The sequence below is a fragment of the Chenopodium album genome, chromosome 5, assembly GCF_948465745.1.
Source record: "Chenopodium album chromosome 5, dcCheAlbu1.1, whole genome shotgun sequence".
In the NCBI taxonomy this organism is placed as follows: domain Eukaryota; kingdom Viridiplantae; phylum Streptophyta; class Magnoliopsida; order Caryophyllales; family Amaranthaceae; genus Chenopodium; species Chenopodium album.
The window spans coordinates 18,708,735-18,780,823 of record NC_137838.1 but is presented as its reverse complement, the minus strand read 5'-3'; the positions used below and the strand labels follow the sequence as shown (position 1 = coordinate 18,780,823).

Below are 72,089 nucleotides of genomic sequence, written 5' to 3'. Positions count from 1 at the left end.
TCTTATTAAACATAGTATCTTCGTAGTTTTATGCGCTATAATTGAATGTAAACATCAATTATCTCAAATAATTTCTATGATAAATTTTGTGTTAATTAGATAAAAATTATCTTTTGAAATTATAATATCTTTTGAAATATGACAAATTAAAGGTGATTTCTATGTGTGTGTATATATAAAAAATGGATTATTTAAAATTTTCATTTAAAAAAAGTGTTGGGGGAAAAACAACATTAGCACTGACATGTGTCATTTTTGGGGTTTGTTTTAGTATTAAGTTAATAAAAATTAATCATTAATGGTTGCTGATGTTGGTAAAAAAATTGGAGAAATTTGGGTGTTTTTTATATTAATCATTAATGTCAAGAGTAATAAGTATAAATGGTTTATGATTACCAAATATAAAAAGTTTTTTTTTGTACAATTTACTAAAGAGAAAACTAAAAAATAGAGTGTGAACCACAAAGAATTCAAAATTAAAAAATAAGAAAAATAGATAACACAATCATTTATAGAACTCTATGATAATAATACTCCGTATTTATCATACTTTGGTAACTATATTATGTATCAATATATATATATATATATATATATATATATATATATATATATATATATATATATATATATATATCAATAATAAGTAAAGTTAGATCTCGAAGCGAGGCTACAAGACAACAATACTTGATACTCAATTTTTTTTTTTTTTTTTTTTTTTTGCTAAGTGTCGCGCAACGCAGGAAACTAATAGTAGTATTGTAACACATATGATGCTAAGTAAAGTGAAATTTGGATAGATTTTGTTAGATAAAAATGTTGTATAGAATTTTATTATTAATATGCTTTTCATATATCATATATAAAAAAATAATCATAACTTTTAATAAATATCCTATGACTCGGTTTTATTTCCATCATAAAATTTGTTTTAATAAGTTCTTTAAAATAAGGTGCATATATAATATATTTAATTTAAAAATAAGTTATAATCAACAAAAATAGTTTTAGTTTGGCAAAAAAAAAAAAAACTTCCAGTTCAGTAAAAATAGTTTAAGTTACGTTCAATATAAAGAATTTCAAGTCAATAATAACATAAATATCTATTTACAAACAAAAATACAAAAGTACACAATTGTATAAATATAAACGATTATATCATATATCTAAATATCCTACATCATCAAAAGGGATTATATGATATATTTTATTTAAACAAATACGTTTATCTTTAAATTTTATCAACAATGCGGGCATTGCCCGAGCACAATTATCTTATAACTGGGTTCTATTTCCATCATAAATTCTTTTTAAAAATTTCTTTAAAATAAGATTCATTTATAATATATTAGATGAAGCCCGTAGGATGCACAATTTGTTTGAGTTTATATATATATATATATATATATATATATATATATATATATATATATGTGTGTGTGTGTGTGTGTGTGTGTGTGTGTGTGTGTGTGTGTGTTAAAATTTGTTATATATCTAGATAAAGTTCCTAATATCAAAAGATAATATTTTATATTTAATTAGTTTATATTGGGAAATCTCATTCGCAAATTTTGCTTACGTGTCATTTAAGTTATTTAATCCTAAAGAAATTAATAATCTCGTATTTAATTGGCTACCACTAAAATTTATTATCCTACATGGCACGCTGAAAAAAATTAAATCTTACGTGGCTATCTAAATAGCTGTGTAGCTAAAGTTGTTGCTTTGTAAGAAGTGAGTGATCCCTTGCAAGGATCACGAACGTTTAAGGAAGAAGCAAGTGATTTCTATCCTTCCTTGTTCAAAGACTAAGCTAGCCATTCGTTTATTCTCAATAAGTTGAGGAAGTCTTTTTTGCTTTTTGTTTTTTTATTGGATTGTACGAGACCTTGCTTGTTTCTTCCCCAACTTCTTTCCCGAACTCCAAAAAAGGTAGGGAAAGAAAGCAAGGGGCAGCCAATCTCTTTGTTCCTCCCCCCCCCCCAAGGGGGTTTTGGGGGGGGGGGGGTAATGTTCTTATTCTTGTAGCTAATCTGACCCCGCTATTACCTGACTCCGAGGAAGGTAATAGAGTAAGGGTCACTTTATCTGTAGCTCTCTGTAGCTTCTGTAGTTCCTGTAGCTCATGTTGCTTTCCGCCCTTTCCATTTCTTTTTGGAAATGGGATAAGGGCGTTCCTTCTTGTAGCTAATGCTTTTCTGTAGCTAATGCAGTTCCTGTAGCTTGCATCTACCTTTTTTTTTGTTAGTTCTCATAGATGTTCTTTAACAAATCTAAGGTAATACCCTATGCTAGGTTGCTTTAACTGCAGTTATAGGTCTCTTAAATAGCTTTTTCTAAGGTTTTTTTTAACTCCTTTTATTTCTTTATTTATAAGCTAGTAATGTAGTTCTTACAGAACTAGTAACAGAATATTAGCTCCCGGGACGAGGGTTGCCCTTTCTCTCTGATTCACCTCCTCCCTGCTAGACTAGATTTTTGAAATGGCTCGACCGAAGGAAGAGACAGTGCAGAAAGCCAGTCTAGTTCAATACCTGCCCGGATTTCGGACTACTTCATAGAAAGTGGCCGAGAGACAGATATTGAATATGGGAGTATGGAGCCATCGTCGATCAGGTATAGAAAGGGAGGTTCTTCCTTCCGCTTTCGGTAGAGCAACAACACACAGGTAGGTCGCACCTACCCCAAGCCCGCAGGCTCTCCTGAATCTGTTACCCAGTCCGAAAGCAATCAATGTCGTCTTGTCATTCCGAGTGAACCATTCAAACTTAGAAGTCTATGACCTGTTGTTTTGAATGCAGCCTCAAAATGGTTCATTGACCATTTATGAGTTTTCCAAAACTTGAGAATCTAACATGGGAAATCTCAAAGTGCTGTAGGTTTATGGCACTTGCCTTTGGGAAAGGCGAGTACGATAAACCGTCTATTTGTTTCCTGTTGCTCTACAGTTCGGGGGATAAATCAGTAGTACGTTAGCTTATCTGTTCATTTTTAAAAAAAACCCTGTTTGTGCTCCTTTATGACGCTCTCACTAGCAGGGAATCTAGTTCAGCAAGGGCTTTTTTCTATAGAGGTTGAGTAAGGTTGAGCGAGATGGCTTGACTGTAAGTCATTTCCTAAACGAAGGGTATACCAATCAACAATATGGGAGAGGTCAAAGACCAATTGACGAGTTTACCTGGATGAACCATTTGAACTAGTCAATTTCGAACGAAAAACCACCTTCGTGGGTGACTGGACATATGAGGGTCCAAATCAGTATATCCTCTTTTCTAAGATAGAAAGTTAGTTCACAATAAAGCAGAGGGGTAGCTGATGGAAAGCTACAAAGCAGGGGAAGGAGCTAGACCACCACTTTCTGGTCTAAAATCTCAAGTTACCTGCTCTCAAGGAATGAGATTACTGGTACCAAAACTTCACCTTGATCAGTTGAAAGTTTCACTCCCTTTGTTTCCTCTTGCAACTTCTATACCAAGAAAATCTCTCATCTTTCCCAGATCCTTGATTATGAATGCCTCATCCAACTGCTTCTTCAAGAATAGTTGGAATTGGAGTCCCTGCATTGTGATCTACATCTTCTTCATAGTGCAGTTGTGGCAACATCTGTATACAGTGAGGAAGCTTGTTAAACTCTTCTGAACTTTGCTTAAAAGGATATATATGCTCCTTAAACTCTACATCTCTTGACACAAAGATCTTCCTTGTCTTTAAATCCATTAATTTGTAAGCTTTTTGTCCACCAGGGTAACCTAAAAGGACAAATCTCACACCCTTTTCTGTGAGTGTTAACTGCATAACAAAGGCATCCCACCACCCTAAGGTGATCATAATCAGGAAACTTCTTCATCAATCTTTCATAGGGAGTCTTCCATTTGAGCACAGAGGATGGAAGTCAATTTATGATGTGAGTTGCTGCTAGAATACACACTCCCCATAAATTCTTAATCTGTTGCAGTTTAGAAGATGCCCTGATGTGTTTACTTCTGAAGTTGAGTGGGCCATTAAATGTGGCAGAAGAAATAAGCCTCAACATCAGATTTATTTTATGTTTTTTGTGGAGTGTGTTGTTGAGCCTTTGATGTTCTGAGAGCTGTTATTTTGAGTCTAGTGAATCACTAATTCACTTTCCAAAGCTAGGTTCTCTTCTCTCTACCACGGGCGGCGGTACCTTACATGTGCTATCTCTCTTCTGTCAAGTGTTTTAAAATGTATTTTATGTGTTTTAAAATGTTGGCTAAAAATCCGCTTCCTTGATACATTTGCTTCGTTTTGAAGGAGGGGAAACTAGAAAATGGCTAAGAGAAGTACTTCTCTTTGGAGCTTGTTTTTATCCCCAAGGGTTAGAGCTGCAGCTTCTGCTTCACCTGGGTTGTCTCCTCAATGCGGACTAGAACTTATATACTTCAATAGTTCGCTAACCACTCGGAGCTGTTTTGCAGTTAAGGATATAAGCTAGTTGGTTCTTTGTCTCATATGGCTATATATAACTGGAAATAAATAGAGAACTAGTAAAAAATAAGTTTAAATCATTAAAAATAATTTAAGTTTGTTAAAAATACTTTCAGTTTATTAAAAATAATTTCAGTTCAATAAATAATGAATTTAAGTCAATAATAACATAAATATGTATTTACAAACAAAACTACAAAAAGTACAATATTATATAAATAAGCGATATGATATCATATGTCTAAATATCTTGGATTATCAAATGGGATTATTTGACCATATTTAACATTCAATCCAAAAAGTGTATCATAAAATTTATCAATCTAAGCATCGTTCGAACACAAAACTAGTTTGACTATAATTCAAAATTCTAGAAAAACAAATAACACAGTCATATATAAATGCAACCTAAGGACGTCATCTTCAACTTTTCTAAGAGCCTATTCCGTTCACCTTATTTTCACTGATTTTAGGTCTAATAAGTTTTAATAAGTTCAGTTAAGTTCAGATAAGTTATGTTTAGAAAAAAAATAAGTTCTAATAAGAGTTTCCCTATTTCAAATAACAATTAAATTAAGTTCTAATAAGTTTAAATAAGATCAGATAAGTTCTAATAAATAAAATTTAGGTGAATAGAACACTTAAGTACAATGATCTTATCTATTTTATCCCATTTTTAAAAGAATTGTTTTAATCTCCAAGACTCCCACCATTTTCTGCTCTACTTGAAATGAGCTACCATTCTCTAAAGAAGGAAGGAGAATTTTCACTCAAACTGAAGATGCATAGATATTAAGGTATATTTTCATGACTTTCAGAGCTCGTGAAATAAATTAGTATAACACTGAGTTATAGCAAGGTGTTTAACTTGTAATCCATTTTTCATGGATTATGAATATGCAAAACATATGTTATAAATTATCCTTACTAGAAATAGAATTTGTTTAATTACATTAGGGAATTTGGTACACCAGCATGATAATGATTTATGAGACGCTTGAGCAGGTGCTGGTTTAGGGGTTGAAAAAAAATCTATGAATGTGCATAATGACAGAAAGTTCCAGTTTAAAGGTTGTGATAGCCACACTAAGGGCCTTTTAGTTTGTTGTTTATTGTATTTTTTGGAAATTCATAGGATTAGTACGAGTATGACTAATTTGATGTTCATTTTACAGCCTATATCATACTTTAGCAACTTTTAATGAATAAGACACCAAGAACTAAAACTTTTTAAGGTCATTTTAGATGTTTGCTGTTCTGTTTACAGGTTGCAATATCAACGACTTGGCTATTCTGCTCGGCCATTCCCACGCTTTTGGTTTGTACATTCTATCTACATTGAATTCTTTTAGTTTCTATTGGATTTGTTGTCCTTGATTTAGTATTAATCCAGAACTGACTGATGAAAAAGATGAATTTTGAGGCGGTTTTGTATTGTGGTTTACATTATTTTGTATCCATTAATTTGATGGGAGAGAATTTAGGTATATGGATGGGATCATAATTCAGTAGTAATTTGACAAAAGCATTTGATTCCATTCAAGGATAACATTCTCTCGTGAAGAATGGGGATGATGCAATACGGGGATTATGGGGGTATGGAACTGGGAGGACTAAGGAGATATATGCTAATAAATATCAGCAGCAATGTTTCATGCTTAGAGATGTTTCTTCTATGCCCTTTGCACAAGAGGGTGTGTGGATTGGGTATTAATTGAAGGAGTGTTAGTTCATTGTCCAAATATAGGCACTAATGAGCTGTAAATTTATAGTAATATCACATAGGGCTTGGGGAACTTGAAGGGGTAAATTGATGCTTTCTTTGTTGTCGCCCTTTTGTTACATGTTTAAGGGTTTCAAGTAAATTGATTCTTATACAAATTAGTTGGATGTTTAATCAGAGGAAAGGGGAGGAGAGGGAGAGTGATGGATCTAATTTCCTTTGTTTGGATATGGAACAGAGGAAACGGAGGTAAATGGAAACTCAATTATTATTATATTGTGAACACCAAATCCCTTAAAAGATGATAAAAAATATAATGTTTCTGATTAGAAGAGGGAAGGAAATAGTTAGGGGAGGGGAGTTGTAATCTTCTTCTCTGACCTAAATTGGAAAGGAAATGAATGCCTTTTATTCCTTTTCCTTATCTTCCCCATGTCCATAACAAACAAGTGAATATGAATATTCCTCATCCCCCTTATCTCTTTCATTTACTGTTAAGAGGAGACGGCCAGAAAACTTTGTCTTTTCCTCACCCAAGCCTTTCCTTCCCTCCACCTGTAGGGAATAATTTCAAGCCTTTAAAATCCCACTAGCTCGAACCCCACTGTGATCATACACTAAAGTACGGTGGCGTCCAAAAGGGAAGAAGATAGAGCAAAAGAGTCGCCAACAAGTTTTTAAGGAACTTGTAAACCATTCACGAGGTGAAGGTTACACCCCTTAACGATCCAAGAGATCGTCAACTCCATAAGGTCATGAACCAAATAAGGGTTCGGGGATGAAAGTACAAATCCAACCTAAAAGAGATTGAACCTGCCCTAATAATAGGCCTCTACTTTATTCTGATCGTATTCATGTGCGCTTTCTGATTAACATGCAATCAATAGGATTAACCCTAAACCTGTTTAATCTATGTTGGTTGAATTTAATGCACAAATAAATCTATTATTGGTGATCACTTGAATTATAATCAAATTAACCCTAACAAGATTATTAATTATCTTATTAAGCGTGATTACAAGTACAAATTCCCTTTAAACATGCAATAAAAGGCGTGATCAAGCAATAAAGAATAAACAACATCAAGCAACATAATAATAATAAATATGAATAATAATTAATATCATAATCATAGCAATCATAATTAATAATAATCATAATTATCATAATTATAACAATATTCATGTTAAAGCATAATAAAAGTAAGATCCTAGGCATGATACTAACAAGATTAATAACAAACCCTAGCATGTCACTAAGCAATAAAAATCAAATCTTTTGCCCTAACATGATACTAACATGAATAAATATTAGGAAGAGAATAAAAGGCATCATAGCAATCATATTTAATATTAAAAATACCCTAGACATGATACTAGGAATCATAATAACAATCTAAACATGATTTCTACATCATAATATCAATTAAAACCATTAAAGCACTTACTTTGATGCCTCGTACCTCTTTCTAATAACAAAATACACACGTCAGTAACTTCAAGGAAAATAATAATCAAAGCAATTAAATTAAATAATTAAAAGAGAGATTTGGGACCAAACCCTCAGAAATTAAACCTTTCACGTCTAGGACGAAGGCAACTTCGAATATGGCTAGGTGTTTCTAGATCTTGTGAATGCGGAATTTTGTATTTAAAAAGTAAGAAAGAAAGAATGCTAAAGAATTAATGTTTGTTGATGAAAGCTCGTGAATGAAAGACGATGAATGATGATTGTAGATGAATGAAAACGGATTTTTTGATACGATATTTATAGAGAAAATCAGCCAAAAAAGATAATTTAACAAAACAGAGTCTGACGCACGCAAAACAAGGTTGGCGCCAACCCTGGCTAGCTGGCGTCAGGCACCAGTGGCTAGCGCCAGGCGCCAATGGCTAGCGCCTAGCGCCAAGCCTGGTTCCAGGCGCCAAGACCTGGGGTTGGACGCCAAACTGGATTTCAACGCGTTTTCGAAAATCCGATAGATTTACCGTACTGGAAGATAAAATAATATAATTTCTTCGAAAATGCTATTTGATTTTGATTAAAACTCTGAAAAGTCAACAAAGTCAACTTATCAATGCTAATTGAATTAGGAATGAAAAGAACCTTCTAGAAGAATCTAGAAGACTAAAACCATTCCTAATTGCATTAGGAATGATAAATCATATTAGGCCCTCCCCCTAGATCATTGGGCCGTACATAAAGCTCAAACCGGGCCCAGTTTAGTAAATTGGCCATAACTTCCTCGATATTCATCGGAATTGGGCTTATAATATATCGTTGGAAAGGTCTTTTCAAACCCCATCCAACTACACTACTATTGGACCCATATTATGGACCAACCAAACTGGATTGGCTGTTTTCTTAAAATAGGTTTTCAAAAACAGAGAGAAGAGAAAAGAAATTAAAACTTTCCGCAACACTAGACTTTCCACACTTTCGCTTCATTCGATTACGATTCGACGTGAAAGGTACTCATCACTGGGTTTTGTTTTGGGGAGACACAAATGGGTGTCTACAGAAGCCCCCACTTTGACTGAGTTTGGAGAAACGCAAGTTTCGAAAACAAAAGTCAAAGTATCGATAGGGACGGAGAATGATTCAGAACGTTCTGCGATCCTAAATCAATCTTGTAACGCCTATACCTGCAAAAATAGCATTAGTTAAACAGATAAAAGAGTTAAGAAACGCGTATCTTGCACCGTCGAGCACACGTCTCTGAAAGTAACCGATTGTTTTGATGACCTCCTGCAAGCTAGAGAATGCCATCCCGCTTGAAAACCGCTACGCCTGTAACTGCTTCCAAATTAGAAGATTGCTTCGCCTGAAACGATCCTCCTCCGCAATGATAATATTCCACATCCAAGGGAATACCATCGAAGATTGCTTCTCTTGAAACAATCTCCATCCGCATTGATAATATTCCACATCCTAGGGAATATCATCGAAGATTATTTCTCTTGAAATAATCCTCATCCGCATTGATAATATTCCACATCCTAGGGAATACTATCGAAGATTGCTTCTCTTGAAACAAATCTTCATCTGTATTGATAATATTCCACATCCTAGGGAATACCATCGAAGATAACTTCGCCCGAAATTATCTCCAGTTGTTTGTGACAACTTTCCGCAAGCTAGGGAATGCCACCTTGCTGCTTTGACGTTCTGAACAAAGAGCTTCTTTTTCCCGCTGTGATAGTCTTCGAAAAGATCACTGCTTTTTAATATTTGCTATGTCAGTACGTCGGCGCTTCCGTTGCTTTGAACCTGTATGTCGGTGCTCTTTTGCTGTGATGACAATCCTCTTTTCTTTGGGAATAGTTGCCAACACAACTCTTGTATGATGTATGACAATCCGATTTAGGGAAAGTTGTCAATTCCACGTAACAATCCATCCTTGGAAATGTTGTCACGATGAAGCAACAATCCGTACCTCGGAAAATTTGCCAAAATCCAATTTCTGGAAAAGTTGCCAATGCTTCGTAACAATCTTTCATAAGAACTTTGCTACGATCGAAAATCCACATCTTGGAATATAACTCTTGAAAGCAATCCACCTTGGAATTTTGCCAATGCTATGCGACAATCCTTTTGGGAAAATATTGCCACTATTGACAATCCGCGTCTTGGAACATTTGCAAAAAAAAAAAAGAGTCGACCGACAATCCACTTCGGGAAAATTTGCCACTTATTGAAATGAATGACAATCCACGTTGAGGAACTTTGCCGAAATTTATGATGAATAGAGACCTACAACAATCCTTTGGGAAATTTTGCCATAGGGAACTGGGTGTATGACAATCCAATCTCGGAAAACTTGCCAACGAGCCGATGAATGTATGACAATCCGAACTTGGAAAAACTTGCCAAACAGAGAAGGAGCACGACAATCCACGCTTGGAAACTTTGCCAGAGATGACAATCCAATCTTGGAAAAATTGTCGTTGAAGAAGATGCACGACAATCCATTTTTGGAAATATTGTCAGTTGGGGATGACAATCCAATTTTTGGAAAACTTTGTCATTTAATAAGAATGCGCGACAATCCATATTTGGAAATATTGTCGTTTAAGGGCTTGCTTTTGAACCGATGCTTTGGTGCTTGTAATGAGCCAATACTTAGGCGCTTAAGCTAAGTGAGACGATCTTTCGTCAGGTCGATCACTTAGACTGTAATCAAATCGACTACTTAATCATGTCAAATTGCTTATAGGGGCTAACTGGCGTACCAAGGAACCCGAAATTGCTATATGAAGTCGAAATCACCTTTTGGAGAGGCTTCGAGCTCTGTCGCTGCTGAAATATCTAACGCCAAGAATTGACTCTGTCGCCGAATGCTGTGATAAGGTCTTCCCTATTCTGTTGCGCTTGTGTTTATTTTTTACTATAGAACTTTGGCAATTTTTTTAATTATCTTAGGGTTGACCTAAGGCTTAATGTAGCTTGACTCATCGACTTGACACGACTCAAGGTATAAACTTGACTCGCTGATTGACTGACTCGAGGTTGACTCGACTCAAAGTGAAATGACACGTGTGACTCATGACCCGTGTGTGCATATTGTTGATTATGCTACTCGAAAATGCAAAAAAGCAAAAAATTTTCGTCATTTTTGTGGAGGGTACCGACGTTCTCCCGAAAAAGAAAGACGCGAAAAAAGAATCGAAGTTTTCGAATGCATGTTGAATGAGCTTAGTCAAATGTTGTTTGATACTATCTCTCAAGGTGCAAGGATTAATCCATCTTAGGCTATCTCAACTGTTGACTCCATGATGAAAGTATTTGGGTAACTTAGGCACGGAGGCTAAGCACTTCATACTTCGTGATGCAATGACAATTATGAGTGATTTTGACGAAGCATGCTTCAGCGTTAAGATTTCATGACAAAGGGTTCCTAAGGGAAATATATTTGGTCATGCATGCGTGATGTGTGTGATAGTGACACTAAAGTTAGGCCGCAAGAGCTAAGTGTGTGGAAAAATATATTATTTAAAAGAGTCAAATGGTGGTGACTCTTAGGCTAGGTAAGCTAATGATGTAGGGATCAAGCCCCCAAGTCTAGCTCTAAATGAATAGGGATGAGCATAGGAATTCCCTTGATATGATCATGGTGCAAGTGTGTGAATGTGAATATGAATGCATGTTTATTACGGTCGCACCTCGATGTGAGGTTGCCTACGTATCCGTAAGGAATCAGGCCGAACGTAGCTCTAGCCGAACCTCGCACAAATGTGTGTACCTCAAAAAGGTCTTTTAAGGGTTGTAACGCGGTTAGGCTAAAGGTTATAGAAGAAGAGGATAAAGGCTCAAGACCCTAGACAAGCCCCCAAGGTGTGCAACCTTGCTTCTGAATCTTTGTATTTTCATGCTTGAGTTTCTACTATTTTTTCTTTTTAGCTCTCTTTGCTTTAGCATTTTATTTTATTTTTATAAGTGTGAGCAATCTCGATCATGCGGTCTATCACTCACTTGGCATTCATGTTTCTCAGGCACGGTACCGAGCACTCGATAAGAGACGCAATCTGAGACGTGTTCTTATCGAAGATATTTTCATATCAAAGACATTGGAACACTTGCCCTTTTGTACACTTTTATTTATTTTTGCTTGCTTATTTTTGCTATTTATTTTGATCTTTTGAAATCACTCAAGATTTTTAGAATTGCATAAGTTACACACCATCCCATCCCAAGGTTAGGTAGATGTAGGTTGAAAAAATGAAGGGTCTATCGTTAGACGAGGCTCAAAGTGATTTATGAAGAAAGGATTGCATATTCGAAAGGTAAAAGGAGATATGATGTGGCTACAAGGGTTGCCTTAAATCATTGGTATACCTTGTGTTTAATTCAACATTTTTTTTTTAATGCAATATAATGAAATGATCATAGGTAAGGAAATAAATGCTCATTTTATTAAAAAGGGAAAAGAAAAGAAAAACTACAAAAATAATCTAAAGGAAAAGAAAAGGTGCCTGTGCTAGACTTATTGGGGAAAGGAAAAAATGAAAAAGAAATAGAAAAAGAGGTCATGAAATCTTGTCATTGAAGCTCGCCTCTTGTCTTGTGTTGTTTGCTTCGACATCATCCAGTCTTCTCGCTAGCTAGAGGCGATGGGATCTTATTTGCCTCTATGAGATCTTGAATGAGGTTTTGAAACCTGTAGCATTCATCAGTAGTATGACCGCGCCCTCGATGGTACTTGCAATAGGAATTTGGATTCCATCTTGAAGATCGATTTTCTGGTGTTGGATCCTCGGTAGGGCCAATAGGTTTGATTAATCCTCGATCATAGAGACGATCGAAAGCAGCATCGTAGGTCATTCCAATGGGTGTGAACTCTCGTCTGGGTTTCCTTTTAGATCCTTGATTATCTATGGCTAAGACACCATTATGGTCAAAGGTACTAACATTATTACTAGAGTGGGCGTTTTCTGAAGAAGAAGGATTGTCGTTCTTCTTTCCTTTCCAGCCACCGTGGTTACTATTGTTAGTAGCTTTTTGCTTTGCGAGGTCGTCTTTGATTTCAATTCCGATGTCATAAACGGCCTTGAAAGTATTCAAGTTGTGTTGATATTTTAAGTGCTTTGAATACTTTTCTTGGAGATTCTTGATAAACATCCTCATAGACTCCTTTTCGGTGGGGACCTCAATCATCTTGGCGGAAGTTTCCCTCCATTTATTAAAGAAAGAAGTAAAGCCTTCATTCTCTTTTTGTCTTAGCATCTCAAGTTGTCTATGGTCGGTTTCAACTTGGATATTGCACTTGTACCTATCAACAAAAGCGTTTACTATCGATTCCCAGGTAGAGGTTTTCTCCTTGTCAAGGGAGAAGAACCATTGTTGGCAAACGGTTTCAAGAGATGGTGGGAACAGAGAGGCGAAAACCTTCTTATCGATACCCTTAATGCTCATTATAGTTTCAAAAGCTCTTAGATGGAAGTAAGGGTTATCTGTTGCCTTGAATTTAGGGATGTCAGTGGCGTTGAACTTATGCGGAAGAAGTTCCTTGTCCAGCGAGACCCCTTGCGAACTCATGCCCTGAAATTTATAGTCACTAGATAGCTTGCTTAGACTCTCTTGCATGAGATCCATCTGTTGTTGCTTCACGGGATCATCGACCTTAAGTGCGAGAAGTTTCAGTGTCTCAGTCACAGTAGCCAATTGGTTCTTAAGATCATTGACTTCTTCTTGAGTTGCCATTATCTTCTTAGCCTTCCTCTTTTGACGAATCGGTTTATCAAAAAGCGAGACTTGAATAAAGAGGTTGTCCTTGATTAATCGCCCTTCTCTCCTCGACCAAGTACTGTGGAAAAGGAAATTGGGGATATTTATTGATAATTATTTGACTCAAACTCTATTCAACATGCAATGGATGGAGGAAGTGAAGAAAGATGGAAGAATGTGAAGAAGATTTAGGTGGAGGGATATGAAGAATTAGGAATAGAATGTACTCCCCCAACTCAAATGATGGAAAGACCGACTCATGCATGAACCTAAGACATGGCCATGGTGATGTACTCAACGTGTGTGCTAAGACTAGTGAGTGTAGGTGATATGTTAAGACTCGTGTCGTGACCATGTGGCTAGACTATGTGACTTAGACTCGATTAATGACTCGACAAGGTGTTATTGACAGCGAAAATTAACCGAATTAAACAGAGGACTGATTAATTAGACCCTAGGTGACGACTCGACAAATAATCCGAACTGTCGGCCAAGCGACAGGACTGACGTCACAATGTGGTGGTTGGCGCCATACAATTTAGCTATCGTCTGGCGCTACACACCATAGTGTGGCGCTACAGCTCAGACTTTGGCGCCAATAGTAGAGCTTCGGTCTGGGACTGTTTTCGGTATTATTAGTCAACTGGGGTATGCCTAAAGTCGTACTAGGTCAATTCCGATTAAAAAAATTAGACTTTATTGACTCAAATTAATTAATTAATTAATTAATTAATTAGGCAAAGTTCTTTAAGTCATTAATTTATTTAATCTCAACACAAGTCAACAAACGGTTAAGAGAAACATAGAATATATATGCACAACAAATAATGCACAATTAGTCAAGTAGGCACAATATGATGCAATGCGTTCGCAACCTAACCATGACTCTAGTTCTCTAAAGTTCGGGATATGGTTTAGTCAATAGAGGGTCCATGGTTAATTGTCCGGATGCACCGCGCGGAAGCCTAACCGTGAAGGGTTGGCGCGAGTGGATGGGACACCGCGAGTTTTAGAAAAAACTCGCTTCCATGGTTTGGTGAATTCAACATCTCGGATGTACCCTTTGTTGCACGGAGCGTTCAATCGGGTAGATGGAGCATGAATTCCCAGAGGGTTATGTCCATATGTAGAACACATATGGGTTTCAGAAAAGTGAGAAAAAATTCAATCAGGAAGTAGGATCGAGCAAACAATACGAAAAACCGGTCGAAATTAGAACGCATATTTCTGGCTCGGTATTAGGGGAAATTGGCGCCAGCAAACAGAGACTGGCGCCAACTTTTAACTGTAGCGCCTGGCGCCAATACTGGCGTCTGGCGCTACGGATAAAAGTGTGGCGCCAAGCTCTGGCCTCTGACGCTACTTCCCACATGCCTCAGCAGCTTTCTGTGCTCAATAAAATCTTCCAGTTTCGCGTGGTGTTATTTCAGCCCTAGTTGTGAAAGACATTCCTCAAATTTCCTACGTGTAAAATCCTATATTTTTGACTCATTATGGATGGTCTTTCCAATGAGAACCTTTTTATGCATATGACAATAATGTTAATCAAAATTACGCACATGAAATACTTAGAACTTTTCGAGTCTCATCCACTCATTCTAAATCATTGCCGAAACAAATTCAGGAATTAAAATAGAAATCCTCTCCAGTGGAGTCGCCAAAAAACTGTAGGGAATAATTTCAAGACTTTAAAATCCCACTAGCTCGAACCCCACTGTGATCATACACTAAAGTACGGTGGCGTCCAAAAGGGAAGAAGATAGAGCAAAAGAGTCGCCAACAAGTTTTTAAGGAACTTGTAAACCATTCACGAGGTGAAGGTTACACCCCTTAACGATCCAAGAGATCGTCAACTCCATAAGGTCATGAACCAAATAAGGATTCGGGGATGAAGGTACAAATCCAACCTAAAAGAGATTGAACCTGCCATAATAATAGGCCCCTACTTTATTCTGATCGTATTCATGTGCGCTTTCTGATTAACATGCAATCAATAGGATTAACCCTAAACCTGTTTAATCTATGTTGGTTGAATTTAATGCACAAATAAATCTATTATTGGTGATCACTTGAATTATAATCAAATTAACCCTAACAAGATTATTAATTATCTTATTAAGCATGATTACAAGTACAAATTCCCTTTAAACATGCAATAAAAGGTGTGATCAAGCAATAAAGAATAAATAACATCAAGCAACATAATAATAATAAATATGAATAATAATTAATATCATAATCATAGCAATCATAATTAATAATAATCATAATTATCATAATTATAACAATATTCATGTTAAAGCATAATAAAAGTAAGATCCTAGGCATGATACTAACAAGATTAATAACAAACCCTAGCATGTCACTAAGCAATAAAAATCAAATCTTTTGCCCTAACATGATACTAACATGAATAAATATTAGGAAGAGAATAAAAGGCATCATAGCAATCATATTTAATATTAAAAATACCCTAGACATGATACTAGGAATCATAATAACAATCTAAACATGATTTCTACATCATAATATCAATTAAAACCATTAAAGCACTTACTTTGATGCCTCGTACCTCTTTCTAATAAAAAAATACACACGTCAGTAACTTCAAGGAAAATAATAATCAAAGCAATTAAATTAAATAATTAAAAGAGAGATTTGGGACCAAACCCTCAGAAATTAAACCTTTCACGTCTAGGACGAAGGCAACTTCGAATATGGCTAGGTGTTTCTAGATCTTGTGAATGCGGAATTTTGTATTTAAAAAGTAAGAAAGAAAGAATGCTAAAGAATTAATGTTTGTTGATGAAAGCTCGTGAATGAAAGACGATGAATGATGATTGTAGATGAATGAAAACGGAGTTTTTGATACGATATTTATAGAGAAAATCAGCCAAAAAAGATAATTTAACAAAACAGAGTCTGACGCACGCAAAACAAGGTTGGCGCCAACCCTGGCTAGCTGGCGCCAGGCACCAATGGCTAGCGCCTGGCGCCAAGCCTGGTTCCAGGCGCCAAGGCCTGGGGTTGGACGCCAAACTGGATTTCAACGCGTTTTCGAAAATCCGATAGATTTACCGTACTGGAAGATAAAATAATATAATTTCTTCGAAAATGCTATTTGATTTTGATTAAAACTCTGAAAAGTCAACAAAGTCAACTTATCAATGCTAATTGAATTAGAAATGAAAAGAACCTTCTAGAAGAATCTAGAAGACTAAAACCATTCCTAATTGCATTAGGAATGATAAATCATATTAGGCCCTCCCCTAGATCATTGGGCCGTACATAAAGCTCAAACCGGGCCCAGTTTAGTAAATTGGCCATAACTTCCTCGATTTTTATCGGAATTGGGCTTATAATATATCGTTGGAAAGGTCTTTTCAAAACCCATCCAACTACAATACTATTGGACCCACATTATGGACCAACCAAACTGGATTGGCTGTTTTCTTAAAATAGGTTTTCAAAAACAGAGAGAAGAGAAAAGAAATTAAAACTTTCCGCAACACTAGACTTTCCACACTTTCGCTTCATTCGATTATGATTCGACGTGAAAGGTACTCATCACTGGGTTTGGTTTTGGGGAGACACAAATGGGTGTCTACACTACCATTGCTATCTAAATGAAATTTAAAATCCATCAATACGCACACTTCTACGCCTTTTCCTTAGCACGTGATATAAATTGGAATTTAAATGAGATGAAAAGCAATCTCATTTTTTTTCTTCTCCTTCCATGGTTACGACCCTGTTCTCAATTCTGTTTTTCATCTATTTCTTGCAAAAGATGGCTTGGAAACCTCAGTGCCCGAATATATGTTGATTTATTTTTTCTTCTCATTTCAATCTCATTTTTTTCTTCTCCTTCCATGGTTACGACCCTGTTCTCAATTCTGTTTTTCATCTATTTCTTGCAAAAGATGGCTTGGAAACCTCAGTGCCCGAATATATGTTGATTTATTTTTTCTGTTATCATGCCAGTCCCTGAGATTTTTGATCTTGTGATGGTAGCTGAACTTAAGACTAATTGGTAACTAGCTTTTGATATACCCAAGGCTGTAACCTGCTCATTTGGAAACTTATTTGCTTATCATTATGAGCTCCTAAATGAGAAAAACATGGCTGAGCTGGGCCACAGCTGAACACAATTTGGTTTAGGGAATTTGGTACACCAACATGATAATGATTTATGAGACGCTTGAGCAGGTGCTGGTTTAGGGGTTGAAAAAATCTATGAATGTGCATAATGACAGAAAGTTCCAGTTTAAAGGTTGTGATTTGATGGTTTAGGATATATTACTTTCAACTTCACAGTGATATGTTGAGGTTGTATGTCAAACATGGTCTTTGAGCAAGCTTTTGTTCTGAAGTTCAGTTGATTCAGCTATTTATAAAAGACTTGCTGTAAGCCAATAGGGTTTCCCTTTTTTAATTGAAGGTGTCTTTTGGCTTTAATTAAAAACTGCCCGATATTTGTTCAATCTTCTGGTAAGAAAAAACTTTAGAACTTAATGGACCTGCTCTAGAATTGCAATATAAGTTTATAAGAAGTATCCTTCCTACGGATTCTACCTGTTTTTGAAACTTTGTTTACTTGAAAAATATATGAGGCAAACTTTAGATTCTATTCAACCATCCAAAAACATTGGGTTAAAGCATTTTTTCTTCAATATATATTGTTCCTAAGTCTGATATTTATGCTTGGCTCCCCTACAAAATTTCATGGATCTTCCAGTATCTGCAAGTGGACTGTGATTCTGAATTCTGTCTTTTAAGCTTTTTATGTATTCAGGACTCCTATCATTGGACCCTGTCAACTCTGTAGCTGAGGAAACTATATGGTTTTCTGACACCAGTTCTATTGGTGACTCATAGTGTATTTATTATACCTTTTTTTTCCAGGTAAGATATATTTGTTTTAAGATATCAAAATCACTGGATTTAGAAATTTTCTTAATGGTAATTTCCAGAGTTGGAGCCTTTGTCAGCTTAATACTAGATATGGCTTTTAAAATTTGTGTATCTTTTTTCCTTCTTAAATACTTTCCCTTTCCTCATATGTTCCCAGCCTCTGAAATCTGTAACTCTTTATTCATTTTATTCATATATTTATACAAAGTACTTCTTATTTTTGCAAGGTTCATCAATCTAAGTGAATGAAGTTGATAATACAATTCCTTCAAAAAAAAAAAGTTGATAATACAATTATTTTTATTGGTGTTGCTAGATACGCCTTGGTTCCTCTGCATGGACTAATAAAGGTATGCTTTATGTTATTGTTATGCAAATTTTTGTGGTTCATATTAATTGTATTCTTGATTGACAACATGGTACATAGATTGTATTAATCATGATTGTAATTCTTTTCCAGTAGGGTCACTTTTGGTTTCTATTATGTGAATTGGATCATGATTCTATTATGCGCGCGATAGTCCAGCGTGATTAACTGGGTTTGTAATAAGATCAAAATGTCTGGGTTTGTATCAATGCTATGAATTCTTCTCCAGTAGGGTTGGTATCAATGCTATCAATGCTACTGGGTTTGTAATAATAACTGGGTTTGTAATAGTGCTCAATTAGATAACTTAGTCAAGTTAAATTTCAATTTATAATGTCTTGAAAATATTATTTAAAAAACTGGGTTGTTAAGTGTGATTAAGTTTATTGAGAATTGGGTATTCTCGTGTATCTTACCACATCGAATGTAGGGAGAGGTGGTTTCAGTGGGGTGGTGCATGCAATTTGCAAAGTGGTGAAGAAAATATTTTTTCAAAGATTTGTTTGGATTCTTAAAAGACTTTGTATATGTTTAAGCAATTTGTCTGTGAATGTGACTTTGTTATTAAATATGAAAGGTTCTCACTGTCAGTTAGATTTCTTTATTTGATAGGAAGTAATAAGTTAAATTTGGTAATACAAAATGGATGAAAGGTTCACTTGCTTATTCTTTGTAAACGTCCTCAGGCAAAAGCTATGCATGATGCTTGCTGCTCTTACTGCAACCTATGCCAATTGTTTAATGTCGTTATAAGTAGTTTATAGCATGATTGCAGACCAATTTAGTCGTTATAAGTAGTTTATAGCATGATTGCAGACCAAATTTGAGTAGTTTTTGAATTGTAGCATTTATTACTTACTCCGTATTATTTGACTGGAATGAGTGATCATGTTTTAGTATTGCTGGAATGAGGTTGGTCATTAGTTCTTAATTTTACCTAAAAGAGTATTCAACTTTGATAGGATTAATTGAGAGTAGTTATTTGTTCTATAAAAAAATAAAATAAAAATGAGAGTAGTTAACTTGCTGATGAATTTCATTGATGATCCTGCAATGTTTCAGGTTGGAGTTTTTATAGGAAAATATGTTGATATGATAAAGTATCTACAGTTGAATTCAGGGGCCAGGATTCAAATCACAAGATATGCAGAAGCTGATCCACGATCTGCAACTAGGTAATGTCTTATTGCCTAAAAAGTTTTTCTAAAAAGTTTTGATTATTTGGGGGGCTACACGCTTGACATTGCATCATAATATGGTAATGTCTCTAGATTTCTACATAACGTTGTGCGTCTGTAAATGATTCTAGTGCCACAAACTTTATTCAATTTCAGTCCTACACTCCAGCAATTTTTCATTGTTAAATTTAACACTGAAACTTTCAGCATGTTGTAGTGTTTTTTTTAATTTTTGTTGTTGATCTTTTGTTTGGTTTTCTACATATAACAGCGGAAGCAAAGAGAATTAAGAATTGGTGAGGTCGTGTTTTTGCACTACAAGAAGCTCTTGATAAGCTGCTAGAGCTCTGGTTGAAACAACCATCCAAGGATGGAAAATGCGATACCTAACTTTTAACATGTAGGATTGTGCTTTAGTTTCTCTCTTCCTTGACTCAGAGACAAACCTATCTTCTGATTTTTCTTTCAAAGAAAAGTAACATCCAATTTCAGCAGAATGATCTCAAAGCAGGGGCTAAGAAAGAGCATGCTAATTGCTAATGGCCTGTATAGATAATCAACACCGATGTCTTGGATTTTTTCATATAGATAAACTAGGTAACACAACTAAATAGAGGGACACTATGCTATCGAATATATAGTGCTTGTATTTTCAAGGTTAACTTGTCATTGTAATATAGTGCTATACTACTTCCCGAATATGTATTTCTACTATCTGATTATTCCTACTTTATTAAGAAATAAATACAATCATTTCCATTTACGTACCCTCATGACATTACATATTTTTTTTTTTTAAATGAAATCATGACAAATTACTTTACACATGACAATTCAAAGAATACATACACTTGCTAAAAAGTATTTCTCTTAAACTCATTATAAGAATAATAAATATTCAAATCAATAATTATGATAAAAATTCACACTATGAACTATACGATAAAAATTCACACGCTGCACATGGGGATTATAACAGTAACAATCGGGCGACTAGGTCTTATTAATAAGAGAAGCTGACATGAACCTTATTAGAAACAATTAGCTTATTAGAAACAATTAGCTTATATTCACACACTCAAATTCCATGCATCTATTAGCTTGTAATCCATAAAGTGAAACAGAATTTTTGGTAATAATTTTTCCTTTCCCATAATACCCATCACAATTTTTATTTCCTTATAAAATTTAAAAAACTATACAATATAGTTCAATAATTATCTATTACGATTAAGCAAGTCTTCGTTTAAGAAAATCAAACGATTAAAATATATGATAATACAACCAAAGCAAAGGAATGCAGAAATAAAGTAGATCATGTAGGGGATGAGGAAGAGGGATTTAATATGGTGACCATGCGAATGTAAAGATGATAAAGAAAGATCAAAGATAGAAGTAAAAAAGGAGACCATTATAGAATAAAATATATTTTTGATGCCGTAACCAAAAAATTAAATATTAAGAAGAGATTCTCAACTACACATAACTACATAAGACAAATTAGAGGAAGGATAGAAAAAAGTAATGACAGAGTGAGGGAGAGAGCAAGTAGGATAAGCTAAATTTTAAGACCATAATTGGAGAGTGAAAGGGAGAGAAAAATAAGGAGGAACGATGGTGTAGATGGGAGACCGAAAGGAGTGGAGGGTGATAGAGAAATTGTATCACTAACACGTGTTAAGAAGAAAGAAACAAAGAGTATTAGAAAAGATTAATTTAACATGATGAAGAAATAGAGAAAAGTGGAAGATTATAAAAATTCGCAAAATCATAAAAGGTTGAGTGATAGAAACCATAAAAGAGAAAGGAAAATAGAGGTAGTAGGGGAAGCAAGTGGTAAGGGCAAGCTAAAATTAACACTTGCACATATGAAGGCTGATTTTTTTACTTTTGCCTTCCCCAAATACTGTTCTCATACGTCAAAAATCAAAAAAATTAAGAAATGGGAGGAAAAAGTACGTAAAGCAACAAAAGATAATATAGGAAATGTTAGTACATAGATCACACTATAAGTTCATAAAACAGAATAAAGTACATGCACGTGGGTGGGGGGAAATATTTAGAGAAAATATGAAAAATCTTAGGTAGTTATGTGTATGAAGGCAAAAAAAGAAAAAGGGAAGCTAATTTGGTATTTTTATAGTGACCAAATGGAAAATAAATGAGAATATCAATGTAGGGCGCCTAAAAAGAAATATGAGAACTGTTTTTGGGGACGGAGGGATTATCATCCATTGTTAGATGAGTATCTCGAGGGAGTAGTTTCTAGGAATGGCAATGGTGAAGGGACAAAAGAAGAGGTATGGAGGGACATAGAGAAAGGGGTATAGGGAGGTTGCGTAAATTTTTTTCCTTGGAATATTGGCTTATGATCTTATTTGACTTTAGATGAGGAGTGAAATTAATTATAATTTTAAAATCAAAAGATTTGATTCTTATTGCTTTGCTCGTATTGTGTCGTTATTCTAATTTCCTCGTATCATGGTGCAATTTTTATTTCTTTGCAATTACTGGCACTCCTACAGATTGTTGGGAGCCATTAGTCAAAGAAGAGTGCAAGAGTCATCAATGGGCAATGGCACAACCGCACAACGCGGTATAGGTGGTTTGACATAAGTACTTAATTGTGTTACATTATTCACCAGATTTTTCAAACCTTTAGTGTAATATTAGGCAAAAAAGAGTGCAAAACACATGGCTTATAAGTGCTGTAATACAGAAGTTCATAGGTGAACTTTTAATCAAGCAGACAGATTATTAATCATTCAGATTGGATCATCAGATCACATGTTCTAAGCAAGGAGTTGTCACATGGTTTTGAGATGGTATAGGATTTGCTCCATACAACAAGTTTTTTTATTTTTTTTATTTTTTTTGAAACCTGCTCCATACAACAAGTTCATAATATGAAGATAATGCCTTTTGGAAAACCTATGTATAGCAGCATCGTATTCATATATACTTTTGTTATATAATATTCCTATATGCTGCCTGTTTGGAATATGCAGAAACAAAGGTATGTTAGTTAATGATGTAATATATCCTGTTAATTTAAGTAGAACAGTATCCAAGACTAGGGGTGTAAGATTCTCGCTATTGTATTATTTTGGTTGGCTTAAACAACTACTTCCTCTGTTCTTTTTTACTTGACCTGTTTTTTTTATCACGCTTGCCAAACTTTAGCGATCAATAACTTTATTTCTCCATAAGTAAAAATTATAAAAGTTGTATATTATGATAGTACTTACAGAGACGAATTCAAAAAGATCTCACATGAATATATTTTTCCTTACATATCATTCATAAAAGACGGTCAAAGGGGGGTGATGTATAGTGTAAAAGTCAAAGCGGGTCAAGTAAAAAATAACGGAGGAAGTAAGTTTTTGTGTGGAGTTGGATGTGCACTATTAATATTTGTATTGAACTTAGTATCTTTTATGTATAAAAACTCTATGCTATATGATGAAAACGATTATCAATTATTTTGTACAATAATGCTTTAAAATGGTTATATTTGTTTCTAGATAAGCAACTGCACCAATATAATGCCAAATTAGATATAAGCAATGAATTTAAAAAGTATATAAAATACGATAGGATTCATTAAATTAGCAAGAAAACTGAATAATACAATTACATTATGGTTAATAAATTAACTCTTATTGCTTAGCAGATTATAAATAACATAGCAATTATCTCCATCTACAATTAAAAAATGTTCATTGTACACAATTTGACAATGCAACAGCTCCATTAACCCTAGCCAAGACCAATAATTGAGATAAAACAACAATTCAAAAGTGATTGGATAATTGGATTTGTGCTATTACACACATATCTTAACTTCAATATGTTCATCCTTAGTTGATTGACCAATGCCATTTATAATTCTACAATGACTGAAAGCACCTTTATGATAATAGTGAAATGAGACTAGAGTCCATAACATTTATTGTACATTTAAAACAAAAAATCAGTACTCTTAAATCATACATTTGGTTTATATTTGATTTGAATTCGTAAAATAAATTAGAATTTCTTCATGCTCATTTTCCCATCTTACCTCTCTTCTGAAGATCTTACGTCAATACATTATTTAGCATCAATTATTTACAAAATTAAATGTACTGCAATCTTACAAATTGATGCAGCAAAAGCAGTTTCCTCTTAATCACATCTAATTACGCAAATAATTATGGTAAACATGTACACGCCGGACTATCGCGCGCAACGCGCGCGAGAGGACGACTAGTATGTAAAAAGCATTATGACCCCAATTTGAGGACATAATTGACAAAAAAATAATCGAATATGCCTTGTTTTACATGTTTCATGCAAATTGAGGTATTTCAAGTAGGAAAACCGTGCCATTTACGCTAACTTTTTTTGTTAATCTATACTTCTATACTAAAGTAATCACCAGAGGGACACTTGACATAATTTTGTTAAAATATTTTCCCTCCAAAATGCTCCTTTTTAAAAAAAAAAATTAAAAAAATTAAAATTCTTTTAATAAATACTTTTAAAGGGTAGACATTAATAAATTCAATTTTTTTTTTTAAAAAAAAGTGTTACAAAAGACATTTAATTTTAATTAACTCTATTTCAATCAACTATTATTATTAAAAAATCATACTTTGTAAAACCGTGCATTCCACGGGGCCAAAAACTAGTTTTGACATAAAATTAGACCCAATGAGTCAAATGCTTCCCAAAACCCCTAATGGCCATGTGTTTGGCACGAAAATCCAAATATTTAAAATATTCCTTATGTTTATTGATTTTTTTTTACGACAGGTGGTAAAAAAAACATTTTTTTTTTGTGGTAAAATAAAAATTGGGTTTTTTTAACCTATGCCCCTAAGGTAGTCGAGTTTCTAGGGTGTACCCATGTTTTTTTAAATTTTTAATTTGTGCCTCTCAACTCACTACCATTAATGAATGTTACCCTTGTTAGGACTTCCACGTCACCTAAAGTTAACTATGAATTTAATAAAAAGATGATAAAACGTAAGGAAATGATACGAGAAAGAAATCGTTACAACGGAAATCAATTTTTTGATTGTAAAAGTAAAAAAAAAAAAATTCAAAAAAAAAAATACTCCGAAATTAAACTGAACTCATGGGAAGTAGTATAATTTTTGTTTTTTTGTTTTGATAGACAAGTTAAGTTCCGAAACCACCCTGTCAAAAAAAAAAAAAGTTCCGAAACCACAAACCTCATCTTCTTGTTCCCCCCTCTGCGAAGAATTCTCTTTCAGCCGATGATTTATTCTCAGGTGAGCGTTGTTATTTACAATTGCAATTTCTATTTCAATTTTTTATTTTTATTTTAAAAGAAAAAAAAGTTAGGGTTTTTATTTTTATTTTTAGTTTTTCTTTCAATTTTTTGTCAAAGCTTTAATTTTTTTTTTTTATGATTATTTTACAATCGGATTTTCAGATCTATTGTTATCCGAAATTTTTATTTTAAAATCTCATGTAGTTTTACCGGATTAATCGATACTGTATAATTTTTTCCAGAATTTGTTTTTATGATTTTGATTTTCTTATCAAAGTTTTGATTTTGCTTATTTAAGTTTTGATTTTTTTGAAGAAAACTTTGCACAAGGAAAGAAAAGATGATAGTGCGTCAAAAAAAAAATGATAGTGCCTAAATTTCAAATGTTTTATGAATTCAATTAAACTGTAATTTCTAAACCCAATTTAAGTGATTTCACCAAACAAATCACCTAATACTCAATAAGGTTATTCAGTCGATGACTTTGGGTTAATCATTCAGTATTATAAGTATTATAGGGGTCCTTTTACAACTGTATTTTATTTATGTTTTTGTTTAAGGATTTAATATTGATGTTTTGGTTTTAGAATATGAAGGTGGATATCACCTTCCTTGTAGCTACTGTTGCTGCACTCTATGGAATATGGAGGAGTTATCGTGCTACCAATCGAATACACTCTTGCAAGATAATTTATTTTGTTATATTCTATGAGACCTGGCCTCCATAATTTTAAGTCATATAAACATACAAGTTTTATTTTCAGTTATTTCCATGATAATCAGGTAAATGTATTGGTAATTCTAATTGAGATGCTACGTGTGTACGCCCAATGTAGGTTGTTATTGATGTTGATAATTCCAAGGTCGACAATCTGAATGTGAATGTCAAAGATGGTCTTAGTGAGCTTCCTGATGGGGTTTTGTTAGATATTCTCTCATATTTGTCGCAGCGTGATGTTGCAAGAATGGCTGTGCTATCAAAAAGATGGAGAAACTTGTGCTTGACCATTCCATCCCTTGACTTGGATTGGTTTGTGTTGTCTGGTAATCCAAATTCATACAGGGTTCATAGCATTCATTGTGAACAACTTTCTTATAAGCAGGCATATGTGAAAAGTGTGGATCAGGTGCTGCAGAACTACAAGGGTCAGAATATCTTATCTTTTACTGTTACGTGTTGTCTTGATAAAAGTTATACCGATGATGTTGATCGCTGGATCAATTTTGCTGCTACGAATACGGGTCTACACAGCCTCACCCTGCACTTTATATGTATGGATAGGTGGAGAGGTTATTTCCAATCCCATTGTAAAGGGTTGCATCTTATCAACGGTTCCTTTCTTTCCCAATTTTCTTATTTACGAGATCTGCGTTTAGATTCCTGCATCCTGAAGCTTGAGAATGATTTTATTGTACCAAGAAACTTAACTACACTTCATCTAACTAACATTACTCTAGAGGGGATGGGCATTCTGGACATCTTATCTAGCTGTTCAACTGTTGAATGTTTACGGTTGAGAAGGTGTAATCTTCCCGATAAGTTGGAGATCGGCAATAATTTCCCCCGCTTGCGCTCCCTCTTAATTGGAGAATGTCCAAATTTGCAAGAATTTGAACTTAGTGCCAAGAATTTGAAGAAATTAGAGATTTATAATGACAATCCTTTGAAGTGCACTTATAAAAATGTATCAAATTTGGAAAGTGTGTATATGTGCCTGGGATCCGGTGGAGAAGAAGTTATGTTAAAAAGTCTTGCAGCTGAAACCAAAATTAAATATCTGATTCTCCGAGGAAAGAATCCTCTGGTGCGTCGTGGAATTTATGAATATATGCTTGTGTTGGCTAACATATACTGATGTACTCCTTCTGTTCCTATTTGTTTGCCCCATTGCTAATATTTGAGTCAAACTTTGATAACTTTGACTATTATTTCCCGTTAATCTATAAGAGATTATATGGTTAAGTGGATCTTGTTGGATTCATCTCGTTGTATATTTTATTAATATCTAGTTTTTATAATTGTCTGATTTCCTAGAATTTCTTCTTTTTCAGGTAAATAAATTACCGTTTAGTGCACACAAAACATTTCACTCAGTTTTGAAACTATTCATCTACTGTGCGGATGATGATGACAGTGTAGTGCCGGCTCTCCCGTGCCTTCTTAAATCCTTTCCGCTTTTGGAAAAGCTTGAGATGAGGGTAAATATGGCAAATCCCTTTACATTACATTTATTTAAATTTATGATTTTATAAAATTGATTGACAAATTTAGTTTTGAACTATTCATGTGGTGTAATTTTGACTGTAATCTTTTTGTTATATTTTGACATTTAGATTTTATTTAATTTTTTTTTTTATTATTATTTTTTTTTATTTTATTTTTTTCTAGTTTCCAACTTGTCCTGGCCGTCAGAGCTCTGAACTTCCGATTCCATATGTCCACAAGAATCTGAAGGAGATTAAGCTGACTAATTTCCATACAAAGTGGATACCAGTTGCTATCTACTTGTTGCAAAGTGTTTTCATGTTGGATTGTATGGTGATTACCAAAACTTCAAAAGGATATATTAGTGCAGAACCTTGGAATTGGAGTTTCGTTGAGAAAGAGTTCAATCCTAGAGAACGTATAATTATTTTAAATTCGTTGATAGGAAAGGCATCATCAACTAGTGCCAGAGTTACCCTTGAATAATCTTATTCCTGGTAAAGTGAGAGTTACCTTTAAATAATCTTATTCTTGGTTATAAATTAATTTTATGCTCTTTAATCAGACTTTTTGCCCTTGCAGCTTTAATATGATTTGATAGGTGAATCGATTTTTGTTTCTTATTCTTGGTTATAAATTAATTTTATGCTCTTTAATCAGACTTTTTGCCCTTGCAGCTTTAATATGATTTGATAGGTGAATCGATTTTTGTGATAGTGATGATGGAATTCAAATTTTGTTTGCTTGGAATTTTTTTGTTTTTTCTTGATTCATGTTGCTGTTTAAGTAAGGATAATGGAATTGATTGTTCAATTTGCAACTTTATCATGATGGATCGATATTTGATTTTTACGAAATGTTCTCTCTCTGTTTTTTTTTCTTTTTTGTTCAGTCAAATTGATTCTTAATTCTTTTTTGTTCAGTCAAATTGATTCTTAATTTAATCAAGGTCAGGAATTTTTGACAATGGTTCTTAGTTTTAATAAATCATCTCTATGTGCTTATATCGTGTTCAATGAATATGCCAAGCGGAAAATTGATGATATGGAGTTTGTTCATGCATTGCTGCGTTCTTTCTTCCTTGATTTGATAATTATTTATTGGTAGATTTTACAATAATGGATGCATTTCAATGGATTAGAATAGAGATTTCGTAATCAACTTTATTTTGTTTATGATGAACATGGTGTTTTTGAATCGCATAATTTGGTTTCCAAAGTATATGTATGAAATGAAAGGAGTATAATGACTATACTTGCTAATGATGATGTAAAAGAGCCACCAAGCCTGCAACACTGCTGTGATATGGTAATAAATTCGGGAATTGCAGCGAACTTTGTTACTATTCCATGAATTGTTAGCTGAAATAGAGGAAGTTGACAATCATGAGCTTTATCATCCATTGTCATTACTATTCATTAACTACTGGTGTTAAAACATGGAGTTAGGAACTTTTGATTATTGTCAGAACTCAGAAGAAGTGTAAATGTTTTCCTGCTATTTTCTACTGTTTTTTTTTTTTTTTTTTTTTAATAAGTGAGAAGTTATTGTCGAGCTTTTGCACCTTTTTGTTCACTTGTGTCTCGCTTTGATGTCTTGTTGATAGGCTTTTGTATAATGCAAAGTGGTGTAATACACCGAGGTGTCAATTTGGGTTGTGCGGGTCGGGTCTATTTTGAACTTGAGTCATGCTAAATTACTATGTTCGTACTAGTCAAAATTTGAATTTGATTTTTTTTTGGTTGGTTATGGGTCATGTTAGTTTTTGATACCTCTAAATATTTTTGGACCTTAATCTTGTTCGCAGATTTTGTCGATGGAGATGGTGACGTTCAACGTGCTGATGGAAACGTTAGAATGTTAGATGCTGTAGGCGTCGTTTGAAATGCGCCTACGTTAAAAGCATGTTGTGAATATGCTTGACACTCTTAGGAAGTGGGAATTGACATTACGATTAGGGACAACGATTAGGGACAAATAAAGTAGGAAGCCGCCAACAAGTTTTTTGTGGAACTTGTAAACCGTTCACGGATCATAAAAAGGCAACCACGATAAGGGACAACGATAGGCAACAACGATTGACCCGTGAAGGTTATACCCCATTCATAATCCATGAGATTACTAACTCCATATGGTTCGGAACCACGAAAGGAGGATCGGGAATGATGGTACGAAGTGATTCATGGAGTCACATTCGTCCGTATTGGCCTCTACTCGATTCTTATAATGAAAAGTGCTTCCTGCGATCTCAAAGGCATACAAACAAAGATATTCAATTACTAAATTGGTTTAATATTAATGCAACACATAATTCTAAAATATTATGATCACTTGAATTAACAAGATTAAAAAGGAACCTAAACCGGTTGTCCAAATTATCTTATTAGGCATGATTTTCAATTACATATTCCCTTTAAACATGTAATATGGTGATCATAATAAAAATAGTAGAACAACATTAATATTAAAACCAAATTAATCACAATTCCAACAACATAAAATCGTTAGAAAAATAATAAAAATAAAAGGAGCATGATCCTTACTTTGATTCTGTTTGTTTGCAACTACAAAATAATAAACGAGTTAGTAAATAACTTCAAGGAAATAATAAAGCAATAATTGAATTAAATTAAATTAAATAAAGTTGATTTTGGGGCCAAACCCTCAAACAGTTCTACCTTTCACGCCTTGGCTTAAGGACAGAACCTCGAGTAAAATATGGACTCCTTTGAATGCTTGAAGAAGGAATTTTGAAGTGAAAAGGGTAGGCTAGTGTTTAGGCTAAAGCATAGAAGAGAGAAAATAAAATCAGAGAATTACTCGGTGCCCCGTTCATCAGAAATGAGGGGGGTATTTATAGGGAAAATGTGCCGAGGGAGCACACGGAACCCTAAAATGATAAAAACCCTAAAAAAGTATCCCGTGACACGGTCAAACTGTACCGTGACACGGGAAGCTCCACCGTCAGACGACACACTTTCCCGTGACACGGTACACTTTTGGTGTGACGCGGGAAATTTTCAGAAAACGGGATAGAAAATGCGTTAAGGGTTTACGCGGAAAAGACACGGAATGTCCCGTGTCACGGCAGACTTCCCGTGTCACGGGAAATCCCACCGTCAGACGGGAAGGATTCCCGTGACACGGTAGGTACCTGCCGTGGCGCGGGAAATTCCAGCCCGTTTTTCCGTCCAAATACATTTTTAGCCCTAATTTCCTTCGGCATTTTAAGTGCCGATTGATAATTTCGGGCCTTTTCTGACTTTTTATTATTCGGGCTAAAATAAGAAAATAATTAAATAAAAATAAATAAAGGGTTTGGGCCAAAAATAAATAATAAAACAATAAAATAAAAAAGGCTTGGGCTAAAAATTAATTAATAAGTTTGGGCTGAAATTAAAACTATGCTTTTACCAAACATCAAGACTAATCCATGGACTATTCAAAAATATGAATTTAATAAAATACAATTTTTTAAGCACTCTCGGGATTAAATATTGAACCCGACCAATAGTGGCGGTGAAAGGTTGTTCATCATCGGGTTTGATTTTGGGGAGACATTTTTAGGTGTCTACAGCCGCCTACATCTTCCCCCCTTTTTAATTCTTTACTTGTCTTTTTCTTTACTTCAATTCTGGATCCATACTCGGCTTCGTCCGACTCTCCTCATGAGGCCGGCCGTTCGCCTGGGACTGAGGAGTCTAGAGTGGACGGAGAAGAGTTGTCTCCTTCTTGGAGTGAGTCTATGTCAAGTGCGTACGTACTCACCCCCACTTGTTCTTCTCTGTCCCTACAGGCGAATATGGCTAGGATCATGCGTACGCGTGAACTTCATGCGGCCAGGAACCCTGACGGCAGTCTGGTTCACCCTAGGGTCCCTGATGACCCGAACAACCCTAATAGTACCGATGTGGAGACCGCCTCCACCACGCGTACAACTACCTCCACGAGCTCTCAACATCTGGCCGTGGAGGTAACTTCATCTTTCGAGGAACGCCAAAGAGCTCAAGGCGTCTCGTCCGCACCAATTCCGGAACTTAGGTTCTCTCAATATGCCAACTCGGTCATGGATGAGGCCGAGTTGCTACTTCGCAACAACCATCCTAACCCTTCTGGGGCGGACGCTGCTGGTTCGTCCGTTCCAACTTCCTTACAACTTCTTCTCCAACAGGGCAGGGCGGACAGGCCAAGGACTGGAATCTCTATCAGAGAACCGTTCGCCCTGCTTATTCGCAGTGCTCCTCCTTCGGGAAATGAGGCGGTCACTGCCAAAGACAAGGGCAAATGTCCCTTAGTCGAAGAGGATGTTCCTTCATCTAGAGGCGTACTAAGCTCTAGAGGTCGAAGCTCGGCCGAGGCAGCTGACTTGGACAGAGTGCTGTCCTCTGAGTTTGGGAGTGCTCCCCCTCACCAAATGGAAGAATAAGAAGTTGAGAAAGAGGCCGAAGGTGAGGCGGTCGAAGGTGAGGTGGCGGCCGGAGAGGACGTCGCCAACATTGACAACTTCAGAGACCCGTACGCCTGTACGATGGGTAGCACGGCCTTGGGCTACCTAAATCATAAATCTGACAAGTACAAGGCTTCCCTCCACCTTGGGGAGGGATTTGAGATACAGCCTCCCAGAAAGTCACTTGCTGTGGCCGCCTGGGAGGAAGAGAAGCCGCGCAAAAGATCTTTTTGCGTCTACCGGGCTGCTTTAGACGTCGGCCTGCGTTTTCCCCTCCACCCTTTCGTCCGCATCTTGCTGGACGAGTATGATATTGCTCTCTTCCAACTGACGCCAAACAGTTGGTTGAATGTTTTTGGGTATTTAGTGACGTGCATCTGCAAGGGCTTCAAGCCAAACTTTGCCGTTTTCTGTGAGATGTACTCACTAACACGGCTGGAGAAGGACACGGACGGTTGGCTTATCTTGAGTTCAACTAGAGACTACATGGTAGTGGTCGACCGTGTCAGCAAATGGAGGGATTGGAAGCACCGTTTTTACCGCATCAAGACTAAGGACGTTGAGTTCAACTTGCGGATGAATAGGAGCAATCCCGAGCCAATCCAGCTCGGACGCGGGGACCACAAACCTGAAAAGCCACCCGTCCACCCCAGCCAAGAATACCAACTTGACTACTTTAAGGTCAATAGGGTCAAGCAAGGCGGCAAGACTGTACGCGTTCCTCGCCACTGGGTTCCTCTATCCAGTTGGCTCCGGGATTTTACATTTATGTCTGCGTACGGCCTGTACCAAAACTTGCCCCAAGGTGGACGCTTAGATATACTCTTTGTACGCACATGAATTTTTTACTTAGAAAATTTTCTAACACTTTCTTCTTCCTTTTGCAGCGGAGGCGTACGCTATGCTTGACCCTGAACAGAAGGGTGAGGTGGAGATGTCCGAAATCGACTTGGCTCGATACAAGGCTCGACAAAAGATGTACGAGCAAGGCAAGGAGGTAAACAATTGTTTTCTCTCTTTTTTTTTCATTGTCCGCCTTGATGTATTGGGAAGAGCATACTTCCTGACTTTGCATGGACGTATCTTTTCGTCCGTTCAGGTGTATTGGAAGGGAGCTTCTTCCAAACTTCACACGGACGTGGACAAATTGCTTTTCTTATGCCCTTGCTAACATTTGTACTTATATTTTTAAGCAGTCCACCCCCACTCCAAGGGCGAGGAGGAAGCAGCCGCCTACGTCGGCTCAGGATGCGGATGCATCCAAAAGGAGGAAGATGGTCGCTGCAAAGACCCCTTCCAAAACCGCGACCAAGACAAAGTCGCAGACTGCTCCTACGCAGTCTCAAGGAGATAAACCCCGGCTGGGACAAAGCGGGGTCTCCAAGTCCGTGGATCCTGTTGTTGAGTAGGTCCACGATGCGTCCATCCAATCGGACGACGGGGGTAAGTCGTCCCCTATAAAAACGACCGACCCCTTCTCGACTCCGCATGTCGAGAGAGTTCAAAAATCTGACTGGTTGCACGCCAGTCAGTCGGCCAGCGACACTCCTGGCCACTCATGAAATGAGGGGGACGCTCCACCGCCGCCCCCTCCCTTCAATCTCTCTCCTCCGAGTTTCTCAACTGGTTAGTTATCTCTATCTTTTTTGTACTTCTTTGTTCGTTTCACATGTTCATTTAATCTGACCATTTTGTACGGTCGTTCGCAGATATCTCAGAGGAAATGCACATGAAGCTGCCCGGCGAATCTCTTACTGGTGCGGACAGGAAGGTCATACGCGAGGCCATGGCCCGCGCGGTTCCCTAGGCGCAGCGAGACAAGCTGCAGGGAATCAACGAAGGGTTTCTCGGCCCCATGATCAACTGCAGCGCCGAGGTATTCCTTCTTTATACCATATTCTTTTTTCTCAATACTTAGCATATTTTTTCTTCATTTGGCTAACTCTTTTTTTTTTCTTCGTCTGCAGCTCTTCTTCCGCCTAAACGCCTTCCTTGACTGGAAGGATATAGAAAATGAGCGGTTGAACAAGGCCTGTCTCGAGGTGAGGAAGGCCGAGGATGCTGTCACCGGGACGGCCGCCATTCAAAGGGTCCATCTGGAGACCCAGATTACTGCGCTGTCCGACAAGGCGGCGCGGCAAACTGAAGACCTAGTCAAATTGGGCAAAGCTCTCGAACAAGAGGCTTTGGCCAGGGAGACTATGCGCCAAGAGAGAGACACGACCGTCCTGGAGGGAGAGAAGTGGAAAGCTAGGTATGAGGCGTCCGAGAAGCTGAAGAGCGACTTAGCCTTGGCACAGGCTAATCTTCAGTCAGCTCTGGATGAGGCGGATGTGCTGAGGGCCGAGGTGGAAACCTTGAAGAAGTCCGTCTCGGACTTAACTGAGAAGCTGAAGGCTCCTCGACCGCCTAGCGCCGAAGAAATTGTCCGCATTGAGCACAACGCTGAAAAGCGGCTTAAGGCTCACTTCTTCGACGCCTTTGAGCTAATGGTGGCCGACGGTGAGGCGGCCTACTACCAAGAACGCTTTGCTAAGCGCCTGGCGTACGTCTACCTCAGGGAAGAGGCAAAGAAGGCCGGCCAACCTCCTCCCGAGCTAGTGGTCACTTCCCCAGAGTCCGGAGAGGACGAAGAGGAAGTTGAAGGTGATGAGGAGGAGGAGGCGGACGATGGTGCTGAAAAGCCAGAAGACGAGACGTCCGTCCCAGCCCCGGCTAAGGAAGAGAAGTCTGTGATAGAGGAGCCTGCCAAAGATGATACGGCTAAATAGAGCTCAGGTCCTACATCGGTCGTCTGCCCAGCTTTCCAGCTTTTCTTTTATCAGCTTTTAGTTTGTTTCCCTTAGCTTTTGTTGAACAATTTTTTTTTAATTTTTGTTTAAAGCCGCCTGTTTTGAGCGGTAATGTAAAACATTTCGGCCGCCTTTTGAGCGGTCTTATTTCAATGCTAATCTGTCTGCCTTTTGAGCGGTTTTTTTATATCTGTTTCATACTTAGCAAATTTTTTGCAATTTTATGCTTTTTGATGCTTTCGTACGAACCTGGGGGTATGCCCCTTTATTCGGCGTTCGCCTAGTCCATACTCTGAGTGGTTTGAGTGACTTGGTAGTTTTTATGCCTTGAAGGGTATGACAACTAGAAAGTTAATCAAATCATAGTAATGATTGCCCTTGGACTAGGTGAAACGCCGAATCAATTAGATTTAATCGGACGTTCAATTGGCTTTATGCGAGTCGTCCGTTGAAACTATCGCTCGGACGCACTCGAGAAATCCCAAGTATTGTCTCAACTTAGAAATTTCTTGGCTTGGCTGGGCTAGGTGCCTAGGTATGCCCTTGCCCTATTTGTAAGGGACACTTGTATTTCACAATTTCAAGATACCCTTCCTTCACTGTCCGTCCTGGATTGGGATGGACGTTCATCTCTGACTTAAGTCAGTTTTTTTTTTTTTTAATTTTTTTTAATTTTTATTTTTATTATTATTATTTTTTTATATGGTCGGGTTGCTTTATTGGAAGCAATCTTGTAACCTTTTTACCTCGGCAATTTGTTGAGCCTATGGTAGGCCGAGTTGCTATGTTGGAGGCAACTTAGTAAGTGATTTCACTCGGCCTTTCAGCTTAAATCATAAAGTTCCAATAAGCATAAGTAAAATAACAAAATAAAATAACAATGTTTAACTTTTTCATTAATTTGTCAAAATTACATTGTTGTGGCCGTATGGCTTGAATTACATTGCTCGGTCGATAGACCTAGCTGTATATACAGCTTTTTGGCTAAGTACTAAAAAAGAAAATTTAAACATGATACTTTTTCAGATTGTCAGTGTTCCACGTCCGTGGGATCTGACGGCCATCAATGGCTTCAAGGCGATATGTGCCGTCTCGGACTTCTTCCCTGATTCGGTATGGTCCCTCCCAGTTTGGAGTTAATTTTCCATCCTCATTGGCATGGCCAACAACTTCCATTTTTCTTAGCACCAGATCCCCTATCTTCAGCGGACGCTTGGACACTCGGCGATTATATGCCCTTGTCATCCTTAAGCGATAGATTTCATGTCTAAGCACCGCATTGCCCCTAGCTTCTGGAAGAAAATCTAGGGCGGTCTTCATGGCCTCCCAATTGACCGACTCATCATATAGCATCACCCGCAAAGTGGGCTCGTACATCTCAATTGGGAGTACAACTTCGGCTCCATAGACCAAAAAGAATGGAGTTTCTCTTGTGGAACTCTTTGCTGTTGTCCGTATGGACCATAACACATTAACCAACTCATTAACCCATAGGCCGCCTGCTTTTTCAAGATTGCGCTTGATTCCATTTGAGATCAACTTGTTGTAGGCCTAAACTTGACCATTGGCTTGTGGTCGGCCGACCGAAGCAAAAAAATGAGTTATGCCTTGGTCCCTCAACCATTCTTTGAGTTAGCGCGTCTCAAACTGAGGTCCGTTGTCAAATACCATTGACTAAGGTACTCCGTACCGAGTGATTATGCTTTTCCAGATGAAGGCTGACACATCCGTCCATTTAATGCCCCGGACGGCCTCGGCTTCAACCCATTTAGTGAAATAATCCACGGCCACCAATACATATCGTTTATGGCCGGACGCTGGAGTGTATGGCCCTAAGACATCCATGCCCCATTTTGCAAAAGGGAGCGGACTGCTTATGGTTGAAAGACTATTTGCTTGCCGATGAATAAGGGTCGCAAACCTCTGGCAGTTGTCACATTTTTTCACCATTTGCATGGCGTCCGTTTTCAAGCTCGGCCAGTAATATCCCAAGTGCATAGCCTTTTCAGCTAAGGCTCGTCCTCCACTATGGGAACCACAATGTCCCTGATGGAGGTCGTCCAACACATCATGCCCTCTTTCAGGAGTTATGCACTTAAGATAGGGCTTCACAAAATCCTTTTTGAATAGTTTCCATCCTTCATCTCGAACCAGGCCGCTCTCCTCTTCATTAGCCAACCCTCTTTGGGATCGTCCGGAAGAATTCCATCCTTTAAATAGGAAATAATTCCGTCCATCCAGGTTGAAATTCTATCTATGATCTGAACGGGCTAGACATCAATACTCCGTTTTTCTTTCACTTCCCAAAATACTGATCTCGGAGTGTCACATGATGCCGAGGAAGCTAACTTGGAGAGCGCGTCCGCCTGATGATTTTCTGAAAGAGGAACTTGTCTTAGAGAGAAATGTTCTAGGCATTCGGCCTCTTCCTTAACCAGCTGCAAATACTTCATCATGGCCGGCTCCCTGGCATCAAAGCCACCATTGACCTGGTTGACTATTAGCTGGGAGTCCGAGCATACTTCAATTTTGGTTGCCCCGGCCGCTTTGCATATTCTTAGGCCGGCCAATAATGCTTCGTACTCAGCTTCGTTGTTTGACGCTTGGAACTGAAATCTCAATGCGTACTCAAACTTATCTCCTTTAGGAGACTGACATATGATACCAGCACCACACCCAGTTGCTGTTGCACTACCATCTACGAACACTATCCACATCTGGTCCCCGGCCGGCTGAAGGTCAGGCCGTGTCATCTCAGCCAAAAAATCCGCAAAAGCTTGCCCCTTGATTGCTTTTCTTGGCTCGAATGTAATGTCAAAGCCTCTGAGCTCCAAAGCCCACTTGAGCATGCGGCCACTGGCTTCTAAAGTTGAGAATGACTTCTTTAAGGGTTGGTCTGTATAGACAACAATTGAGTGTGCCAAAAAATACGGCCGCAGCTTCTTTGATGCCATGTACAATGCCAGGCCAAATTTTTCAATTGGGGGGTACTTAAGCTCAGCATTGTGAAGTACATGGCTGATGAAATAGACTAGGACCTGATGACCGTCCCTCTCAGCAAGTAGGACGGCACTTAGAGAGTGTTCGGAGATGGCAAGATAAATGAATAACTTCTCATTCTTGAGCGGAGTGACGAGGCGAGGCAATGTATGCATGTGACTTTTCAATTGTACGAATGCTTCCTTAGCCTCCTCTGTCCACTCAAACATAGCTTTCTTTTTAATAGTTTGGAAAAAATAACGGCACTTATCCCCTGATCTTGACAGAAATCTACCAAGGGCTGCCAAACAGCCGGTCAGTCTTTGCACCTCCTTGATTGTTCTTGGTGACATCATGTCCAAGACGGCTTGAATTTTTTCAGGGTTGGCCTCAATTCCACGTTGATCAATAAAAAATCCGAGAAATTTACTGGACTCAACACCAAAGACACATTTCTTTGGATTTAACATCATCTTATGCCGCCTGAGTTCGGTAAAAGTTTCTCGTAGGTCCTTCATATGATCGGCCGGCTATTTTGACTTGATAATCATGTCATCAATGTACGCCTCCATATTCCGGCCGAGCTGATCTCTAAAGGCTGTGTTAACAAGTCTCTGAGAGGTAGCAGGGGCGTTCTTAAGGCCGAACGGCATAACTTTGTAACAATACAACCCCTACTCAGTCACGAACGCTGTTTTTTCTTGGTCTTCTTCCCATAGGGGAATTTGATGGAATCCGGAGTATGCGTCCATGAAGCTCATTAGGGCATGCCCGGTCGTGGAATCAACCAGACGGTCAATCTTAGGCAAGGGGAAGCTATCCTTAGGGCACGCCTTGTTCAAGTCTGTATAATCCACGCACATTCTCCAAGTTCCATTCGGCTTCTTCACAAGAATAACATTAGCTACCCAATCTGGATAGAAGCATTGCCGAATGAAACCGGCGTCCAGCAGCTTTTTCACCTCAGCCGCGACCGCCTGATTCCTCTCTTCTCCATGATTCCTCTTTTTCTGGCGGACAGGCTTTATCAATGGATTCACGGCCAGCTTATACACGGCCAGGTCAGGACTTATTCCTGGCATTTCCCCAACTTCAAATGCAAACACATATTTCAATTCCCTCAACAGCTGAATTAACTCATCCCCAAGCGTACCGAAGGCTATAGTGCCAACACTAACCGTCCGTCCTGGTAGGTCAGGGTCAAGCACTATATCTTTGTGGCTGCCGGCCGGCTGGGGCCTCAACTCTTCTGGCCGGCCAACAGTCATTAATTGCTAGGCTTCTTCTACCTTGGCCGCCTTACGCTTCTGGCCGACCTGGTATGCTTGGAGTGAGGTTCCTTCCTCTTTTACCTCGGACAATCTTGGTACGCGTGCAGTAGGATTCACTACAACCGATTACATTCCTTGGCCATTTTCTGACTTCCTTTAATCGTTCCAATCTTACCATCCGACCTCTCAAACTTAAGCAGCATTAAGTGTGGTACAATGACGGCCTTGGCCGCATTTAGAGTAGGACGGCCGAGTATAACATTATACCCGGTCAGCTCTTTGACAACAAGAAAGCGGACGACCATATCTCTTCCTTCTCCCTTCTGCCCGAAGCGGATAGGAAGATCTATCCGTCCGACTGGATGAATGACATTCCCCCCAAATCCTACCAACGGGTGGGTAATGTCCTGGAGAGCATTATCTGGAAAGGTTAAATTTTTCAAGGCGGTCAGGCTAATGATGTTGGCCGAGCTACCCGTATCAATCAATATTTGTCCAACCTTCAAATTAGCTATCTTCATGATGAAGACCATAGGATCATTATGCAGGGCCTTGACCTCCCCACGGTCAGCCTCACTAATGATTACTTCGGGGAAAGGCTCGGCCTTAACTGCATCCGTTTGCATCACATTCGACAAATTCCTGGCATCCTGCTTGATCCCTTTCATGGCAGGGCCGCCTGAGGCAAAGCCTCCTGATATCACGGCCACAAAGCCTGAATCAGTGCTGTTCCCATCATCTTCTTTGTCATTTTTCTTGTCAATCTGCTGATTTTTCTTGGACGTGTTGTCTGTCCGTTTGTAAGTGAACTTGGACTTCATCACATAAGAATTCAACAAACCCTTCTTGGCCAGCTTGTCCAACAGCCTCTTCAAATTGATGCAATCGTTCGTGTCATGACCCACATCTTTGTGGTAATGACAGTACTTGTTCTTGTTTCTATACTGGGCCGAGCCTCTCAAGGGATGAGGTTTCTCAAACTCAAACTTGTCTTTTATCTCCATAAGAATGGAATAACTGTCCTTGTTGAACTCATACTGGGGCTCGTACGTCTTGCTCTTCTTTGACTTGGGTTACTTGTCATCAGCTACCCAGACTTCTTTTCTTTTGTTTCCTTCTTTCTTTCGGCCGACCTTGTCTTGCTGAGAAGATTGCTTCTTCTCAGTCCCCTTGGTCGGCTGTTCTGATTTGGTGAGCGAATAGAAGTTCGCGGCCTCAATGTAGGCTTCGGCTTCCCGCTATACACCTGCGTACGACCGAATCTTTTTTCTTACCAAATCAAACTTAAAACCATTATGCCTTAATCCCCGGAGAAATTCAGAGTATGCCATTTCGTCCGAAAGATTATGAATTTGAGCTTTTTCTTGGTTAAATCTTTGGACGTACGAGGGTAGTCCTTCATTCTTTCCTTGCACAATTGTTGCCAAATTGAGGCTTGTCTTTCTTGGTGGGATGTTGTAAGAGAAATTTCCCACAAACAACAAACTGAGGGTGGTAAAGCAATTTATGCACTCGGCCGGAAGGCTATTAAACCAATCCTGCGCCACGCCCTTTAGGGTGGCCGGGAAGCATCTGCACCAGGTATCGTCATCCACACTTTGTAAGTACATCAGGTTTCTGTACGAAGTAATATGCTCCTCTGGGTTGCCCGTACCATCATAGGCACCCACAAGTACACTCTTAACTTTTGCTGGTTGAGGGGCTGTTAGTATGTCTTGCGAAAACGGAGGCGGCTTATCTCCTAGAGTCAGCAAGCGTATCTTCCAATCAATCAGCTGAGGCTGCGCGGACGGTCCAGCCAGGTAGGGTGCCTGGCTGAACGTCTGGCCATACGGCCCATAGTGTCCGAAGAACTGGGGACTTGGCTGCATCAACCCATTGAGAACTTGTGGGGGTTGATATTGTAACGGCTGAACTGGAATAGGTGTAGAAGTGCGAACAGCTTGACTTCTGCTGGTGATGGTCGTGTTGGTATGTTGGGAGAAAGATTGGTTAGAGAACTCATCCGGCATAGTTGGGGTAGAGGTCGTGTCAGAATATGCGGCCCTCTCCCTTTGCTTGTGTTGAATGTAGTCCCTTGCGTCCTTGAAACGCTGTGACGGCTCAGGTTCCCCTCTTTTTGGCTGTCTGCCCCTCCCCCCAGCCGACTGGGTTTTCACCAACAGACTAGAGAGATTGGTCCGTGGGACTCGGGGAGACCTACCATGCGGCCGACGAAATGGGGTATTACCAGCATCAGTTGCATTGGTCTTGTTGTGTGTTTTCTTGGAAGCACCTCCTCCCCCCTTCTGCTGTTTAGAGGCCGAGGCACGGTGGCTGTCCAACTCTTGGCGAAGCTTAGTGAGCTCGGCCATCAGGGTGGCTGGAGTAACTGGAGGTTGTTCAGCCTCATGAAATGAGCTGAGGCGGTCAAAGGCTGAGTGGAATGTATGGTAGTATGTAAGTCCTCTACAAATCCGTCCTCGCTTGGACGAGTACCAGTATTAGGTGTCTGACCGTCTATTGCCATAACGAACGAGTATCCCCACAGACGGCGCCAAATGTTTCGGGGTTTTTTGTGATCTCCTCGGATATTGGTCACGCTCTTCCGGCAACGAGACTCGGACACCTGCAAAATAACGAATATTCCTTTACCGGAATATTCGCCTCCGACGATCAAGTTAGAGATCGGGAAACGGAAAGTTTAGAGAGAGAAAGTAGAGAGAAGTTGGAGCTCTTTTAATGCTCTTTTTAATATTATGTCACAATACACCCCTCCCATCATAAATGATTAGGGTATTTATAGGGGTGGGAACATGTGCCCCTTTAGGGTGTGTACCCTAGAATTCCGTGACGTGATTGGCTGTGCAATTAGAAAGCGCCACGTGTCATGGGGGGCGCCATTTTGCGGCTTTCAAGGATATATCTCGGGATTTGGGCCTGATGTAATAAAGACCTTTTCTCTTTACTGATTTCAGGTGCCCCTTTTGGGCATTTGACACGTGTCATCCTCTCATAGGGACACGTGTCGCCCTCTCAATGGGCCACGTGTCACTATGAGATTGGGTCACGTACTTGGGGTATTTTTACCCTAAACATAACCTGTAACGGAGGTAGTATATATTATACGGAGTATATAGTTGTGATTGTCATTTAAAATCAACAAAGTGATTTTGTTATAGTGGCTACAAAATTATTGTTATAAACTTATGGTACAATTTTTTTATTCCATGTACTACGTATATTTTTATTTTCAATTAATTTCATTACTATTTTAGACGTAAAATGGTGTTGAGTGGTATATATATAAAAGTATACATTAATAAAAACCAAAATAACTTAGGATTGGGTTGCATCACTTACACTTTGGATATTACTCCGTATTACATAATTCATTAGTTCGTACAGTTTATCTTTGAGGTCCAAGTTAATCAATGAAATATTTTTGCTATTAAAAAAAAATAATAAAAAATCCATAACCCTTAAAAGCCAAATTCAAGGGTGAAGGTAGCATTTTTTTTTACTTTTTCCTTTTGAACAGTGTAGTGACGGTTCTGCCCTTAAGCCATGCCTATTTTTTTTGCTCAAAATCCTTATGAACAGTGATTTGGCATCCCTGCCCTTCTGCTTTTCATTTTTTTTTCCTCAAGACTACATTACGTATTTGAATGTTGATTTTAATTATTTTTATTTTTAAATACAAATTGCGGGTTGCACATGGAGGTGTTGGATGATGCTACAACTGTGCACACATTTCATGAAAGATAGAGATGATAGTTGATGTAATTTGGATGTGATTAGTGTAATTAGAATGCTTAGTTTAGGGTGTTTTGACCTTACAGGCTGGGTTGTAATTAGTTAGTTACATGGATTTCAATAAGAATTAGTTTGTAATTTAGAGTAGTTCAAAAGTGTTAGGTTGTTATTGCAATTTTTTTTTTTTTTTTGGTTAGCGTTTGGTTGTAATTGTAATTAGTTGTTTTTTTTTTTGTAGTATTGTTTCCCATTGTAATGGAAATTTGTGTTTCGTTGGGTTAATTTGTTACATGCATTTTAATTAGAATGTTGATTGCTTATATAAAAGTTTGGTTGCTTGAAATATAGTTAGTGTTGGATGGTTAATTTAATGTAAATAGATTTTTTGCGAAATTGCAATTCTAATTGCTTAAGGTTACAAAATTGGTCTAAGAAGGATTGTTGCATTGTAATATTAATTTGTGCTTAATTTAATTTAATTTGTTGTTTTACCAATCTTATTTTCAGTTAATATTGATTATTGAGTTCCAGGTTACATAGAATTAGTGTTGATTATTTAGTTAGGACTTAGACAATTCTATTTGTTAGTGTCGAAATTGATGTGTCAAGTGGGCTTTATCTTATTGTCTGGTGGTTAAAAGGTTGTTACTCGGATACTACAGTGATCAGCTTAGCTCAATCTATTGTCCAGGAGATTTAAAGGTGTTTGCGCATGCTGCTTATTGTTGTGTTTGACGGTGTGAGTAATGATGCTTATTGCCTTTTAAGGAACTAATAGGGTTGGCAAGTTTAGCTGTGCAGTTCAGGGTTATATAAAGGGCCCTCTACGATTAAGTTATTATCATCAAAACAAAGACAATAGAACTATAAACTAGAAATACAGGGGGAGGGGTGTAGAAATAGGTAAGAAGCTTATTAGCTTATGTAATTTTAATGGTTTGTTGGTTCAAATTTTTACACATTAATAATATTATCTGCCTGATTTCTATCTAAAATTGCAGTGGATTGTACAAACAAAATATTGTATTACACCTTGACAGACAAACTTTGGACAGTATATGCAAAGATCATGATATATTTATTGATGGCCTATGGATTGTATTGTTTGGACTGGGATTTTTGACATATTGATGATGGAAGTAAATCGTGGCTGAAATATCTGTAGCTGTAACTGTTGGTTGTGTTTGATGCTTTGGTTATGGATTTGAATGACAAGGTTTAAATGAATTTGAGTATTATGAATTTGATGATAATGGGTTTAATTCAGCTCTGAAATTGAATATGTTGTTTTAACATGTTGATTTACACATTAAATATGTTATGGTTTGAATGCTATGCATTTGGTGATCATGGGTTGATTAAAATTACACTGTTTTGTTTTGGAGTGGCCTTTGACAACTTTTAAAAAAATCGGACACAGAAATTAGATTGTGTAATATTATGAATGAACAAATTTAGGTGTTTGTGTTTGCCTAGGGTGTGTTTTTATGTGATTGGTTGTGTTGATCAGAGGTTTAAGATTTTGTTGCCTTCTATTTTATTAAATTTTTTTGCAATATCTTATTGGTAGTTCATGGATTGTATTGTTTAGAACTAATTTTGTTTCGGTTTAGCTGGCGTTAGTGTTTGTAGATGTTGATTAATGATTTTGATAATTGTTGGGTGTTTAGTTTAGTCTAATTTAAATGTGTTCTGCTTTTTGGTGTAGGTTGTATACAGGTGCTGTTGCTTGCTTGTATTGCAGAATCTGTTGTGAGTGTTTCTGATCACTTATTCATTTAGTTGTTTTATACATCATTGTTTAATATTTGTTTGGAGTTTTATTGTTCAGTTAGTTCATTTTTTTAAAAAAAAAAAAATATTTTTCCCTACCTGAATATGTTGGTTTTCTAAATTAGTGTTGTGTGTTTTACACTTTGCTTGTTGCATTTTTGTATGGAACTGTGGTTGTTGATGTTATAAGGATGTTATTGGGGTGTCTGTTTTGTGTGGTTAGTTTATAGGGGTGTATGTTGTTGGAGGTTCGTTTATAAGGGTGTGTGTTGTCTATGGTTACAGTGACAAGCATGCTTTAGTTATAAGGGTGTATGTTGTTTGAGGTCACAGTAGGAGTAGCTTTTATTATGGATTTAGTGCATCCGTAGGTCCTGAAAGGATTTAAGGGGTGATGGGTGGGTTCCGTAGCTTGATGTCATGGTGCGTTGTAGCTATTTAGGTTCTGATTGAAATATTGGTTATGCACACAGGTGATGAGGCCAGAATCGTTGAAAGTTACCATTTCGTTTCAGTGCTTGCTGAATCAGGTTATTGGTTTCCTGAAGTTGGCAGCCCCTACTTACAGTTTGGCTGGTGTCACTGGGAATGATGTGAACTTTACTTTGGTTACTAACTGTGTTCTTTCCCCTTACACTTTTGAGGGCGGTCCTGCTGTTACCCTTGATGCTTCTCGTGAGAATGCTACTGAACAAGCCATTCGTTTCTTGCGTGCAGAACGTGGTTTGCAGATATTTGATTTGAGTTCAGAGATCAAGTATAGGCTTGATCTTTGTGGTTTCTTGTATGAGATGAAGCGTATAGCTGTTGAGTCATTGAACAAGCCTTCACCCCCAGAAAAGAACAGGTGGCCTGTCCCACCAGTAAGGCCACATGGTGACAAGTTCATATGTATAGACTACATTGATGTGCTGCGTGTTGTTGCTGTTGCAACTAAGGCCAGGGTGTCTGCAATTGAAGTGGCTGAACTTGCTGCAACAAAGTGGGTTTCTTGGTTGACAGTGTACCATCCTGGCAGCATTAAGATGGAGTGTGTTTATAGCCAAGTGGTAAGTACTTGTAAGGCTGCAAAGCAGGATGCTGCGAAGCGAGCTATTCAGTTTTTACGTGTTTGCTACAATGTAGACATAATTGACTTGAACTATGGCAAGGGGGTCTATTATGGTATCAAGTGTGCCTTATCTAGGGAGAGCTACATGTCGGTTAGGGAACGTGTCATTGGGAAGCAAGGGGATTTGCATCTAGTACCCTATATTGGTGGGGATGATTGCTCAACACCTCGTTCTGGGCATCATAAGATTCCAACTCCTGCATTGCCTCCAGCAGCTCCACGTAAGCCTAAGGCTTCATCTTCGTTTGGTGATCGTGCTGCTCAGCTTGCTGTACCAGTTCCTGATGGTTTGTTTGTTCCGGTTCCTGATAATTTAGAGGCAGTGTTTAAGCGGAGAAAGATGTAGTTTGATTTAGTAAGCTCTAAGTAGCTTAATAGGCGCTTAGTAGTTTTCCAGTTTATGAGTTTAGGCTTAGAGAGCAGTATTTTGACTACCAGCCAACTGTTGCTGATTTGGTTCAGCTTGGTTTACTTTCTCTTGTAATGCTGTGCCATGATATGTAATGCTACGTTTCTGGCAGGACCTTTTATTTCTATGTACTTTTGTTGGTTTAAATGAAATGTTGTTTGTTTGTTTAATGTGGTTATGCATTCGTGTTTGTCTTTTATTAGCCTAACTTTATATCTTGTTTAGTGTTCTTTTTACTTGCCTCGATGATTCTTATCCTGTAATGTGTTGCAGCATACAGGATATGTGAGTTTGTAGCATTGCATCTTATTGGCCTTGTGACTTCTGAAATGGGTATGTGTTAAGCCTGTTGAAAAGTGGAGCACCTTTGCAGCATTTTAAAATTAGGAAATAGTTACTGTGTTTATAAATGAGGCAATTGTTTGTAAGTAGCCATTGCAGTGTATATTGTTGGTTCTTATATACCTTGGAAAACCATCACATATACTTTAAAAGATCGTGGGAATGGTGTGAGGCAGCGAGCTAGCAAGCGATCAAGTGCTATTAGTGCGCTTTTGGAGACCGATGCAAACAGGTTCATATAGGTTATTAAGGATGTGTCTTTTATTGTTGGATGTTTACCTGTTGGTAGAATGTGGCTGTTAATTTAGCAAGGTGGTTGCTGATTATGCAAAATAAACAAGTAGGGCCAGTGGTGAAACTGTAGCAGTTGTTGGAAATGCTGCAAAAAAAACATGTAAAAGTGGTGGACAGACTAAGGCAGGGTCAAAGGCAAAAAATCTAAACATACTTCTATGGAAATAGATGGTGAGCATTTCTACCCAATTTATTCTTGAGTTGAATATGATTGTATTTTTGTTACTTCATTGTTCTTAGAATATCTTAGTGCATTCCTAAACATGCTTTGTTAGGGTTTATTACAGATATGTTTGTAGATAGTGGAAATTATGTGAGACAACGTGCTAGCAAACGTTCACGTGCAGTTGGGGTGCTGTCAGGTGTAAATAAAAACAGGTTGGAGTAGGTTTTTAAGAATGTGCTTCTGTTATTGGCTATAAAGATGTTAATACTTTATGATTTTGAATTAAGTGCTGCCACTGATAATAGTGCTAGGAAAGGACAACTACCCAGCAGTGAGATTAAGGGAAAGCTAGCTACAGCACAGAAGCAGCACCCTCGACAAAAAGATAGTAAGCATGTTGTTTTCACATTGCATGTAAATATGCTGTGAAATGTCTGTGGTATTTGACGTTTGTTTTGAACACAGAGGGGTTGATAGTTGCTGTTACTTATTTAGAGCAAATAAATGGACTTTCAAAAATCAATTCGATTAGGTTGGGACAACTTCATTTTTGTTGTTTGTTGGTGTGGAGTATAATTATACCATACTTATTAAGTTGTCCATGCTTGTGTGTTTAGTGAAGTTGGTGAAAGTAGTGCACAGGGAGCGCGAAGGAATAATCAGAAAAAAAAGGAGTCTAAGCCTAAAATTCCAAAGGTGCCTAAAGTTCCAGCTCCAAAAAAAAAAGAGTAAGCCTGTATAGATTAGTTGATTTTTTTGCTGGTCCAGGTATATTGTGCAGTGTATGATTTTTAGAGTTGTGTTATCAGCTGAACCACCTGCTGTTATTTGTCAACCTCTTCCATTGGCTCCCTTACAGTTGGAGGTTGCACATTATTGTCCTAAGTGCAGGGCAAAGAAGTTTCAATTTGAATGGCTCCATTTTTTTTGTGGGAATGGAAGTATTCAGATTGCTACAAATTCCTTGCTTGTTGAACTTCATCGGCTCTTTACATCTCAGGATGAGGATGCATTGTATTTGAGACAATATGTTCGCATGTACAATAATTTATTTTCATTCTGCTCTCTTGGTGGTGACTATAATGCAAAGACTGAAAAAGGAATTTATATGTTTCTATTGCATGGTCAGATTTACCACAACTTACCTGATCTATTACCAGAAAATGCAAAGGCTAAGTACTTGCAGCTATATTTTTATGATGCACAGTTTGAAGCTAAGCATAGAACAGAAACTTTTCCTGAAGTGATAAGAGATATAGTTGACATTCTGATGCGTGTCACAAGTGCAAACCCATATGCTCGGTTTTTCAGATCGTTAAGTGAGTTAACCATTACTCATTCGATGCAGATAGCTATTAATCAGAGCACGGTATTAGACCAGCATGTGTATAATGCTCCATCAACTGATGAAGTAGCAGCTATATGGCCAGATAGCATATCTTCCAGTGACTACAGTAGTCCACATATTGTTGTAACAGGCAGGTCCAATGATCCTCATCGGATATATCATTATTATGGATGCTATGACCCATTACAATATCCTCTTTTATTCCCATATGGTGAATGTGGGTGGACTCAGGGTATGCGGAAGATTTATAATAATTCAGTGCAGGAGGGTTTAATGGATGTTGACCCTATTGCTTCGTGTGCTGTGCATTCAGAAGAGACTTTCATAGAAGAGGAAGCAAAACGTGAGTAATTAACTAAGCACATAACTTAGCCAGTTGAATGCATTATGACAGCATGATTGCATATGGAGTTTAATTTGTCATTTTATTTTAACGAACAGGTGCAGCAGACTCCTCAGGGAGCTCAAAAAGGCATATTTCTCCCAGGGAATAGTATTGTTATAAGTTGCAGATCAGGCCAGGGAATATGCTCCTTCGTGGAGGCCGGTGCTTTCAGCAGTACATTGTTGATATGTATGTGAAGATTGAAAATACAAGGCTTGATTTTTTTAGGAATAATCAGCAAACAATTCGTGCAGATTTGTATCAAGGAATTTTGGATACTGTTGAGGATGGGGAGAAAAGTGCTAGCAATGTTGGCCGGCGTGTTATTTTACCACCCACCTTTATTGGTGGACCTCGTGATATGAAGAAGTGATACTTAAATGCTATGGCTCTTGTGCAGCGATTTGGCAAGCCGGATCTCTTTGTGACTATGACTTGTAATGCTAAATGGCCAGAAATTACAGCTCAGCTTTCTGAGGGAGAAGTAGTAGCTGATCGTCTAGACGTCATTGCTCGTGTTTTTAGGGCCAAGTTAATTGCTCTGAAAAAACTGATAACAGAAGAAAGGGTTTTTGGCAAGGTGGCAGCTATGGTGTATGTTGTTGAGTTCCAGAAAAGAGGCTTGCCCCATGCTCACTTTCTTATTATCTTGGAAAATGGGTATAAACTTGCTGGTCCTTCAGATTATGATAAGTTTGTAAGTGCAGAAATCCCTTCAGCTGATTGTCTAGAATTGCGCAAAATCATCCTCAAGCACATGATGCATGGCCCTTGTGGTATTTTGCATCCTAAATGTGGATGCATGAAGAAGAAACTTGGAGATGAAATTGTTTGTAAATATAATTATCCTAAATCTTATTTAGAAGAGACTACTACTAATGAAGATGGCTTTCCATTGTATAGAAGACGGAATACAGGAGAACATGTAAGAATACGTGGAGCTACTCTTGATAACCGATGGGTTATTCCTTATAATCCATATTTATCAATGTTGTTTGATTGTTATCTTAATGTTAAAGTATGTTCCACTATTCAAGCAGTAAAGTATCTTTATAAATATGTTTATAAGGGTCATGATAGGGTGTCTTTCAGTATTGGTGGGAAAAATAATCAGGGTGTTGATGAGATTGAGAATTTCCAAGCTGGTAGATGGGTTTCTCCGTGTGAAGCAGCTTGGAGAATATTTGGTTTTGATTTATTTGAAATGACTCCATCTGTTATGGTGTTACCAGTTCATTTGCCTAATATGCAAACTATCTACCGGAGGTCTCATGAAAATCTTGATTCAGTCATTTAAAATGAAAAAAGAAGTCAAACTGCTTTAACAGAATTTTTTAGCTTAAATGCACGCATTACTAGGGGTACAGGACTACGATACATTGAAGTAATTTCAGAGTATAAGTGGGATAGTAGCAAGAAGGTATGGGTCAAAAGAAGTTACAAAAAAAAGAATGTTGGCCGGATGGTTTTTCTGGAACCTGCAGAAGGAGAACGTTTTTTTTTTGCGCTTGTTGCTTGGTAAAATTGTTAGTCCTGTCTCGTTTGAACATCTTAGGACTGTTAATGGAGTTCTGTATCCTACATTCCAAGAAACTGCAATCAGGCAGGGTTTGTTCCAGGAAGACAATGCCACTACTGCTTGTTTGGAAGAGGCAGCAGAAGCACAGATGCCTTCAGCAATGCGCCAGCTTTTTGCAACGCTGCTCATATTTTGCCAGCCAAGTAATCCACCTGCACTTTGGGATCGCTTCTATGGTTCTTTGTCTGAAGATTTTAAGCATAAGTATCCGAACTGCGAAGCTGAAGTCATGAGGTTAACTGTCAGGGAGGTTGAAGGCAGTTTAGAAGCCATGGGCAGGTCATTGGAAAATTTTGGGCTGAACTATTTGATTGAGGGAATAGATGATAAAATACGCGTCACTAAAGATATTCAAGATGCTTTACAAGCACCCATCCCTCCAGAATGCCTTGATTATCGAGATAAATTAAATGTAGCTCAAGCAAATGCATTTAACAATATTATGTGTCATGTCCAAGATGGCAAGCCTGGGTGTTTCTTTGTGGATGGACCAGGTGGAACTGGAAAAACTTTCTTGTATAATGCCTTGTATGCTGAGGTTCGCTCATCAGGGAAATAGTTCTGCTAACAGCAACTTCAGGCATAGCTGCTTCTAACATTCCTTTTGGGAGGACAACATATTCTAGGTTTAAAATACCCCTGGATTATGAGGTATCTTTGGCTTGTGATGTTCCAAAGCAAGGGAGTTTGGCTGCTTTGATAAAGGAAGCTGCTCTTATCATATGGGATGAAGCTTCCATGGCACATAGAGAAAATATTGAATCCCTAGATTTGTTGCTGAGGGATTTATGCAATCCTAACATGCCTTTTGGTGGAAAAGTGGGTGTTTTTGGAGGAGATTTTAGGCAAGTTTTGCCTATTTTGCCTCGCCGAACACAAAAAGAGGCTATTGGTGTAAGTGTGGTTAGTTCTTATATCTGGCCTCTTCTGATTAAATTCAGATTAACAGAGAATATCAGAGCTAAAGAAGACCCTGTTTATTCATCATTCCTCCTTTCTCTTGGCAATGGACAGTTGCAGTCAGTGGAAAATTCATATGTCCAACTTCCACAACATATAATTAGATATTATTCACCTGATGAGGATCCTGTTTCAACATTAGCTGCAACTATATTTCCTGAAATTAAACTTCCAGAGTTTGATATCAGCATATTCAATGAAAGAGCAATCATCACACCTATGAATGAAGATGTTGATGTCATAAATGAGCATATGATTAGTATGTTCCCTGGCATATCTACTACATATGTAAGCTATGACTCAGTTCTTGATGATAATTGCAGATTATATCCTATAGAATTCTTGAATTCATTGTGTCCTGGGGGGATGAGTCCTCACAAGCTTGAGCTGAAAATAGGCAGCCCTGTTATTTTATTGCGCAATTTAGCGCCGTCTAAAGGCATGTGCAATGGAACTCGACTCATTTGTAGGCGATTTCTACCTAATTCTATTATATGTGAAATATCATCGGGCCATTATAAAGGAACATTTTATTTTGTGCCTCGAGTGAATTTAAGGCCTTCAGCTTCTTCTAAATATCCCTTTTCATTTGAGCGCATACAATTTCCATTGAAGTTAAGTTTTGCAATGACAGTCAACAAGTCTCAAGGTCAAACACTAAATCGAGTGTTAGTGTATCTTCCACACCCATGCTTTTCACATGGGCAACTATATGTTGCTCTTTCACGTGCTAAACGATCTGCAATGGTCACTGTATATACACCCCAGCCACCAGCTACTGTTCCCAAATCAAATGTAAAGAATATTGTGTCATATGATGTTTTGCAATTGGCAAATATTATTTAAGGGTCATTTTCCAGGTAAGTTACATGCATCATCATTGCTACTGAATGTTTAAATTGAGGCATTTCATTTATTGATTGGTATGTTGTTTTTTATATTTAATTTGACCTACCTTTGTTTTGCAGCCACTATGAAGATCAGATTGTAAAGGTGTTCTGTTGTGCTACAACATTGACTTCTGCAAATTAAATTTGTTATGGTTGCTGCTTTTTTTGCAAGAAATGTCACATGTTTTGTACATTTCTATAATTAGTAGAAAGCTTAGGTTATATTTGCAGATACATAACAGGTGGTTGGCATATGTATTTGCCAAAGTTTTCATTATATTTAAATCGACATTTAAAAATCGGTGTTATATTTAATCATCTTGGTTTTATATATTATTGTGTGTTCGTATCGTTCAAATATACATAGTATATATATAGAAATCATATAAATGTGTAATGCATTTCTATATTACTTTATTTTTATAAAGCGAAACAGACAAAACAAAAAAAAAAGGACTCTTTTAAATAGAGCTTGTAGCTTCAAATTTCAATATAGAAGTCAAAGTCACAATACTCATATATCTTAATTTAGTTGTTTACAGCTATGTTACTTGTATTAATGTACAACCATAGGTTAAAGAAGCTTACTATTATCTAGGTAAAGTGAAGACAACTTAATATCCAGTAGACATTACACAATTTTGTTCTTCTGACCAATCACTATGTTACAGCAGTATAATTAAGCCAGTTTGAAGGCTTTCCTTCTTCTATTTAAGGATCATTTCTCTAAGTTCAAGCGTACTCCTGGGTTCCCTTTTAGAAGAAAGCTTCTTTGCAAATTATTCTTTCTGATATCCAGCTGCAAAGGTCAGTGCATTAATAGTTGGATTCTCACATTCTATTTCTGCTAATTTAATGTTAATTTGCATTTATTGACATTCTGTGTTAGATTAGATTTGCTATCATGTATTAATATGTATGGTTGTTGATGTGTTCTACAATGTGCAGCAGATTTGTAAGGTTGCATTTAATTCTCTGTTTACACACATAATACATCTTACCTGAACTTTCTTTACTATGTTGCACATAATAGCAAGCTATATTTAATATCCTTAAGCATGATATATATATATTTGGGTGCTTGTGATGTATTAACCTGTTGTAGGGTATATCTAGCTATGGTTATCTGTATTTATTGTATTAGATCTGCTGTGCACCTTTGTTAGTTAACATTGACTTCAGCAGCACTTTTAAAAGTATCAGGTTTAATTGTCCTACATTTGTTAGCGCTGCATCATTGCTTCTTTTTTGCTGAGTTACTATGATATTAGACTTTAGATGCTTTTTAAACATGCATCTGTGCTATATTTCAGGAACTTTAAACAAAATTAATTTATTTGTACTCTATAATAACTTGTACTTAGTAGCATGCTGTATTTAATGTTTTGTAATAATGGTGGATACATCTAAGTGCTCACCATGTTACTGCTTACTGTAAAATATTTGCTCTTATGCCTGCTTATGTTGTTCTAGATATGTTATGAATCTTGTTATCTAAGACTAATTGCAACAGCAGACATGCTTGGCCACAATATTATTGCAATAGACTTATGATATGTTCATTAATGTTTTGATTATTCCTTAATTATAATAGCCACCTTATAATGCTGTTTTGTAAATGTCACTTTATGATAGATGAAGCCTCAGTATGTTCCTTTAGACAAGCTAACTCCCAAATCTAAGAGATACAAAATCAAGGTTAGAGTCAAGGAAAAGTCTCCTGCAAAATACCCTGAAAACAAAAAAGCTTTCCAGAAGCTTGTATTTGAAGATGATGAGGTATAGTACTATGATGAGACACATTTTATAGTGCCACTTTAAATTTATTTCTATTAATGTTCATTTTTGATAATTGTATAGGGTAACAAGATCAGGGGTACTTTGTTTGATGATGAAATAGAAAATTTCCAGCATATACTTGAACATGAGAAGGAGTATATCATATCGGATGCACCTGTACAAAACACGAATCCTATGTATCGTCACAAAGAAGGTGACTACTACTTGTCGTTTGGAGGATCAACTGCAATTACGTCACTCAATCCTAATACTGGTCCTGTGTTGCCAAACTACATTCCTATTGCTGAAGTACCTCCAACAAGTAGTTCTGATGATCGTTTTGGTAAACTTGACTTTGTGCATTGCTTTATCTAATGTAGTTACTGTAGGGAATATTTAAAGCACTATAACCCCAAGCTTGAACCCCACTGTGATCATACACTTAAGTATGGTGGCGTTCCAAAGGGAAGAAAGCTAGAGCAAAAGAGTCGCCAACAAGTTTTAGGAACTTGTAAACCCAAAACGATCCAGGAGATCGTCAACTCCATAAGGTCAGGAACCAAATAGGGTTCGGGGATGAGGGTACGAATCCAATCTACAAAAGAAAGGACCCGCCCTATAAAATAGGCCTCTACTTTGTTCTGCTCGTATTCATGTGCGCTTTCTGACTAACATGCAAACATTATATTAACCCTAAACCTGTTTATCTATGTTGGTTGAATATTAATGCACAAATAAAACTATTATTAGCGACCACTTGAATTAAAATCAGATTAGCCTAAACCAAATTAATAATTTTCTTATTAAGCGTAATTTCAAGTACAAATTCTCTTTAAACATGCATAAAAGGCGTGATCAAGCAATAACAATAATAATATATCAAGCAACATAATAATAAGCATAATCATAATAATAATCATGTTAATAATAAAGCTTAATAACAATAGCAAGATCCTAGGCATGATACTAACAAGATTAATAACAAATCCTAGCATGTCACTAAGCAATAAAGATCAAAGCTTTAAACCTAACATGGTACTAACATGATAACATGATATATAATATTAGAAATAATAAGAGGCACCCTATACATGATTCTAGAAAGCAATAAATAACATCCTAACATGATACTAGGAATTAAATCAATATAAGCATGCTTTCTACAAGAATAGAGCAATGAGATTACATACTTTGATGCCTCGTACCTCTTTCTAATAACAAAATACACGCGTTAATAAACTTCAATAAAAATAATAAAGATTTAAATTAAAGAATTAAGTTAAATAAAATAAATTGAAAGGAAGAGTTAAAAAGTTTAGACTGGATTTGGAACCAAACCCTCAGAAAATATCAACCTTGCACGTCTAGGGCGAAGGCAACTTCGAAATTGGCTAGGTTTTTCTAGATCTTGTGTATGCGGAATTGTGTCTGTAAAAAGCTAGTTTAGAAAGAGAGAGAGAGAAATCAAGTAATTCTTGATGAGAGTTGATGATTGTTGATTGTTGATTGTTGATGAATAAAAACAGAGGTCGAGGACCCTATTTATAAGAAAACAATCCGGAAAAGCATAGAATTTGATAAGGAATAAAACTCCACGCTGTCGCCAACAAACCGACCTTGTCGCCAGAAATTCATCTTGCCGCGACAGACTTGTCGTTTGGCGACAAAGACAGTTTTTGCGGATTTTGTTTTTATCATATCTTTTGATCCAGAAGTCCAAATAAGTCATATAATATGTCTTTGGAAAGCTCTTGAAGTCTACTTTCCAATGCAATTAGAATCATATTAAAATCGTTTGTAGATAAAAAGATATGGCTAAAATAGTAAAATGGTGTCAGTTTTGGATAGAGTTTCGTATTCCTTTTATATCTTTTTCGTTATAGCTCGGATTTAATATTATAATATATCATTGGAAAGATAATTTAAAGATCTATCCAACCATATAAAATTTGGATAAAAAATATGAGGCACAAAGATAATATCTGACTGTCTTTGAACATGTTTAAATCCGAATAGAATTAGGACTTTAAAAAAGGAAAGTTTTAAAAAAGAAAAGTTTATATTTAAATCAAATTCCATGATCTTATCTTTTCAAAAAAGGATAATTAAGATCTTTTAGAATCTTATAGAAGATTCTAATCAATCCTAATTAGTTTAGGAATAGGATTAAACCCTTGGACCCTCCTCATGATCATTGGGTTGTAGGTAAAATCCGGTTTGGGCCCAATTTAGTATTTTGGCCATAACTTCCTCATTATTCATCGAAATCGGGCTTATAATATATCGTTGGAAAGGTATTTTCGAGCCCCATCCAACTACACTATTATTGGACCCTTATGATGGACCAAAATAAACTAGATTGGCTATTTTTAATAAAATAAGGTTGTTTTCAAAAACAGAGAGAAGAGAATTTTAATAAAAACTAAACCGCAACACTTGACTTTTTCACACTTTCACCTCATTCGATTATGATTCGACGTGAAAGGCATTCATCACTGGGTTTGGTTTTGGGGAGACACAAATGGGTGTCTACAGTTACCCTATTAAATTTTCATTAATTTGATATTTTTTATACAGACATTCTTGGAGTGGTGGTCTATTTGGAAGACACTAAAAAGAAGAAAACTGCTGGTGGCTATGAATTTGATGTGCGCAATGTTATTGTTGTTGATGATAGTGTGCAAAAGTGAGTTTCCACCATTATATACATATTAGATGTCTTTTGTCTGCCCGTTTATAACAATGACATCTTATTGCATCTGCAGGGTTGGTGATGGCCTTGTGATTTCTCTATATGGAGAACTTGCTACTAAAGACTGTGCTCACCTAACAGCTTGGTGTGAATCTTTCATGATAATGAGCTTCCGGCACTTGCAGCCAGCAACTCACACTGGTTTGATTCTCTCCCCCTGTTATTCTCCAGCTTGGTAAACTATATGTATGCTTTACCTCATATTTTATGATTCAGGGTTCTCTTTGTCATCATCCATCTCAACAACCATAGACATTAACCCCACTGGTCCAGAAGTGAATGCATTAAAGGCTTGGTAAGTTTATATACTGTGTGCATTAAATAGGTTTTTGGGTTATATGATTGCTACTTAGTATTTGTTTCATTTGATATAGGCTATTAGAGAATCAGGATTGTGTTTCTGATCACATGGGGCATCATCTATCACTTAGGGACGGAAGCAGTTCTGATGTTATTACGCCTGTTAAGGATGTGACCAAGAAAACAGTAATTATGCTTACTCTTATTGTATTTATAATTTAATTGTTTACAGAAACTTACATACTTATTGTTATTTGCAGTCATCCACAGCTACTGCTTATGAACGCCACTGGATTAAGGTTACAATTCCGGATGCTAAGCAGGAAGATGTGAATGCCTACATTGGATGCAGTGGCTGCAGGAAGCGCTGTGATAATGTGGACAATGTCAAGTTTTATTGTGATGTATGCAGTGCTCAGTGCATTGCAGAAAAGAGGTATATGGTCTAAATCATTAACCATTTGTTCGGTAGTGCTTTATATAATTAATTGGATATGTTTCTTTTTCAGGGTTAGTGTTAGCTTCACTACATTAGATGACACTGGTGGTCTCCGTTTGATTGCATATGGAAAGCAATGCGAGACATTACTTGGTGTTAAAGATACAGAACTCATACAGAAGAAGGTAAAGAATTTTATGCAAATTCTTGGAGATGTTGTTGCTACATTACATTGTTATATTGAATTTCATTGTAAATTATCTGCAAGCTAATTAACGACTGTGGTGCTAAATGCAGATGACAGAGTGGCCTGAGTTTGAGACGATAGCAGCTGGTTTGAGAGAAAAACCACTTAAACTTGAGGTGGGTCTGACTGGTGCAATTAAGAGGGTAGGCTATCTGAAATGGGTTGTGAAATCTGTGTTTGCTGGAGTGATCTTCCAAGTGGCTAGACATTGGGCTTCTGGTAGGAACATGATTCTTTGGAATCGACCACTTGGTCATTTTGGATGTGTTCCTACTTGATACCTTTTGCAACAATATGATATTTTCAGCCCTTATTTCATGTCCTTGCCTATCACCAAAGTAATTTGTGATTTTGAACTACTTTAATTATGCTATTTATTTGGTTGTCTTTTGGATTGTGCTAAGTTGCTTTTGTACATTTATAAGTACCTAGGCTTTTGATTGACAATGTGCTATCTGATACCTGTTCTGTTTTAGAAAAGCTCATCATGACTTATGCTAATATAATGTCCATTTTATGGGTCTAAACAATGCTTTTATTTATCAATGCCACATGATCTGAACTGCTATTATATTAGCCTTGAGAATTTAAATTACCATTTATTTTTGAAACAATGTATTTGTAAGCTGCTATAATCTAAGTGCATATTTCACAGTAAACAGCTAAATTGCATTACTTTAAACTCATGAATCCATACTGTACTGCATTAATTTCCTAAATAAACACTCACTACAGCATAAAGTTCAACATAATCTACCAACACTCAACCATAATTTCTTAGTTTATTACATCAGAGATATATGTTGCCATACACTACCTTATGCTAACCTAAAAGCTTTACCAAAACCAGTAGTTAACACTTACTGTTTCATTGTCTTCTGAAACTTTATCTTCTCTGGCTTTTGAATCTTGATCATGATTAACTGTTGCTGAGTTTACATCACCTGTAGCTTGCACAACCTCTTTAGTTACTTCTGCTATGCATATTGAGGTTTGGCTTGGATCAACCAATGATGCAGCATTATGAGGATCACCCTGAGTAGCTTTCATAATCCTTTTCCCTTTTTGGAGCAGCTTGAGTTTAGCAATCTCATGTTTAACTTCATCTAATTGCATCTCTATATCTATTATTCTTTTTTCAACATCTAAGAAAATAGTTCTTGCATTTGATAGCTGACCCTGTAGATGAATTTCTGTATGTAGAAGTTCTTGGAGCTTAGCTTCTACATTGCGTTTCTGGCTAGCAGAATCTTGCTTACCCACTAAAGACATTTGCTTTTCAGCCATATCAAGAACATATATTGAGGGAAAACAAAAGTCTACCAAGCCTAAATAGCATTTATATAGAAGACACACCTCTTATTCAAAAGGCATAATATATTTATGACCCATTAATATATCAAAGAATCATTCAAAAGTAGCAAACAGAACAACCTATTATTTTAATGGTAAATGATAGCATGCCAGCTACAAGAGTGTTACACATTACAGTTTCAATAAAGTTGGTTTCTACTCAAGTTGTCACCTATCATTTCACAAAATAGCATTTGATACTGCAAAAAAGCATAACATTATACAGTGTATAGCCAAGAAAGCTACCAGTTAATAGCAGGTACCAATATAGATACCTGAACCTCAAGGAAAACAAACAATCATACTTTGTAATGCAGACAAACTCAAATTATACTATATCAAAGAGGTTTTTTAGAAATACTAAGTTAGCTTTAATTAGGCTATTTTTAGGGCTTTTTTAAAATTCTTCATTTCATGTGGCTTATTTACAATGTCAGTGACATCAGTGTTCTGCAAACTTTTAAATCCCTAATTGTAACAAAAGGACTCATGGATGAGATAAAGTCTTGTAAATGAGTTACTTTATACTTATAGTCTCCAAATTAAGCTTGCATGCCATGCTCTTGGACTGCTACAATGCTGCCTATAATATGGGAATTCAAGTTCTCTTGCAGCCCAAGTTAGTATATTTAGGATACCAAGCAAGATATTTTATCTGTATTAAAATACAACACTCAGTTACAATCATATAGGCTTAGCTCTTGATGAACTAGGATTCTAAAAATACATTTTCACATATTAAATGGCTTGGCTGTATAAATGGATACATAAGCTCATTATCTAGGAGACAAGGCACAGTTTTTCAGCTATAGAATCATTGCCAATGTAGTCTAGCCACATTTACTTAAAGCTTAGTGACATACAATTTACGAAATATTTACATAAGTTTACAATCCACAAAAAATCATACCAAAATTATCTTATTACAACATAGATTTGAGTCATTTTTGATCACTTAACATACTTTTTACCATTCAAGGTAATTCAAAATTCCACAAAAAACACAATACAAGTAGAACCAATAAATAACCCAACATATATATATCATTTTCAGCCTTTAAATTCCATACATAGTATTTATAGACAAAATTAAGTTCCCATCAACTTCTATCAAAGACCCTACTTAATCATAGACATTCAAGGTTTACTTACAAAAACTTTATCAAAATAAATAAAGACCAAAATTTTCATACCATTTAACAACTACATGGCCTTTAAATTCATATATACTATAATAATATGATAAGCTTAAATATTCTGATTAATCAGAATCAAACCCATAAGCATCACTGTCAGAGCGAGACATTTCAGGGGAGTGATAGTGGTATGGATAGCCAATATCTTCTTCTGATTCATCATTGAACCATAAATCTTCCTCCTCCTCATGCTGCTCCTCTTCATTTTCCTCCTCCCCTTCCTCATATGACTCTCTTTCTTGATTAGCCTCGGGTTGTTGCTGTTCCTGCGCCACCAAGTTAGTATTTTCCACAGGACTAACAGGCTGTTGTTGCACTTGTGCAGATTGGAAAACAATTGTAGCCTCTATGACTTACTTCACGTGCGGATCTTCATCGCTGATTTCCATATCAGCTTCACCTCCTTCAATACCATCACCCACGATTTCTTTTCCTTTGCTTGATTCCCCTTTGCATTTAGATGGCTCCCCTTTGAAGCCTACAACTCTCCTCATCCTGACTGGTTCATCAGCATCGCTGTCGCTGTCTACTTGAATAGGAATGTTGCAATTGCTTCCAACTCGAGGCGTCTTCCTGTTTCTCTTCATTTGTTCAACCTCCTCACACTTCTCCAATTGTTTATCAACCTCCTCCATTTCCTTCATTAGCTTTTCCATTTTGTTTGTAGCATCTAGGCGAATGTTAGAGTAGGCTATGAGTTCACCCTGAAGATTATCCTTCATTTTGATCAAAAATTTCTTGTATCTAGCAGAAACCGAAGGTTTTTCGCCATTGTCAGCCATCGCAGAACAAGGATGATTATCTATGAATGGTAGAGGGAAGGGATTTCAAAGAAAGATTTTTAGTTTTCCTAAATTCAGACTTACTTCATACTCTTATGCAAATCAGACCGTCAAATTTATAGATGTTTTTTTTAATTGTCATTGATAGCATGCAAAAGATGAAGAGTTACATTGCTTGACATGTTGCACGCTCACCGAGGAAACATTTAAGTGTTAAGGGACTTTTGAAGCTATTGGTGATGTATATAAGTGATTCATACCATATTAGAATGTATCCGTATGTGAACAATTTTTTAAAATAAGATAAATAATTACCAAAATGTTAATAATTAAAATTGAAATGGTAATAATATTTGTTTCATTATCATGTAATAATCAATGTATCTACATGATAGTTATAAGGTCTTTATAGCCAAAATTTAAGAGTTAAGTGAATTTTTTTTTGTCTATAAAAACACAACAAAAAAAAAGGACTATTTTACTGCTTTTCCTTGTGAACAGTGAATAGTAGTAAATTATCAGTTAAAACATTATTGGATGTCTTTTTTTTATTTTTTATTTCTGCTTAAAAGTCTAATGGTTAATTTTTTGTAATCTTGCCTTTCTCATTTCCATTTTGTTGTAGGTTTTTTTTTTTTTTTTTTTTTTTTTTTTTTTTTTTTTTTTAAAAAGGTAGTTTTTTTGCACTTGTTTTGATATTACTAAGCTCTTTATTCCCTTTTGTTTTACATGTTACCTTTTCTTTTTTCGAAACTTGATCCTCATTAATCTTGTTTTAATTATCTTGTGTTCCGAGATATGTTCAGAGAATTCAATTTATGAGTAGGCAATAATCGGCTATTCATAGCAAAAAGAAAACCCCTTTTCGAATAGCCTCTCAAATGACATTTACCTAAGCAACTAAAGTATGCCATATCTAAATAAACTTTCAAACAATGATCAATAATGACAGAACTACAATCATGAGCTTCTTCTATTAAGGACAAGAAATGGTATTTTGCAAGTTAAATATAAGTGTTTTTTTTTAAAAAAAACATTACTACTTTGCTCCTTGAATTTCCATCCCAAATTTCATTTGCACAGCTCCATATGCACAAGAATAAATATATTGCACCTTAATAACTTCATATGCATTTAAAAACTACACTATTGCTTTTGTTTTTTTTTTTTTTGAATTAAAATAAATTCTTGACAAAAAATGGAACAAGGGTAAAGTTACTAAATTGTTATTCATAAGAGAGTCGTTAGGAAACCATATAATCATCTATAGAAAATTAGATTAGTGCAATAAAATACATTTTAATATTCAACAAATTTTAAAACTACCACCCTCGTTCAAAACCATATGGCTAAGTTAATGCATAAAATTTTTATACACTAAATGATAACTCCAAAACCAATGTATCATTCTTAAAAAAGATACCTTTTATTAGAAAAAGCTATTGATGCTTGAAGTAATTGTTTGTGAACAAAATGTCAGCCAAAACAAGCAAACATACTTTGTATTTGAAATAATTACAACCTATTCAATAGTATAGGAATCTTTATAAGATGGTTACCAACTTAATTTGTTTTTTTTTTTTTTTTTTTTTTTTTTTTGTTTCTTAGAAGATGATTATTCTGCATATTTTATTATCAATCTCAATAGCTTTAGTTTTTTGCTGACCTTTTTTTTGCTAGAATGTTACACATTCACTCATGAACTATACAATGTTTTGTAAATTAGCTATTTTATACTTAATTAAGCTACAACATGTAAGGCTATATATTATGCTTTTGAACTTTAATATGCTTCCTGAGATATTTTTTTAAAAAACTTCCTGCACTCTTCATTTGCATATTCAATATAACAAACAGAATATTTTATCTAATCTAATGCACTCCACAATAATAAGGTCAAGTCCAATTACATTAGCCTAGGTCTTGGTTGATTAGGCTTCCTAGAATAAAATCTAACATGTTAGGCAGCTAGACTGTAAAAATGAATAAATTAGATTGTTATCCAGGAGACAGACTATAAATTTCTAATTAGAGAAGCTTTGCCAATATAACCTGATCTAATTCTTTCTAACTTAGTAATGTACATTTTAGATAATCAAAACCAATATCATATCTTAGGTGGCTTTATAGCTTACATTTTGAGTACATTTCTTTCCAAAATTAAGGACTGCAAAACATGTAACACATTAATGCCTAATTATGTAATGAATTAAAATAAAATAGATCATGCATAACATTATTGATTACTAAAACAAATTCTTGCTAATCAAGATAATTCACATGTTCACAGGAGCTAAATGTATCATACTCTACAAACTAAATCAAAAGATTTATATAGCAATCAAACTGTTAAGATTTATGCAAAGTCTACATAAGTATAATAAAATCCAGCCAAACTACTACCATCAAAATCTAATTACCTATAAACCATAGATATGTCCTTGCAAAATTCTCAAACCAACATATTTAAAGACCATAGTTTCCAACAAATATACCAACTAAATAATCTAAAATAAGCTTAATTAAACTAATTAATCTGAATCGAACCCATAAGCATCATCATCAGACTGAGAAACTTCAGGGGTATGATAATGATATGGATATCGAAATTCCTCTTCTGAGTTATCATCATACCATGAATCGTTCTCCTCTTCATTTTGCTCCTCCTCGCTGTCTTCTTCCTCTGTATCTTCTGATTCCTCTCCTTGATTAGCCTCGGGTTGTTGTTGTTCTTGTGGCACCATAACTGCATTCTAGTCATGCACAACAGGTTGTTGCTGCATTTGTCCTGTCTGGAGAACAATTGTTGCATCAATGACCTCCTTCACTTGAGCATCTTCGTTGCTTATTTCCTCCATATTAACCTCCCCTGCTTCGATACCGACACCTAACAGCTCTTTCTCCTTCCTTGATTCGCTTTTGGGCTTGGATGACTCGACTTTGAACCCGACTTTTCCTTTCATCCTTCGTGGTTCATCAGACTCGGTCTCACTATCCACTTGAATTGGAGTTGTGGAATTACCATCGCTTCTAGGCCTCTTCCTATTTTTTTTCATCTGCTCAACCTTATCGCACTTTTCTACTTGCTTATCTATCTCTTCCATTTTCTGGAGAAGCAGATCCATCTTTTTTGTAGCATCTAGCCTGATCTTTGAGTAAGTTGTGAATTCACCCTGAAGATTATCTTTCATCTTCACCAGTAGCTTTCGGTATCTAGCAGAGGCTGAGGTATTCTCTCCATTGTCAGCCATAGCAGAATTGAGAAGATTGTAAATGGAAGAGGAAAGGATTTCAGAATTATGATGAGATATCAGAGAAAGATTGTGTTTTTCTGAATTGAGAATAAAATCTTATACTTGTGCAAATTAAGCCGTCAAATTTATAGTTGTCTATTCGATTGTCACTGATGGCATGCAAGAGATGAAAGGTTGCATTGTTTGACGTATTTCACGCTACCAAGGATACACTTAAGTATGTAGCGTTTTCTTAAGCACTAATTCAATTGTGTAATATATAAGTCCTTTATGACAATTGTTCCCCAAAAAAACAAGTGGGGAATGTAAAAAATTACTTTCACATTAGAAGAAATCATTTTTTATAAAGACGCATAACTAAAGTGGTGATAATTATAAATAATAAAATGGTGATTATATTTGTTTGATATCGTATAATATTAACAAAATACTAAATATGCTATCATTATATACTTAAAACCGGGAAAACTATCCAAAACCCGGACCAGACCTCTTTGAGCAAATTTAAGAGTTACTATTATGGAAAATTCAAAAAAAAAAAAAACATATGAAAAAATTTACTTTGGTGTCTTTTTTTGTATGTAAAGTACAAAATAGTTTATATAATTAATTTTCACAGGTAACTAGGAATAATCTTAACCATTATCTAAGATTTTATGCATACATTTAAAGAAAATATCGGTCTAGGCAAAGATTGGTTTTAATTGAGTTTTGAACCGGGCTAACAGGTAAATCTCTAGCCTAAAAAACGGGACCGTTTACTTGACTTCAGCCTAATTCGAGGTTGGTCTGGTTTGGACCAAGTCATTTTTTCTAGATCGACTTGATTTTTAAACACCCCTACTTCTAATATGACTTCCATTTCTTTTTTGTTATACCAAGGAATTTTTTTGTTTTACAATAATACCCTCTACTACAGCTTAAAAACAAGGATGTTAAAAAGAGAGTATACTTAAAATGTCGCCCTTTTAAATATGTCACCTTATTTGCTACATCATATTATATGATAACCGAATTTATTACACTTTTAATAATATATATCAATTAAGTGAGATATACCGATTGAGAACCAAAATACTTTTAGACAATTTCAATTAAGATAATACAGAAAATTTTAATATTGTTTATGATTAAATTAATTATATAAGTCTAGGCCTTTATTTCTTCTATGTATTCCATAAGTACGTACATTGTATAAAATACATGCTTTTGATTTTTGAAGGGCTAAATAATATGTCCATTAAATTCCTACCACCGTAGCTTCATAAATGGACAGCATAATAATAAGCAACATACATTATGCTATGTTGACTTAGAAATATATATGGGCCTAAAAACAGAAGTTTGCCTAAGTACCACTAACTTAGTTTAAAAAGATTTGTATTATAAAGTATAAACTTTTAGTTTACATCTTCAGAATTCTATATACAACAAAAGTGAAACTACTATTATTTGCTTAAACTATGATTAATACATATGGTTAGTGTTGCATATAGCTGTCTTTTGAAGGAACCTATATCACTAAACAGCCTTGGTGTTGCAAAGCAACCCTGCTATGTATGTTAAAGGAAAATTCACAACTCAAGCATACATGTAAACCAAAATCCTTATAAAATCAGCTATTGTGATATATTACAATGAATACTTTAAGTTTTTAGAATTGCATTTAAAATTCAACTTCAAATGTTCTTTAATACATCCAAAAGATTATATTAAAGTTCATAAATAGACAATAACATAATGAAGACTTCTGGATAACTCATACACATTACAATAGCTAGCAAAGCACAAAAACATGAAATTTGACTACCACACTACATTAAACAAGCAGATTTACAGAGAAACCTGCATAAGTCTTACAGATACAAACACACTAGCTTATATTTTAGATGATTGTAGCTTGTGAAAGAAATTTTCAGCTAGAATGAACCACCATACGAGGCATCACTCCCAGGTGAATATGATGGACTAGAATGGTGGTGGATATCAGTGCTAAAAAAAATAGGTTTGGTAGTGTGGGTATTGGCTTCTCCCTCAGATTTCTGTTTTGCTGCATTTCCACCATGTTCAGCAGAGCAACCTTTCTTAGGACTAGGTAGCTTGTTTTCTGGCTCACCTAGACGGAAAGTAGCAACAACAGACTCCAGCTTTTCTACCTTGTGTTCAAGGTAGCTAACACGTTTCTCCAGCACTTCAAGAATAACATCTTCATCTGCTGCATACTGAACACTAATATCTGCTTTCCCTTTACCTTTACTTGCCATAGTGAATGAATTTATGCTTTGATAGCAAAGTAGTATTTAGAATTGTGAATGCAAGTGATGAATGATATTCCTAACACTATTCTATGTAGTTATAAAGCCAATAGTATAACTATGTATTACACAAAGGTCAATTGAAAGTGTCTTAGCATAACCTTCATAGTAAATACAATATTCAAGTTTCACAGTAAAAACTTATGGACAATAGCATGTAGTCTTTTTATTTACAAGTGACAGCAATACATAGCCTATATATATGCAGCATATAGGTCATTCATTTCACTGTTGCCTAATTAAATCTACTTATCTATACATACAATACTCATATAGCATTCAACTAAGGTAAATTCAAACTCAAATAATTGATTCTAAGCATTATAATATAAATAGCACAATAATAATTATACTTGAAATATACAAGGATTAGATGTTTAACATAATATAACATCAGAGATTAGGAAAACATATCTAAGTTAGCATTACAAATATCTACATTAAGTTTAGCCCATTAAAATACTTTACTTATGTCATTCACAAATGCATTACTTGATAACTTATACTAACACAAGGTGCACATAAAAAATTGCACGATTGCCTCTTTGATACTTGATCAATGCACCTTCATTCATTTATCTGAACATTATATTCATCGGTGAATTCCCTAACACCACTTATGAGTTCACACTTAGTCACCAAACCATCCTTCTTGACAACTTTCAATTTTTTGCTTTTGGTTTCATTTTTTAACATGATTCTTTGCAGAATCTTTTGGATAGCAGTTTGTGCTCCTAAAGTCTACAGGTTATACCACTGTATGCTAATAAATATGTAGCATACATGTCATCCATTCTAATCTCTTAGCATCATACTAATCTAGCTATATATACCATTCTCAAACAACAAATTCAATATAAAAAGGCATAACACTATTGGGATATGATTATACTAACAAACTAATGTACATCTAAAATGTAAGGCATATGTAGATATTTAATTTATAGCATTCATAATAAGTCATACAATAATTAAAAACCAACGGTGAAAATACATAGAGTGAGTTTTCATTGTCATGCTACTTTTATTATATATCCCTAAAACTTGAAAACTAATCATTATAAGTAGCTTACACTAACACAAGATCTACATCAAACACATCAGGCTGTCCTTCTTTAAACTTAATTAATGCACCTTCATCTACCTGCACGTTGTATCGATCAATAGATTCCTTAACACCACTACATAATTCACACTTAGTTATGAGACCATCCTTCACAACCTTCAACTTTGCAGCAATTTGTTCATCAAAGTTTTGAAGCAGCACATTAGTTGAGTCACTGTATCTGCTTAACCAATTGTTAGCAAAATCAACAGGGACGTTATGCAAACAATGAGATGAAAACAAATACAGCTAATTCATCACATAAAAGAGCCTATAACACACCATTTAAACTTTATCAAACATTAAACAAATTAGCAGCACATACAATTGTTGCTTTCATGAGGTAAGGTGCAGTGAAAATGAATTTAAAGTGTGGCTCAGAACAGCTACGTGCAAGGTCGTCGATCCATTCATTTGTCTCGATCATCTTTGCTGAACTACCATGATAAGCAGGCTTGCGACCGCGCCTCTTGCTTGAATCAAAAGTGCTCTTACTACTTGCAGATGCCTGAGCCTTTTTGCTTCCTGATGGCTTTAAAATTTGCACAATAAAAGAGCTCTCTCCTATATAATTAAACTTTAGATAATCTCCAGTACTTATCCTATTCTCTCTGACAAAATAAGCCCAATCACCTTTCAAAATTGTCTTCCAACCATCTTCAGTTTCTTCATGTGCCATAGTTGCCTCACAAACTCTTCCATATTTTTTCAGCTACAGATCAACTCCTTTGGGACCATCATTCAAAATGCTCTTAAACTCAGCAGGAATGCACTGCAAATTAATAAACATTGATAAAATACCAAGGTAATGTATAAGTAACAACAACCAAAAACAATCCAGATAAAAATCTAACAAAACTACATAACTACGACTCATAGTAGAAATAATATATCACTGATTATAAATTTCATACCATCTTTTTTTCGAAATCATCTTCATAACGAATGCTAAATGTCATTGCATAATCTACCATTGCAGTTTTTAGAACGGTTGCAATAGTATCTTAATTCTTACCTTAATGTCACGATTTAATGTCTAACTTATGCAATAATAAACACTGCAATATATATAACAAGATTATTGCCAAAAATATGTAGCATATTAATTAGAATTAAATATTACCTTGACAAGAAAATACTTGAATAAATCTGTTTTTTCATAAACTGAAGCAGACCTTAGTTTCAATATTCCTTCCCAATAGTCATACTAGCAATAATTACAAGTCAGGTCAATTCAAAAGAAGCACAATATTTGTACAATTACCATAATAGCTTGGTATTCTCTTCATGCACTAATGTAATTATGTAATATAACAATTAAGCGTTACAAAATTCCTTTATTGATAAGTATAATCTGTTGTATTTTTTTTAAGACTAATATAATCTGTTCTATATGTATACTACATATAACAAGATTTGTTACTATTCAATGTCTGAAAAATACTATGCAAAACAATGCAAGTAATATACATTATTATTTGAATGCATATAAAAAAAAATATGAGTATCATTCTACTTAAAATTTTTAAAATTATATACATGTACTCGTTAATATTAATCACTTCATATATAAAATACCCTATTATATATTTTTTAGATAATTTAAGATAATTAATACATAAATCAAGTTACAACATATATGATTTATAGCACTTTCTTAATTTTTATCACTTTCTTTCCTATTTTGATGGAAAATGCTCTTAATTTAACTTGTATTATAGGTGTCAACTATTTAATTATTCATATAGTCAAGCCGGAATTTTAATCTGTTTAGAGATGCTCAGTTAAAAAATGATGAGTGCAATATAAACAATTCTACACGTATTAATAATAATGTTTATAGAACACATATGCAAAGAAAACAATGCAAAACATGTTTCGATTACAAGCATTGTGTAAATTGCATGTATGATGTAAATTCAAGCACAAAATACTAATCAATTATCCAAATATGATTATATACTATTACCTTGTTAGCGTTTTAATGACAATTAACAACGTGTTGTGTGCACATCAATTACATTAACACACTTTCTTGGGTCAATGTATGTCTACAATGCGCATTGTAATTTATGAAATAATAGTTATTTAAATCGTTGACCATGTAATAATAATACATTATCAAAACGCTTTTAAATAATAGTTATCTATATTTTGAAATTATAGTATATCTATATTAAAAGTAGCTGACTATTCTGCTTTCAAAGGTAATAGGCATCAACCTTAATTTCAATTAATATAGTTTAGTAATTTTGAAATTACATAAATGGCTGTTAATTTTAAATGACTTAAAAAAGGGACAATTGGCTAAATTATTAGCTCACCCACTCACATAATTAGGCTATAAAATTACAACCCATACGTGCAAAAAAAGACAATGTTAAACATATTCTGATTTTAAACAACTTTTCTTATATTTATATAACAACTAATTCCAAGACATTTAATTAGTGTTTCCTTATTAACATCTTAATTATAATTAGTTAGTCAAAGAATTATGGGTAATGTTAATTTTACATTTAAAGTCAATAAGAAGCTGAAATTTATAAGGTAAGAGTAATATCAATTTTGACTTCTATTTGAAATTTTTGTGTATATAGTTACCAAAGAGTAGATTTAGATCTGTGCATAATTAACTGAAGTAAAATGGTGAGTAAAAATGGTGGCAGTTCTAAAAGGCGTGGGCGTAAGCCTTTTGAGAGAGGGTCTCGAGAAATAAAAGCTGAAACACATGCTTGGTTGAACGACATTACAACTGATTGGGAGGGGTCATATTTTAAATTTGTGTTTTCTAAAGCATATCATTCGGAAGGAATTATTGTATGGTCCTCTATAATTTGTTTTAGATAATGCATGCTTATTATAAGTTAATATTTTTTATTATGATGTTGATTAATATTTAAATTGATGCAGAATGTTCCATTGGATTTTGCTAGAGCGCACTTTGGTTTGTTTCCAAAATCAACTAATGTTGTTGTGCAACTTTATGATACTCGGTTTGATGCTCAATTGAAGATCACGAGACGTGATGACAAGCTTATCCAATGTTTTATCAAGAATGGAGTTGCTGCTGTAATCGATTATTATCAAGTACAAATGAATGAAGGTGCTATTATTAATTATGTCCATGGTAGTCCTATAGTGTTCGATGTTACACTACAATTGAGTGCTGATTCTTAATGCATTTGTGTGATTTGAAAAATAAGCCCAAAATATTAGGTAGGATGAAATAAATGTAATATGTAATCAGTTCAATATTTGTACGCGATGAATAAGTCGTTGAAAATATGAATTTTTAAAATGTTATTCAGAAATATATTTATAAAAGTTCCTTATTAGCATTATTTTCCCGATTAGTAACGCGGTGCGCTCGCATCGCGCGCGATCAACCAAACTAGTAAAAATAAATAAAAATTTTAAGGTCCAATAATATATGCAATTATGCATGCATGTTTATAATGCATTTTACATTTAATTTTTCACATGGTAATATATTAGCTGGATCAAGTCTTGTACTTTTGGTCCATGCATGGCACGCGGACGCTATGAAGGGTACGCATTGTCATGCATGCAAAGGTGATGGAGTTGTTTGCTAACATCTTTTTGGACTGCTGAATTATAATATTTTTGGTGAGATTTTAGGGTTGTTTTTTAAATTTGAAGCCATATATTAGGTAAACTTAGCTGGATTGTCTTACTTTTTACCAGGCCATATCAGTATTTTTGAAAAAAAAAATATAATAAAGAATCTTCAAGTGTTACTAGGTGACTATAATGTATGGACACACACTATATAATCACTATTTCTTTTTATAGTGTTTAGGGTTATGATATTCATTATTACATATATAGATCGGCTATCCAATGAAAATGTCAAATTAGATTTCTTCTCTAAAATCAAAATTGGTCCCTAACAACATTGGAATTGTATATGATATAGACTTACATAATCATAATTATTAGCTTGCAATTTCCGCCTTAAGATAGATATTTAACATTATGCATTCATACTGAATAATACATACGAGTACCTTGTAATATGGTCACACTCTCATATATGCATTTTCAATATCAATCAAAATTACGAAGTATATATTTTTGCAATACATTCATATGAACAGGAAATTCATTGAAGGTACTGTCGTCCCTATATAATTGTCACATGCTCTAAATGATTTAGTTAGATTTTCATTTTTTTCAATTATTTTTCGGTAAAGATATATATTACTCCGTTATTTATCAGGAATTCAAAATAAAAAGCTAAAATAGTTGCATTAGTATATATGTTGTGGACTTGTGGTACGTAGTTGGTAAATCAATTTATATAGTTATAATTAAAGGTTAATTAGTCATGGTCTTATATATAATTTAACTCGATCAATTTGAAATTGATGAATATTTTATTCCGTAGAAAATAAGTAGAAATTAGGTAACTATGTAATCAGTAATTCGACTCTTTCAGCGATAAAGGGAGTAATTTGACAAAGTAAATATTTGATTCTTGATAGACATTATTCTCTTCATGTTGTTTGAAAAAATGCCATTAAAATTTTAAATTCGAATGTATCTCATGAATAATTTTTTTAGACACTTTAATGGTCAATGTTCAAACTTTATAATATAAACCCTGAATTCTGATATTAGAAATATTGGTTGAATGTTGATATTTTTTTTAAATAAAATAATTTCTAGTATGTTTAATATGTCGGCCTGTTTACTAGCTAGTGGAGAGTAGATATTCATA

The 72,089-nt window shown here is 36.0% G+C and overlaps 2 protein-coding genes across 2 annotated transcripts; both read left to right on the top strand.

Moving 5' to 3' along the window:
• Positions 1-26,056: 26,056 nt before the first annotated feature.
• Positions 26,057-27,915, top strand: LOC145630556 (uncharacterized). Its single transcript, XM_081682799.1, has 3 exons — positions 26,057-26,941; positions 27,189-27,335; positions 27,526-27,915. Exons 1-3 carry the CDS (start codon positions 26,102-26,104, stop codon positions 27,826-27,828), a joined length of 1,290 nt encoding a protein of 429 aa, XP_081538925.1. The 5' UTR covers positions 26,057-26,101; the 3' UTR covers positions 27,829-27,915.
• A 20,864-nt stretch (positions 27,916-48,779) lies between these two features.
• LOC145632705 (uncharacterized) lies at positions 48,780-49,691 on the top strand. The gene has a single exon (XM_081685049.1). It carries the CDS (start codon positions 48,780-48,782, stop codon positions 49,689-49,691), a length of 912 nt encoding a protein of 303 aa, XP_081541175.1.
• Positions 49,692-72,089: the final 22,398 nt, after the last annotated feature.

Bases quoted from the DNA above. Each gene is read 5' to 3' on its own strand.
- LOC145630556 (XM_081682799.1), top strand. From the start codon at position 26,102: ATGGCTGTGCTATCAAAAAGATGGAGAAACTTGTGCTTGACCATTCCA. The intron at 26,942-27,188 runs GTGCGTCGTGGA...CTTCTTTTTCAG, and splicing joins TCCGAGGAAAGAATCCTCTG to GTAAATAAATTACCGTTTAG. The intron at 27,336-27,525 runs GTAAATATGGCA...ATTTTTTTCTAG, and splicing joins TGGAAAAGCTTGAGATGAGG to TTTCCAACTTGTCCTGGCCG.
- LOC145632705 (XM_081685049.1), top strand. From the start codon at position 48,780: ATGGCTCTTGTGCAGCGATTTGGCAAGCCGGATCTCTTTGTGACTATG.